Raw genomic sequence first — 72089 nt, 5'->3', positions numbered from 1 at the left:
CCCAAAAGTGCAACTTATAGTCCGGTGCGAACTTATAAATGTTTTTTTCTTGTTCATTATGCATTTTTTGGCTGGTGCAATTTACACTACGGAGCAAATTATAGTCCAAAAAATACAGTAAATAAAATCATTTTAAAAATGTTTGAGTAACCTGTTATTATTAGTCTGTCTACAGCTCCAAAGCTCAAAATGCTCTACACCACCTTGTGATGTCATGAAGCGGTAGTTTTTAAGTTAACAACTACATTTACCTTTAGTAGATTTTAGTAGAGATTGGGAATTCCAGGGCTGAAATTCCAAATCCAAATGATTCTAGTGAAGGTGTATGGAGTTTAAAAACAGGGTGGAGCACTTTCTGTATCACCACATGACATCACAAGGTGAAACAGAGTGTTTTCAGTTTGAGAGCAGAACTCAGCCTAAATATTCAGGGTTTGTGCGTTTAACATAGTTCAGAAAAGAGCGTAATATGGGCCTTTTTATAAACATCAAAATCTATTCCCCACTTTCTCAAATTGAAATCTGAAACCAATAATTAGAAACATTAAGACGTCGTTACTGTGCGTTTTATTACAGCAAAGTACATAAAACTGTGATTATATAGGCACAGTAATTATGTTAATGCTATTGCCACATAAACCTCTGACTCGAGCTGTTCACAAGTCATTTAAATTCATTCAGCCTGAATCTGTAGTTTACTTAGAGTCACTGAACGCGTCATTTTTTCTGCAGGCAGTGAAGTGCTCCTCAGCGTGATGGATGAGGGAGAGACAGGGATTGTTTACAAACATGCAAAGGTGAAAGGTCAACAGCTGTCCCCGCGTCACCTCCGACCCTTCAAGTCGTCATGGAGACAGGACAATAATGACAGGAGAGGAGAGACAACAGACTGCAGAGATAACAAAGCAGGGGTTCTCAAAGTGCAGAGTGTGGTGGTCATCAGAGGTGCTGTAGAGAGGCACCAGTAGTCTGTGCTTTCCCAGGAATGTTCCACAGTATGGCATTATGTGTACATGCAGCTATATGTGCATGATTGTATGAATGGTTATTGCTGACATGACCAGAGCGCTGCAAACTGGACTGGACTTTTGGGATAAATAAAGTTGTTTATTGAGTGATTGATAAACTTATCTATCTCCATGGAGGCAGTTGCGAGTTAGATCTGTGGAGAGGCAAGTTCGCACACACAAATGATGCATGTTTTTCAAGGTATTTTCAGCAATAAAAACATAATAAATTCAATAAATACAAAATATATTTAATGCCATATTGTGGAACATTATAGACAATGTAGTGGAGACAAGAAGGTTTAGATTTAGATTTTAGATTTAGGTTTATTTTCATTGTACAAAATACAATGAAACTTTGACAGAGCAAATTTGTAGCAGTAAAAATGAAGAAATACAGACACATTCTCATGTCCATACCAATAAAAACATTAAAGCAAAGGTGGCAGACCCTTCACCAGAAGTTGCGTAGTACAACTATGTACATGTTGTTGTTGTTGTTTTTCTAATATAAAATTTTTGTCCATATAAGAGAAATTAAGTAACCTCTGTACCCAATTCAGTGACTACAACTTAATTAGCCTTATTAATAAAGCATGAACAAAGCTTTCAATTCATAATAAAACAAATACAGTAGTTTATTAAGAATGATTCAGGCTTAGTAACTAGCCTGCTTAATTACAATCCCAAAACCCTAATTCTTTCACCTAGGTATCTCCAAAGTATGGCTCGGGGAACAAATGTGGCCCTCAAATCAATTTTTTCAGGTGAATTGGCCCATATAGCCTTAAGTAGTACTTTTTACAACAACTACTACTAGTTTTTAAAAATCGACCTTGAAGATGTTTGGAAACATGCAATGACAACTTCCGGTGTAGTTCCCGACACTGGGCTCAACCGACTTTGATAAAACCCACATAAGTAAATGTGATAACTGGTAAAATGAAGACTGTATATGTATGTGCTGTTTGGAATCACCTTGAATTTGGCGCCTCATCTCTTCTAATCGCATGTACTCAGTGCGCTCAGAGTTGTGGGGAAATGATGAAAAACTGAGGTATGGTTGGAATTGTTGATTCGCCGAACATAACATCACGCTAAAATGACATGTAGATGAAGAAAACTGGGTAATTTTCTTATTTTTCCTAGATTTTGTCAGACTTTTTATAGACTGTGAACAGAACCCGCCGGAAGCTGTCATGGCCTATTTCCTGGTTTGTGGCGTAAGCATGTACAAAAATATCGAAAGCTCGATATGTCATAGGCAAGGCAAGGCTAGTTTTTTTGTATAACAACAATTTGTACACAAGTTAATTCAAAGTGTTTTACAGAATAAGAAATACATTAAAATCACAATAAAAAACATATCAAAACACAAATAATCATCATAAAACATTATCGTATCATTTAATGTGAGAATACAGTTTCGATATCGTGGGTTGCTGCGTCGATATATTTCCAAGAGCATTTTTTTGCACATTTTTGATAAATTTTGTAAATTATTTTGTTACAGAGCTACAGTTTTGTTGCTTGTTCAGAGGAAGGAAAGTCATTTATGCAACACATTTAACATATTCACAGTTTTACTTTACACAAGAAGTGGTTTAACAAAGACTTAATTTTTTTATTGAACTGTATCAATTCTAATTGAAATATATCGTACTGAATCATATCGAATCGTAAGCTCACTGTATCGAGATATGTATCGTATCATGGCCTATATATCGAGGTATGTATGTATCGTATCGTATCGGCAACTTCTGAACGATACCCAGCCCTAGTTATCCACTTCTTGTCTGTATTTTGACATGCAGCCTTTCATGAAAAAAGTTTGGACACCCCTGCCTTTATTTGGTACTAGGGATAGGCATGATTAGTCGATTAATTGATAATTGATCATTAAGAATTTCATCGACAAACCGAATGTAGGTTGCTGTGCATAGTGTAGGGTGACCAAACGTCCATGTCCGGGGACAAACGGGTCCGTACATGTTGCTCTCTGCACTCAGAAGGAGCGAGCAGACACAAACAGTCGGTCCGCCTGCAGCGTGCCAAAGCGCAAATGCGCATTTAACGATGACTTGTACAAGAAATTCTACGCTTTCCGTTCTGGTCAACTGGGAGGCCATGTGCACAGTGTACAAAGCAGGCACATATGTTTCAGTATCCAGTGGGAAAAAGGTCACCAGGACACCGAAAACATGAAAAAGCTTTGCCAGGTGAGAGTCGCGCAATATCGATGACGAGTCCCCACCTCCCACCCCCCGTACGGTGTCCTGGTTTTGACAGATGCAAATATGGTCACACTAACCTGTATTCCACTGAGATTGTGCCGCATCAGCGCACAAGAGCTGTTTTTTTCCCCTTCCCTTAGTTTATGCAAATTAGCCATGCGGTTTTAAGTTTCGTTTCTGTGAGAGTTACGCAAAGCTGCATTAAACACATTATAATGTCAAACGGGCTGATGTGGCTCTAGAGACGTTACGGTTTATATGTCGTAAAGTTGAATTTATTTATGCAGATTAGTAGTGCAGATAGTAATAATAATGATGATATTTTTAATATAAAAAACGTTAATGAGTAATCGATAATTGATCGCTAATTCTCCCGACAATGCTCATCCCTATTCGGTACTAACTAATTCTGAATCAATCTTAATAAACTAATTGTTCATTGTGAATTAAGTCTGTATTCTGCTTCACTAAGACTAATAATGGTGCTGTGATTATAAAGCGTAAATTCCTTCTCTTTGACTCCGTCCCAGAGTTATAAAATCCGCCGGTGCAGAGACAGTGGCTTGTATTCCCGGTGTATTTCTGGACGCTCTGAGGACTGACAGAACTTGTTGAAACAGAGGCAGAATTTCAGATGTGCGTTTATTCTGATGCTTTGCTCCAGGCCCAAAATGAACAGAGCGCTTTGATCAGAGAGCGGAGACGATGGACTGACACGTGGGACCAGAAGTGAAGGTTTTATCCTCTCCAAGTGTTAACAGATATACTGAGCCTGTCACTATAATTACTGTATCCACTTCAATATATGAAAGATTAACAGTGTTTCAGGGTCAATATTTATCGTGTTTTTTATTTCTTCACACTAGCAGCGACCTTTTTATAAATTTTATGCAGTATTCATACTTTGCAGCTGATGTCATCTACATTCCCTGGAGGTGTGATGCTAACCGTAAGCACATAGAGATGTCACAATAACTGAAATATTGTGAAATCGTATCATCAAAAGTCTCACAATAATATCGTGGGCTGTCACAATATATCGAATTGCAAGTCCCTTTGCTTGAATGAAGAGTTATGGTGATTATAATGACTTTCTTTGTGATTTTAACGTCTTTCTTATTCTGTAAAGCACTTTGAATTACTTTGTCTTGTCTGTCGCACAGATATAGCGTCTGCTTCCAAAGGGGAGAAGTAACATTTGGAAATGGAACAAGTGCCGCTGCGAACTCCAGCTCTCACTGTGGTCAGGTCAGAGTCCTGCACCAGGTTGGAAACCCGCGGACTCAAGAAAGAGAGAATCCTGAGCACATAGAGCAGGGTGTCCACAAAGAGCGACAGGGCGACGGCTGCTCTTACCTCCATGGGGTGCGGAGCTCTGCGGCGGTCCTTTGCCTGCGATCACCCGACAGTCTACAAGCTTGGGCCCATCTCGACAGTGAGTCCTACTTCAGTTCTGGTTTAGTCATGGTTTAGTCCTCCTGGTTCAGTCCTGGAATCAGTCCTAGATTAGTCCTGGGTTAGTCCTGGGTTAGTCCTGGGTTGGTCCTGGGTTGGTCCTGGGTTAGTGCTGGGTTATTATGGGCACGGGCAGGTAACGGGGGGAATGTTAACGGGTCTGGGCGAGTCTGCAAAAACTGACCTGTGCAGGACTCTGCGTCGGGTCACGTTGGTCATGTGCGGTAATCGTGGTGGCCCAACATGCCCTGCGGTGGGCTTCTTAGTACCGTAGTGATTAATTTTTGTGGTTATCGCAACAGCCCTAATTTCAAATTGATTTGATATGGTTCAGTAAAAAATAAAGGCTAAATCATAGCTGTGATACTAAAAGTCTTTGTTAAACCACTTCTTGTGCAAAGTTCATATGAAACACAAACATTTTACTCATCGAAACCATGAATATAGCACTGTAACAAAATAATTTTAAATATACCAAAAAATACTCTTGGTGATGTATTAAACAATACAATATATAAATATTTCAGTATTTTTGCACACCCCTACTGGTGAACATTCTGCCAATAAACATACATGTAGAACACCCCCAGTGTGATGTCCAGGTTGAGTATAATCCAATTGTGATGCAGTGTGGGCACAAGAGTGAATGCAGCCTTAGTAAATAATGTTATTACTTGTGCAATTTCCCTTATGTTATAATATCTTAAAACTCATTCCCTCTGTCCTTTAGTAGGGTCACCAGATGTCTCTATTGACCAAACTAAAGACTAAACCCGGACTATGTCAGGTCTAAACCAGGACTAAAACAGGACTGTCACAATTTTTGACTAATCTGATCAGTGCCAACAGTAAAGAGGAGCATAAATTGTCATTTGTTTTGCCAAAATACAGAAAACCGTGTTTGCAAATAAGCATAAAGCAAAACAAATGCAATGATAGAAGTCCCTCTGATTATGACTGACACGAGAATGCACAATTACACGCTCTTTTTCGGGTGTGTCCCAGTTTTGAATATTGAAAATCTGGTCGCTCTATCCATTTGTGATATATGTCTCCTTTAGCTCACATCCGCAGACACACACGGGCTCAGACTCAGGCTCAGACAGGCTGGAGTAAAGCAGGTCACTGGAGTTGAGGTGAAGGACTCAATGGGACGGAAAAGGCCTCGGGCAACAGAGATGCTCTCACTTCATGCACTTTAAACAGATGAGCTCCCTGTTTTGGCTAACGTGCTTTTGGCGAACGATCATGACAACAGAGACATGAGCGCTAATGAAGCCAGCAGCAGAGGAACAAAGAGAGCTACACATACACAGAAAAAAAACAACTAAAGTGAATAATGGGAGTGTCTGTTTTTGCTTTTTGCAAACGGATTTGAAATTATGTTAAAAAATGTTGAATAAAAAAAACTCAAAGGTATTTCAGTTTTCGGTGATCTCCCTCCAGGAAGTGCTCCTCTTGAGTTATTTGGTGCACTGTTTTTGTTGCTTAAAGAGTCCATAATACACCATTTTCTAATCTATGTTATAATGTTATTTCCTCATCAAAACCATACCTTGAGTTGTGTTTTGTATCATTAACACACATTAGAGTTACTTTTATCAATCAGAAAAGAGTGTGTTGACTTGTGATGTCATGTGGTAATACAGGAAGTGCTCCGTTGTGTTTTTAAAGTCCATACATTTTCACTAGAATTATTGGATGATTTCAGTCCTGGAATTACCAATCTCTACCGAACTAAAAGCAAACAGCTGTTAACTTGAAAACTACCACTTCATGACATCATAAGGTGGACCAGAGCATTTTGACCTTTGAAGATGTTGACGGAATAATAATAAACGGATTATTCAAAAATGTGTGAATGCAACAAAAGACGACTCCAGGCATTTTCTTAATGAGGTAATATCATTCTAACATGACTTAAATCTCACAAGAGTCAATTTTGTGTAATACTGGACCTTTAAAAACATTGAAAAGCGTGTATTCCTACTGCAAGTGGCCCAACTAGGTACTTCCGGTGGCTGTGGGTTGATTGAGTAGTACTCGTTTCTCCCGAGGGCGCACGCAAATGCACGTGAGCGCACGCACGGAGCGAGGTCTCACATATCACATGATCACTTTGACCAACCAGAGCTAGAGGAGCAAGAGAGGAGCCAGAGCTAATGATTATAAAGTGTTTTTTAAGACAACTGAAGGATTTTGAGCTGAGAAAAATTATATCATAAAAATGTTTATGATATAAAAATAGGTGAAAATCGCAACAAAATCCAACATTTTTGAAAGTTGTAGATGCCCTGTCAGACGAACATGAACAGTTTGTGATTACATTGTGCTCTTACATCGGCCCAGGGGATTTTTTTGCTGTAGTACCAGTGAGTGACCACTACACCAACTGGAGGCAGCTACAAGCAGCAATATCCTATCCAGTTATTTTTAATAGATCCATGGTTTGCCTCTCCACAGAAGCGGCTTGTACTTTGATGGTGTCATCGGCTGGTTTCCATGGAGATACAGAAGTGTAGTGCCATACATACTGTGAAGCATTCCAAGCAAAGCAACAACATCAAAAGCAGCTATACAAGCAGGAGGAAAGTTCCACAGTGCATCTTTAATCACTAATTACAAAACTCCACAACAATAGTAATGATAATTCTCTTTTCTTAATAGTGGCAGAGTTTTGGTGCACTGGGCTGCTCTAGCGCCCTCTAGTGTCCTGTTTGTTTATTCTTCATTGCCATTACCGTTTTGAAACACTCCTCAATGGTTTCATTTAATATAAGCCTCAGTCGGGGGTGGGAAAATTGTTACTGTTGGACAAATATACAGAGTAATAATAAAGCCGGGCTGTCTGCACCATTGTTTAGCTTTTCCATCTTTAGGGACCTGGACTCTCAGCATAAATCTGAAAAGGATCAGCGCATGTCAGAAGTACCAGGATGTGGGTGAACAATACAACAGATTTTTGGGCAAAGGTGGGCTGTACACAGTTACATTTACTTGAGTATTTATTTCATTATTTTTAAGAAATTGTACTTTGTAGAGTACTTTTCTAACTGCATACTTTCACTCGTACACCAGTAATATTTTGAGTGACAAGTGACAGTACACGCCAGAGGTGACAGACTTGAGTCACTATTTTTAGGACTTGAGACTTGACTTGATAAAATGGACTAAAACTTGGGACTTGACTTGGACTTGAGGCCTGTGACTTGAGAAGCACTTTTTAATCTGAATTCTTTCTATTCCGAATGTATTGATTCATACTAAGATCTTATCAAGACATTTAAAAAGAAAAAATTAACAAAACTAAAACTCTATAAATACTCATATATAAATATACTATGACTTTATAAATACAATTTATCTTAAAAGTCATAAATAGCAAAACCCTAAGCTATATTTGGTACTTAGGTTTAAAGACTTGAAATGACTTGAAGCTCAAAGTAGACGACTTGGACTTGACTTGGACTTATGGACCAGTGACTCAAGACTCGACATGGACTTGCCTGTACTTGACTTGGGACTTGACTCGGACTTGAGGTCAAAGACTTGAGACTTACTTGAGATTTGCAAGAACAACGACTTGGTCCCACATCTGGTACACACTAAAGTTTTGGTGACACTTCCCACTGTGAGTACGACCACAAGTGACAAAAGCTTTATCTTGACCATTTTAAATGTCAGCTGTAGTTTTCTAATTTTTGTAGTCCATCCTTTGAAAATACCAGAATTTGTGCATTCTGGCATAAACTTCAAATTATAAATCAGACATCATGTCACAAGAGCTCATCTGTGTAAATTTTCTGGTGAGTGTCCATCAAAAGCTTTTCTCTGTGGAGATGTTATTGCTTTGTCTGGAATGTTTCACAGTATGGCATTAAACCTTTCTATCTTGATGGAGATCAAAATAGACCAAGTTATAATGCCTCTCCACAATGTCTGTTTTTCTAGATTTTTTTTGAGCTATAAAATCAGCTGTAATTAAAAAAAAATGTAAGGTAGAGCTGTTTAATGTCATACTGTGGAACATTCCAGGCAGAGCAATGGCATCTCCATAGAAACAAGCAGGTGACAAATTCCTAACATGGTGAAAAGTTACATAGTGCCCCTTTAAATTTCTCTGATTTGAGTCGTAGTTTTCCCAAATACTTGTTATTCTCACTTTTAATTTCTTGGACCACGAGTTACTTACTTTCTTCTACACGAGTAACATTATTTTGAAACAACTGTGTGTGATACTGACAGTGAAACACGCTCAGATTTTTATACTGACAACAATGGACTGGACACAAAAATCTTGAAAATATCATGAAATCGTCCTGGTTTAGATCGAGGCAAAAAACAAAAGAAGGTTCAAAGAAGAGCAAATGACTAACACATGAACCTCCCCTTTAACATGTGGGTGACAAAAGATTTATAAGAGAAGTACAGACAGAGATGGAGCGCTGGAGGTGAATGAGAAACATTTGTGTTACGGACACATGGGGGATCCGTTAAAACCTGGATCATATGGATCATATACGGTGGACTAGTTCAATGGACTGTTAACCTGTTCTGCAAAATTGACTTTTCACAGCTTCTAACCATTTTATAGGTGTTTCCCTTTCTCATTTATAATCTCAGAGATGTATTTGGCATAACTTGTTTCTTTTATTTAGTTGTTTTAGATGAATATTGCAATTTAAACTGTGCAAATTATAATATAATGATTAGAAAGTATAGCAGGCTCAAGATCAATATGTGTTCTTTAAAGGTGCACTATGTAACATTTCTGGTGAGGGATTCAGTATCTGCTTGTACCTGTGAAAATGTTATCACTAGAGTTGGAATGTTCCACAGTATGGCATTATGCGTATCTGGGTCCGGTCAAGTGGTAATGGAGGGAAACAGGGGCAGATTTTTTACATTCAAATAGCTCTTATTCAGAAACTAGAGGGACTATTGAAATAAGTAAAGTATCAGAATGTAGGAAAGAGTTACACTCCAACAGGGTAAAGTTAAATCTGTGATATTCTTTCAAGTTGTTGACAAAAATTTTTTTAAAATTCATGTCGGTAATGAAATATGCAGCACTTTTTGGGCAATAAATACAAACAGTGATAACTAGCGGTTCTCACTTACATATCCTTAACAAACTGGTGTTTGTTAAGGATATGTATTGAATATTTGCTTCATATAGTTTTCTACCATATGGTACAAGATTAGGTTGAAAAACCTCTTACTTTTGGAGTAATGAGATTTTTTTATGAAGAAAGATCATGGTAATGGAGGGAAAAGTAACAGAGGGAAAAATTGTGCAAAACAAGTAGAAGGTGCATGGATTTTGCATAATTTGTCATCTTTTTTCTTCTGAATACTTTAATATTACTTCAAAATGAAAGGAAACTATTTCTATAAAATATGTCAGTCCTTCCAAGCAAATTTTTATCATTTTAAACACACTTTTTTTTTTTAAATCATGTACCTTCATCAAACAGTTCAAAGATGGAATAACACAAGATATGATGAAATACATCAGTTTATTTACATGATTTGCAGGTCTTTGAAATTTGGGAAATAATTTTTGTTCCATGTTTCATACATGGTCTGTTTAAAATGTATGTAACTTTAGAACCAAAAATGGTACAGAAAAAAGGTAAACAGTTTCATAAACTAGAGTACATATGTATCTGTTGAATACATTTTTATATCAGATGCATTAACTTGAATTTTTGGCTTTGCTGTATTACTTTTGCTTGACCGGGCCCATCTATTATTTTGCATGTATCTATCTAGTATTTTGCATTGCACGTTACGTTTCTATTGCTACAAAACACATAGGAAAACATAAATTTTTACTGTGAGCAGCGTCGCCTCTCCACAGATTTGACCTGTTACCTGCCATGGTTCCAGAAACATCACCACAGAAGTTACATAGTGTACCTTTAAATAAATAAGAACATCCATCCATTTTCTTTCGCTCATCCGGGGCCGGGTCACGGGGGCAGACTTCCTTCACACTTCCTCCAGCTCCCGAGGGAGGCGTCCAGGAGGCATCCGGAACAGATGCCCGATTCACCTCAGCTGGCTCCTCTCGACGTGGAGGAGCGACTCTACTCCGAGTTCTTCACCCTATCTCTAAGCTTAGCCACCCTCATTTCGGCCGCTTGTATTTATGATCTCATCCTTTTGGTCATTACCCAGAGCTCATGAACATAGGTGAGGGAAGGAATGTAGATTGAGCGGTAAATCGAGAGCTTCACCTTTTGACTCAGCTCCCTCTTCACCACAATGGTTCGATAAAGCGACCGCTTCACTGCCGACGCCGCACCGTTCCGCCTTCCCGATCGGATCAGTAAATAACAACACACTTATCCAATAGGGTGGGATTGTTTTGAGTAAATAATCCTGCACTATCTGGCCGATTCAGTTGAAAAATTTGGTCAAAACCTTTTTTCATTGCTTCTGTTTTATTTTAAAGGTGCACAGTGTAAACTTTCTGGGGGAGAATTCGTCATGTGACATGACATTAAACACACCTGTCTCCATGGAAACAGGCAGGTAAAGTCACAAGTCAGATCTGCAAAAAGGCAACCCCTCTCACTGATTTTGTTTCAATTTTCAGCATCAAAACACCTGTAACTGAATAAATACATGACAGATACCATATGCCAGGCAAAGCAAGAACATCTCCACGGAGACGAGGCGGCAACGGAGCGTCAACCAGAAAAGTTACGTAATGCTCTTTTAAACTACACTGTATATTTGAACAGTGATGAACAGTGAACATCTCAGACTGTACGTATATTGATTATTGCAATTACACACTATTAGGCTCCTATTATGTGCACTGACTGTCTTTAATTACACCAGAGAGCAGGAGGAGGGACACACACACAAACACACACACACACACACACGGGGCTGAAGGAGGGACACACACACAGACACACACAGATGAAGCCAGACTGTGCGCTCGGCTAATTAAAACACAAACTTTTTTGTCTCATAAACTTGACAGGAAGAGAATCTGGCAGGGAATTAATGTCTCCACAAGGGAACGCAAAGGAGCTATACACACATACATACAGACACACACATACTCAACCAAAGACACACACACACACAGACATAGACACACAACCAAACAAACATGCACAAACACACACACAAACAATGTATGTTTCTCAAAGTTTTTCGAGCAGTAAAGTGCCTGTATTTGTTAAATTGCAAGATGAATAGGTTTAAAGTCATACTGTGAAACATTCCAGACAATGCCATTTCTTGGACCACTAGTTCTGAGGTTTAGTTTTCTACGTGGGGCTGTCACATGCTGTGGAATGGTTCAGGTGTTTTCACTTGTTGTGTGTAAATTGTTGATCTAGTTCTGGTTTTGTTGTACTTCTGTGTAAATGCTAAACTGTTTTGCACTGTACAAGTACAAGTGCACTGACAATAAAGTTAATCTCTCTCTCCCTTTAGTCTCTCTCTCTCTGCCCCCCTTTCTCTAGTGTCTCGTTTTCTCTCCCTCTAGTCTCTCTCTCCCCCCTCCCTCTCCTCTCCTCTCTCTCCCTCTTTCCTCCCCCCCCCTTTCCCTCTAGTCTCTCTCTCTTCCCCCCCTCTCTCTCTTTAGTCTCTCTTTCCTCCTCTCCCCCCTCTCTCTTTCCCTGTAGTCTCTCTTTCCTCCTCTCTCTTTCCTGTAGTCTCTCTTTCCTCCTCTCTCTCCTCCCCTCTCCCTCTAGTCTCTCTCTTTCCTCCTCTCCCCCCTCTCTTCTGTTCTCTCTTTCCTCCTCTCTCTCTCCCCTCTCCTCTAGTCTCTCTTTCTTTCCTCCTCTCTCTCTCATCCCCCCTCTCTCCCTACTCTCTCTTTCCTCCTCTCTCCCCTCTCTCTTTCCCTGTAGTCTCTCTCTCTTTCCTCCTCTCTCTCCTCCCCTCTCCCTCTAGTCTCTCTCTTTCCTCCTCTCTCTCTCACCCCCCCCCCCTAGTCTCTCTCTTTCCTCCTCTCCCCCCCTCTCTTTCCCTGTAGTCTCTCTTTCCTCCTCTCTCTCAACTCCCCTCTCCTCTAGTCTCTCTCTTTCCTCCTCTCTCTCTCATCTCCCCCCCCCTACACTCTCTTTCCTCCTCTCTCCCCCCTCTCTCTTTCCCTGTAGTCTCTCTCTCTTTCCTCCTCTCTCTCTCCCCCCGTGCTTCTCTCTGCTTCTCCCTCTCTCTCTCCCACTAGTCTCTCTCTCATCCCCTCACACTTGCTCTCTCTACTTTCCCTCTCTCCCTCTATGTCTCTCTGCCTCCCCCCTCTCTCTCCCTCCATCTCTCTCTTTCTCTCTGCTTCTCCCTCTCTCTGCCTCTATCTCCCTCTCTCTCTTTTTCTCTCTGCTCAACCCTCTCTCTCTCTCCTCCCTCTCTCTTTCCCTCCCCCTCTCCCCAGTCTCCCTCCCTCTCTTTCTGGTACAGTATGTATTTGCGTCAGAGAGGACGCCGGGCTGGGTCACAGAGGTAATATAATGAAAGTCGCTCGCGTGCGTTAACGCCGCAGTGATGTGGCACTACAGCGGTTTCCATGGAAACGCCTCCGCACTGCACCGTCCCGTGTGTGTGTGCGGACATGTTTACCAAGTCATGTGGGGACTTACGGGAACTGCATGTTTTATACGACATAGGGGGTCAATAGTTCGGGTTAGAGCAGTTTTACATCTCCTGGACATGTTGCCACGTCACCTGCAATGTTACACACTATGGCATTAAACTTCTATCTATCTAGCATGTATTAAATTCCAGTAAATATATATAAATGTAAAAGCGTTTATAGTAAAAACGAGACCACTGTGTGCTTTCTGCGTCTAATTATGTAGCATTTTTATCATCAAATCAGGAAGTAAGGCCAATGTGGTGTTAGCATGCTAGTTCTAGTTACCATTACAGTGATTGCCAACTCCCCTCTGGCCACCAGCAGTTGTGAAACGCAATTATAAACTCATTACGGTGAATAATTAGGTTGCCAGGAATGTGTCAGGAAAGTGAGGAATAATTTTGGACCACTGCAAACCGTTGAACTAAAAATGAACTAATTTTGTTTTTCGTGTTTTTAAAGGCAGAAGAAAATCACTACAGCGTCTTTAAATTTACTTTTTGGAGCTTCCTACCATGTTATAACGTTGTTGTAGAGGTTTCAGATGTCATCCATGCATGTTGAAGTAATTTAGCGATCTCTACCGGGCCCTATTCAAACCGCGTTAAGTTTCTTTTTCATAAATATACAAAAGCATGACACAAAACTGTACACAACAACGTGACAAACCTGATGCGAGGTCAAGTACTTTCATTAGTGGCTGATTGTGTTGTGATGGCGCTCTGAAGGGGGAGTGACTTAACAGAGAGAGCAAGGGAGGGGAGAGTCAGAGCGTCAAAAATTAAAATTAAACTTATAAAACATGTTAATATGTTGTTTGGGAAAATCTAGCGTTATCAAAACAATAAAAGGTGCACTGTGTAACTTTTCTGGTGAAGGATTCGTTACCTCCTTATCTCCATGGATATGTTGTTGTTTTGTCCAGAATGCTCCACAGTGTTGCATTAAACGTATCTATCTCCATGGTGACAAAAAAGTGACACCACCAAGCCAAGTCACACGTCAGATCTGTGGAGAGACGACCCAGCTCATGATTTTTTAAGCAATAAAAACGCCAAAAAACGAAACAATTCTTATATTGTGTATATATATATATATATATATATATATATATATATATATATATTTTTTTTTTTTTTTTTTTAAATCATGTACTTCTTTGTCTCAGATGGGGAGTCATCCGGTTCATTCACCATCATAATTATCCCTTCTCTTCTCTTATGACTTCACATACAATTCTAGTGATGCTCGTCATTTTCTCTAGTCTGTATAAGAAGAAAAGATGACTAAGGACGCTAGAACAATTTACAGGTACAAGTTCAACTTTTGAAAGGTGCACTGTGTAACTTTTCGGGTGGAGGGTCCACCAACTATTTGTCTCCATGGAGATCTTATTGCTTTGTCTGGAATGTCTCACAGTATGGTATTAAACCTTTCTATCTTCATGGAGACCAAACCAGACCAAGTTACAGGTCATTACTAATGTCATACTCATACATGACCATCAACCAAAGTTACACAGTGCACCTTAATGTAACTGAAGGGACAGAAAAAGTTGCACAATGCACCTTAATGCATTGTTTCACAAAGACTGTGTCAAGGCCCTCAGGTGGGTCACAAGAGATTTTTTTGGGAGGTCGCCTTGTCATGATCTGCATGTAGCTCTGCAATACACAGTTCTGATCTGTGACCTTATCGGGTCAGTATTTCTATACTTATTCCTTTCACTACGACATATATGTGAGAATTGGGATTTTCTGTGATCACAAAAATGAAAACAAAGCACAAAAACAGACTGAATGCTGAGCCTGATATACCTGTTCTGCTCTCCTCCTGCACCCCAGACTGGAATGTGCTACAAAAACGCAGACAGGCCCACCTATCTCATTAGAAATGTTGAAATGTTTTTGTATAATTTCTGATCTTTTTGTAATAATTTTATTGACTATTTTGTTCCAGTATTGCTGGTTCAATTGAATGTTGAAAAGAAAAAGAAATGGGCTACATTTAGTGTCGAAATGGCGATTTATGGACAGTATTGGGGCGTAACAGATTACATGTACCGGAGTTACGTAATCAGAGTATAAATTATGACTAACTGTATTTGGTTACATTTACTGATTCAATGAGTGGTTATTGGATTACAGTTACTTTGTTGAAATAAATGGATTACATGGCGGTATTTTCCTGTTTTCACATTTTGGGCTATATCCCTTTTTTGTTTTTGTTTTTTTTTGTTTCGGTAATTCCACTCATTCGGAATTCACTCATCGGAAACTAAACAAAGTCTAAACTAGATCTAAACCAAGTCTAAACCAGGACTAAACTAGATCTAAACCAGGTCTAAACAGGACTAAACCAGGACTAAAACTAGGTCTAAACTAGATCTAAACCAGGACTAAAACAGGATTTAACAGGACTAAACAAAGCTGCGTGGACGTGTCTCCTCCTCCTCTTCTATCAATAATATTTTTAAGACTGTTAAAGCAAAGTCTGGGCTTTTCATTTTCTTTTAGCAAACAGAACATCTTAAGTGAAGATTTCCTCGTCTTTGCTTCTCTACAGCAAATCAAGTAATCCAAAGTATTCAGATTACATTACTCGCCTTAAGTAATTTAATGGATTACGTTACAAACTACATTCTGGGGTATGTAATCTGTAATCTGTAGGGGAATACATTTTAAAAGTAACCTTCCCAACACTGCTTATGGATCCTTTTATTGCTGGTTCAGTACTGTTTTTTATTGTTTAAAACTTAATACTAATTGCTCAGAGAGACACAATCACTCAGTCAACAATAAAACATCCTCATTAATGTTCAAATCCACTTTATTTTGTGATTTACGAATAAGGTCTATTGACTCCGATCGTGAAGTTTGTGACTTTTAAAATATGGGTCCCCAGAAAAAAAGTTTAGGAGACACTGCCTTAAAGTATATAAAGTTATGTCTCTACAAGCCGCAGACTGTTTGTGTCTATGAAAAAGTCCCATAATCCTTCACACTCTCCCAGGACCACCACACAAGCGGAGGTCATCCCCAGTTTAGCCCAGGTGCACTTGTATTTATATACTACAGACTATATTACCGTTGTTTCACTGACTGTTTCCCCAGCTCTCTCCAGCGCCCTGTAACCCTCGTCCTCCCCTCATGTATTTTAACAAGACATTTAAAGTGATAATGGGCAGTCACTGTGTCCGGCCACAGTCTGTCTCTGTTAAACTCGAGCTGTGGAAAAACTTTCTGAATTATGGAGGCAACTCGCACAACTAGAACAGTCTGAGTCCACCTGGTCAAGTCTCCAGCTGCTTAAAAGAGATGAAACATATGAGCAGAAATGTACAGAGTTGGACATTATTTTATGCTGTACTTTATTTTTATTTGTCGTTTAGTAACAACAACTATTACTGCTAACACAATCATGCAATAAAGTGTACATCTGCTTGACACATGACACACGATAAAACACTACTACTACTACTATTACTACTGTTGTTGTTATTACTACTGCTGCTGCTGCTACTACTGTTACTTCCACTACTGCTATTACCACTACTACTACTGCTGTTACTGCTACGCTACTGCTACTATTACTATGACTACTACTACTCCTACTACTACTTTTACTACTACTGCTACTACTGTTACTTCTACTACTACTACTACTACTATTACCACTACTACTACTACTACTACTACGTCTACTATTACCACTACTACTATTACTGCTATTACTACTACTACTACTACAATTACAACTACAACTACAACAACAACTGCTACTACTACTACTGCTACTGCTGCTACTACTACTACTACTATCACTTTTACTACTACTGATATTACTGCTACTACTGTTACTTCCACTACTACTACTATTACAACTACTAGAACTGCTGCTATTACTACAACTACTGCTACTACAACTACAACTACAACAACAACTACTACTGCTACTGCTACTATTACTTTTACTACTACTGATATTACTGCTACTACTGTTATTTCTACTACTATTACCACTACCACTACTACTACTACGACTACTATTACAATTACAACTACAACGACAACAACAACTACTACTACAACTACTGCTACTGCTACTACTACTACTACTACTAATATTACTTTTACTACTATTGATATTCCTGTTACTTCTACTACTATTACTACTATTGCTACTACTACTGTCACTTCCACTACTATTATCACTACTGCTGCTATTACTACTACTACTACTACTACTACTACCACTGTGACTAGTGACAACAATTTCTTCCAGTAATATTCCTCTACCTTTTTTACCACAGTTGGTCCATAATCCTAAAATATACTGGTTAATCCCTGTGTCTTAAATCTAGAGAAGCTTTTATGAAAGTAAAATTGTTAGAACTATGACAACTAAGTCTGTTTTTTAATGATTCAAACTTTAATTAAAGAGAAGACAAAACATGGTCAAACATGGCCATTTTGTCATCGTTTCTGTCTTCATTTTAAGAAATACTAAACACACACGTAAATAGGTACTGTGTTAATTACAATAATGGAAAGGACAATATAATATAATATAATGATTTCTGCATAATTCCTTTTTTTAATGTATTTTTATTTTTATATTACTGATCCAACAACCTCTATGAAACTGACTGAGGGTTGGTTTGGATGTGCTCTTTTTTGCTTGCAGAGTCGGGGCTGTCTACTGGAGTTATATGGCGTCAACACTGTGTTACAAACCAATTTTTCACCAACGGTTCATGTTAAGAATGAGCTTTCAAAGATCTCCTGGTCCACAGACTGTTCCACGTCACTTTCTTTATCTTAAAAATAATCCTGAACAAACTGAACCGTGATATAAGAAAGACAGTGGTGCGGACACTTGCCGTACTAGAAACTTCTGGGTTTGATGCACCTGCTTATGTGATTTGCAGGACACAAAACAGAACTTGGTCCAAACGGGTATTGGTCCTCAGATCTTCCCTCACAGCTTTTTCCATGTGTTTATCCTTCAGTGTCTTTGATACATAGACTGAATAAAGAAGTGGACTAAGGGAGTGTGGCGTCACCCGTAGTGTTCGGCTCCAGTCAAATGAAGCTCAGCGAGGCCTGCCAGCAGAGGTGGGACCAAGTCGTTGTTTTGCGAGTCTCAAGTAAGTCTCAAGTGTTTGACCTGAAGTCCGAGTCAAATCCCAATTCAAATACAGGCAAGTCCAAGTTGAGTCTCAAGTCACTGGTCCATAAGTTAAAATCAAGTCCAAGTCGTCTGCTTTGAGCTTCAAGTCATTTCAAGTTTTTAAACCAGAAAATTACCAAATATACTGTATCTTAGATTTTTTTAATTTAAATGATTTTTAAACTAAACTGTACTTAAAAAATCATGGTATATTTAAATATGAGTATTTATATAAGAGTTGTAGAAATGCAAATTTTTCCTTTTTAAATGTCTTGACAAGATCTTAGTGTGAATCATTACGGTCAGAACAGAATGAATTCAGATTTAAAATCCAGTTACTTTGTCGTGTAGTTTGCACTGAAATGGAAGGATCACATTCTTTATAGTTCCCTCTGTTTTACTGTATTGTTCTGTATATTACTGTATATTACTCTATTGTACTGTATAGTACATTTGAGGATACCACATCACAGTACTTCAGTTACATCCAAAGTACCAAAAAACAGAAGTGGGAGGGACATGTTCCAGTTTGTTCCTGTAAAATTAAGCACCTCATTTATGAACTGTAAAGAGAAAAGTATTTTCCAAAAACATATATATATATATTTAGGGGAAGCATCGAGTCTTCTCAAGTCACAGGCCTAAAGTCCGAGTCAAGTCCCAAGTCACTGAGCTTCAAGTCCAAGGTGAGTCCCAAGTCTTAGCCTGTTTTATCAAGTCAAGTCTCAAGTTCTAAAAATAGTGACTCAAGTCTGACCTTGAGTCCAAGTCACGACTTGCAAGTCCCCACCTCTGCTAAGTAATAGGATCGAATTTGGAGCAGAGTTCCAAATGAGGAATAGGAAATGATTTATGGACAAATTAACAAAATAAAAACACCTGGGTCAATTGTCGTGGGTTAATATGAACATTTTAAGACCAAAATGATGAGCCTGACAGCAGCAGTAACAGAGAGAGGGGCGACGCTTTCGCACTACAAAGTGAATTGGAGCTGAAGTCGATGGAGCCGGAAGAGCGTCCATGCTCACAAGGCTACTGTAAAAAGTAGCCTTCTTATCAGAACTATAAGAAGTAAAAGTCAAACTAGTTAAAATTACAAGTTCTAACATTTTGTCACCTTCAAATGACCTACAAAACATGAATGGAAAACGAGCTGCTCTAGTTACAGTGATCGTCACAAATCGTAAACCTACTTCGTTTGATGAAGACAGTAGTTTTCCCCTAAACTTTTCTGTGATATTTGACTGGAGTTTTCACCTTGTTCTGGGCGCCGTGGTAACAGCAGAGTAAGTAGGTTAGACCCCAGGGGCCCCAGAGTCACTGTCTGCTCTGGAAGTGCCAAAGAATTATGACAGGACTGCAACATCTGCTGCATCTGAACCTCTGACAGTGATGGATGGCCAGGTGCAGGAGAGAGAGAGAGGGAGAGGGGGGAATGGAGGAGGGAGAGGGAGAGAGAAAGAGAGAGAGGAGAGGGGGAGAGAGAGGAGAGAGGAGAGGGGGAGAGGGAGAGAGAGAGAGAGAAAGGAAGAGAGAGGGTAAGAGAGAGGGAAAGGGAGGGAGAGGAGAGAGAGGAGAGGGGGAGAGAGAGGAGAGAGGAAGAGAGAGGGTAAGAGGGAGAGAGAGGGAAAGGGAGGGAGAGGAGAGAGAGGAGAGAGGAGAGGGGGAGAGGGAGAGAGAGAGAGAGAAAGGAAGAGAGAGGGTAAGAGAGAGGAAAGAGGGAGAGGAGAGAGAGGAGAGGGGGAGAGAGAGGAGAGAGGGAGAGAGGGTAAGAGGGAGAGAGAGGGAAAGGGAGGGAAAGAAGGAGAGAAAGAGATGGAAAGAGGGAGGGAGAGAGAGAAGAGAGGGAAAGAGGGAGGGAGAGGGGAGAGAGAGGAGAGAGAGGAGAGGGGAGAGAGAGGAAGAGAGAGGGTAAGAGGGATAGAGAGAGGGAAAGGAGGAGAGAAAGAGAGGGAAAGAGGAGGGAGAGGGGGGAGAGAGAGGAGCGACAGAGAGGGAAAGAGGGAGGGAGAGGGGGAGAGAGGAGCGACAGAGAGGGAAAGAGGGAGGAGAGGAGGAGAGAGAGGAGCGAGAGAGAGGGAAAGAGGGAGGGGGTGAGAGGGAGGAAGAGGGGAAGAGAGGGAGAGAGAAAGAAGAGAGGGGGAGAGGGTAGGAGGGTGAAAGAGAGAGGGTGAAAGAGGGACAGAGAGGTAGAGAGAGCGGGAAAGTAGGGGGGGCGAGTGAGGGAGAGAGAGACAGAAAGAAAGAGGGAGAGAGTTGTAGAGAAAGAGAAGGGTGGGGCAGAAGAGGGCGAGAGCAAGAGAGAGATAGAGTGGGGTGGTTATGGGGTGAGAACGAAGGAAGTGATAGACAGAGAGAGAGTGAGAGAGGGGAAGAGAGAGAGAGAGGAGGTGAAAAAGGGAGAGGCAGGTGAAGAAGTGGAGTTAGCATGCACACTCAGCCTGTGCATCATACACATTCAAAGCAGAGGTTTAAATAAGAAATGCTGCTCACATCTGTGCTGCTGGATTATTATTAATAATTCCCTGTGAGGCTCATGTTGTGAAAAGCACAGGTCTGTTTGGTTTAGGTAAAGGTGGTGGAGTAGCCAAAACTTTACTCAAGTAACAGTGACACTACTTTGAAATAGTATAAATCCAGTAGAAGTACAAAGTAGTGGTGCAAGACTCAAGTAAGAGTAAAAAAGTAACTACCAACCAAGTCAGAGTAGTTGCAGGATTTCAAATATAGCACAGGTATATCCAAAGAATTGATCACAAACAGAGATCTACATAAAATCTGAAGGTCATGTGGAGGAACCTCAAATGTTCTAATCATGTAAAAAGGCCAACATGTCTCTGTATGACTTAAAGAAAAGTAACTTTAGTACAAAATGGTATCGTTAGTTCATACAAAATATTACTCAAGCAAGGGAGTATGATGCAAAAAAAGTACTCAGAAGTAAAAAACAAAAACAAAACAAAACAAAAAACGCTGATAAGCAAACTAAATAGCAGTGGTGTAGTGCAGAGAGTGGGTCTGTCACTGTTCTGTGTTCTGTTTCTATTATGTATGTCTGAATGTTTATTGTGCTGCAGTTGTTTGTACTTGAGCCCCATTCCTTTATCGTCTGGGCCAGTATAGACACTATACTGTACTTTATACACTGTACTTAATGTTTATTTTATTTGTTTATTTGTCTCCTTTTACAATTTGAACCAAGTTCTGTCACTTTATCTTTAGGCAAGACACTTCATCCAGCTTGTGACCTCGATTGGTGTTAGTGGGATTGGCTGACTCTGTAGATTTGCAGCCTTGTTTCTATCAGTCTGCCCCAGGGCAGCTGTGGATATAAAAGTATGTCACCTCCAGTGAGTGTGGAGTGAATGAATAATGACCACAGTGTGGCACTTTGAGAGGCTTTGTGGAGCCTTGTAAAGTATAAAGCAATATTATTATTATTATCATGATAAAATTACAATATACTGGATGTTGTAATTTTGCATTTCCTCCAAACATCATTAAACATTATGGACGATACACTGCCCACCTTTCACATGATTTACAACGCTCCAGCTCAGAGTGTTGTTTATGAAGCCTGCATGTTTAAACCACATGAACACATCAGTGCAGTAACTGCTGCTGTTCTGAATGATAAAGATTAATGATGCGTTTATCTCCTGATGACACGAGCCGTGAGGCCTCCATTATACACACACATATTTATTCTGCAGATGTCAGACTCCAGTCTGATGAGATCACTGAAGAGTGAGGAACGCAGCGCCACTGAGCTGTCTGGAATATCAACACTGCACACACATATTTGGAATCACAACACATTACACACACTTCATACGAGTCTATATGTAGTTGATATATTATATATATATAGATTTATATATGAATACCCAGCAGCTGATCATCAACATACCCTCTGGGTGTGATGCTAACTGAAGGTACTACTCACTCTGACTTATTTAATCAATTATAATTATAATTATTAATTATAGTATGCGCAGTTCACTGTATCTGAAAGCAATAACCACGCAACTTTTAAAAAAACTTTATTTTATCATAGTGTTACTATTCATGGTTCAATGTTACACCACATCACTGACACAGATTTCTAGTTTGTGAGTTTGGGTCATTTACAATGGCAATAAATAAAACCTATTTCTGATTTTAAAGTCATTTTACCTGACACTGCTGTACCTGTGTGAGTCAGTGTTGTGATTTGAAATGTACCTACATAGACACACACAGTACTAAACTCAGGATGTTTGTATGAGCGAGCTTGTCTGAACACTTGACAGCTCGAGGCCACAGATGTCATTATTGAAATCGAAGAATACATTTCCTTGTGATTAAGTCATATCTTAGTGTATTTATGATATTTAATGTCTCTGTTATGTAGATATAAAACGGAGGCAGATGAGTGGATCACGCAAAGACAAGTTGGGGCCAAACTCTTATGTGTTTGGACAGAGTATGTCACATTACTGTCAGATACATCACTACTGTAGATTCCAAGGCTATGGTAAGGTATTATTTGTTTAATAGGCCTGAATGATGTATAAGACAAGACGTGCATGAAGTTATAGTTGTAACTTGTGCATCTAATGGTTTAAAAACTGCAATATAATCAGAACTGAATGCCAATCTTAAGAGAGAGCCCTTTTGGGAAAGCTGGTTTTATTTGTAAGATCTGACAACCCACGACAGGAGCTGATTCTGCTTTCTGATTGGATAATTGGCTTATTGGACTAAAACACAAAACATAAACAACTTTTACACCCGGCTAACTTTTCTTTTTTTTTTACTTAAAGGTGCACTATGTAACTTTTTGGTTGGGGGTCTATCACTTTCTTATTTGTAAACAGCTCTACTTTACTTTTATTCGATTACATGTGGTTTTATTGCTTATAAATATCTAGAAAAACATGCATTCTAACTGTGAGCGGGGTTGCCTCTCCACAGATCTGACCTGTAATTTGCTCTGGTCGCCATGAAGATAGGAACGTTTAAAACCGTACTGTGAAACATTCTAGACAAAGCAATAACATTTCCATCGAGAAAAGCAATTCATGGACCCTCCACCAGAAAATTTACACAATGCACCTTTAAAAAAAAATCTCCTCTTTTATGATGTGAAAGCAGGCACAAAAAAACGTAACCCGCAACTCATAAAACAACTTCCCAAAGTGACTATAAAGAAGCATACCTGGCAACTATGGTACCTATGTGATATTCTTTAACTGCTGAGCTGCCCCTCCCTGTTCTCCTCCTCCTCTGGGTCTCTAGGTACTGGACTGTGGCTGTTGGAGGGGGCGGGGCTGGGGGCGGGGCTAGGGGCGAGGGGGGTCCTGCGCCCGGGGGGGATGGGGGGCAGGACGGTCTTCATGTTGGAGCCGGGGCGTCTCTCGGAGGTGACGGGGTCGGTGCCAGGATGTGGAGGCTCTGGACTGGAGGACAGGTCTGTGATAAGAACAGGCAAAAACAGGGCTCATATTACACTGTTTTCTGATTTTTTTATAATGTTTCCTCATCAAAAACAAACCTGGAGTTGTGTTTTGTTCCACCTTGTGATGTCATGTGGTATTACGGGAAGTTCTCCATTGTGTTTATAAACTCCACACACCTTCACTAGAATAATTTGGATCATTTTAGCTCTGGAATCCCAAATTTCTTATGAACAAAGGGTAAAAGGAAGCGTTTAACTTGAAAACTACCACTAAATGACATCACAAGGTGGAACAGAGCATTTTGAGCTTTGGAGATGACAGACTAATGATAAAGGATTACTCAAACGTGTGAATGAAACAAAACACAACACCGGATACGTTTGTGATGAAGTAATGACAGTCTAACATGTCTTAAAGCTCACAGGAGTCCATGTTGTGTAATATAGGAACTTTAATATATCCAGGAGTCACATTTAGGAAAGTCATAAAATCAAATGATAGTAATTATAGTGGTTTCCAGAAGAGGCGTGTACAGATGACAGCCTGATGCCTTGATTGGGGTTCTAACCCGTTCATTTCAGGCAGTGAAATAAAAACAGGCCTTTGCCCTGTAAAAGCAGGAGTGAGTTATAGATGTTTATATGTGTGTTCAAATGTATAGCACAGTCAGGCAGCAAGCACTATTTTTTTATATTGACACAAAGCTGGATTTGTTTTATGATGCAAAACTAAACATGTATTAAGTTAACTATTGTGAATCTGTGTATCATTTGTTCCGTGGATAATAAAAAATGGATAACGATTCGTTTTTTCAGTTTTCGATTTTGTGTTTAAATGAATAATGGAAAAAATGGATAACGCCTGTTTCCTGTTTCTATGAATTAAATTGTGATGCGACAACCAGGACTGAACCAGGACCAAGAGTCAGAACAGGCCCAGAGGTGCACCTGCTTCGGGTGATCAGGACTGAGACCAGGCCCAGACCGGGACCAGGGCCAGGACTGAGACCGGGACTGAGACTGGGACCAGACCAGGACCAGACCAGGACTGACATTGGACTGAGATTGGGACTGAGATCAGGATCTGACCGGGACCAGACTGGGACTGAGACTGGGACCAGACAGAACTGAGACCAGGACTGAGACCGGGACCAGACTGGGACCAGATTGGGACCAGACCAAGACTGAGACCGGGACCAGAGCAGGGCTGAGACCGGGACCTGGTTTAGGCCTGAAGCAGTCCTGGTTTAGTCCTGATTCAGCCCTGGTTTAGTCCTGGTGTAGCCCTGTTTTAGTCCTGGGATCAGTCCTGGTTCAGTCCTGGTTCAGTCCTGGTTCAGTCCTGGTTCAGTCAAGGTCTGGTCCCGGTCTCAGTCCTGGTCTCAGTTCTGATCACCTGACAGTCTACGTGGGTGCACCTCCGGGCCTGTACCGATACTCGGTCCTGTTTTAGTCCGTATGCAGCATCTCAGTTTAAGTCATGGAAACAGGAAACGGCCTTTATCCGTTTTTTCCATTATTAATTTAAACACAAAATCAAAAACTTAAAAAAAAAAAAAAATCGTTATCTGTTTTTTCATTTTGGTTTTGGGGACAAATAATGAAGAAAATAGTTATTTTTTTTCTGTTTCTTATTTTTGGTTTTATTTTGAAAAACGAATGAACGAATGATACACAGATTATTGTGGCCCACAGTTTGTTCAGTGTAACATTTAATCTAACAAACAAAAATATCTTTAAAGTCCCTGTATCAGCTCTTGACGTTAAAACAAGTCAGCTGCGTTCTGTCTGCATCTAATTATAAAGTGTTAGAGATTCAGGAAGTGCGCTGTTAGTATGCGAGTTAGCCGCTCTGCTCTTGAGTTGTGAAAAGTGCTTATAAACTCATTGTGGTGAATAATTAGCTTCAGACCACTGTAAACTGTTTAAAATGAACTTTTTTCACCTTTTTTTAAATTAAAATACTTACATTTTTGACCTTTTGACCCTTTAAAATGTACTGTTTTTACTGAAAGACCTTATAAACATGTACAGGTACCATGAACTGGACAAAAATCTTCAAATAACCCAACCAATAACATTAATATTGACAATAATGGTCGTAGAACGGTGAGAATAGAGCTGTAAAATCCACAGCACTCCTGTCAAAATGCCCTGTCGGCTCTGGCTCCTCCTGTCCCAGCCCTCTCCTCTTCCTCTCTTGTTTCTCTCTTGTTTCCCTTCTGTTTCTCTTCTGTTTCCCTCCGGTTGGTCTAAAAATATCAGCACAAACAGTTTAGTACCTTTGCTGGTCTCCAGAGCGGGTCCCTGCACAGAGCTGTCGACAGGCTCCAACGCTGACAGGGCCCCCCCCGCCGAACTGGACACTGACAGGACCGAGCTGCACCGGGACTCATCTGAACTACTGCTGTAACAACAAGAGGGAGAACAAGAGAGAGATGAGAAGAGAGGGAGAGCGGAGAGAAGGAGAGAGAGAGAGATTTATATATAAATAGAGAGAAAGGAGCAAGAACAAGAGAGATGAGAGAGAGAGGGAGAGGTAAAAAGAGAGAAAGAGAGGAGAAAGACAAGAGGGACGGCTGCTAACAAGTGAACAAAAGAGATGTGAGAGAGAGGAGAAGAGAGAGGGGGGAGAGAAGGAGAAAGAGAGAGATGAGGGAGGGGGAATGGCGAGAGACCAAAGAAAGAGAAAAGAAAAGCAGGAGAGAAAGAAGAGAGAGAAGGAGAGAGATGAACTGATGATAAAGATAGATAGCTAGAGATAGACAGATAGAGAGAGAGAGAGAGCTAGAGAGAGAGATAGAGGGATATGTGAGACAGCAAAAGAGTGAGAGAAAGAAGAGGAGGAGAGAGAGAGATGAACTGATGATAGATAGATAGATAGATAGATAGAGATAGAGAGATAGAAAGAGACAGTGAGACAGACAGAGAGATAGAGAGAGAGAGAAAGAGAGAGAGATAGATAGATAGAGATAGAGCGAGAAAGAGAGATAGAGAGAGATAGAGCAAGAGAGACAGACAGAGAGATAGACAGATATATATATATATATATAGAGAGAGAGAGAGACAGACAGAGAGATAGATAGAGATAGAAAGAGACAAGAGAGACAGACAGAGAGATAGATAGAGAGAGAGAGAGATGTGAGAGAGTGAGAGGAAGAAGAGAGAGAGAGAGGGGATGCTGGTAAAAAGGGAAATAAGAAAAGATATAAGACAGAAAGAGGGGGAGAAAGAGAAGGAAAGAGAAAGATAGAGACAGGAGGAGTCAGAGAGAGAGAGAAATGAGAGAGAGGAAGAGGGGAACAGAGTGTACAGAAAGAGGAGAAGAGTGAGAAGAAGTGATGGGAAAAGGAAGGAAGAAAGAAAGAGGGTGAGGTGCAGAGACAGAGAGAAAACGAGAGAAAAGAGAGGAGGAAAGAGAAGTGAGATGGAGGTCAAGAGGGAGAGAAGTAAGGAAGGAGAGAGAGAAAGGGTCTGCAGGTAACACACGCAAAAGAGACATAAAAGATGAAGAGAGAGGAAATAAACACACGGGGCTGTAGAGAGGACACGAGCGGTACTGACTGTGAACCAGGACTGAGAATAAACCAGGCCCAGAGACACAAGACAAAACACAACACTAAAGTTTACTGAAAACTACCAGACGCTGCACTTTTAGTTTTCCAAATGTCATGGTAAAAAGTGGAAAATATAAAAGACAATTGACCTCCGAGCGGCACAGTGAGGCGAAGGCTTGAATAGGTAAAATGTGAAGGAGAAGCTCGGTACAAATGTGATAAATGACCCGAAGTCTGATACAAATGACCCTTTAAAACTAGAATGTCTGGTCAAATTTGGCTAGACTCACAACACAGCAAGAAATCCTCCAGCTAAATTAGTCCTGACCAAGACTAGCTCAAAAATCTGGAGATGTTTTTTTTTTTTCTAAACAAATTTCCCTACAGGAGGAGATATAGGAGATGTGTGTAACTAGGAAAAGGCCCCAAACTTAAACAATTTCATGTGCAATGGTCTATTTTGCCTATTTAAAATTCTACAGCGATTAAAAGTTACACATATTTGTAAACGTTGCATGAGTAGTAACCTGCTTGTTTCTATCGTTCTGCATGGAATGTTCCACAGTATGACATTAAACAGCTCTCCCTTAGTGTGGTGATTGGAGTGTCAGTCATTCTCATGTGTTTTGGAAATGTATTAAAATTAAATCCTTTGGGGAAAATATTGCAATTGTAATAGAAGAGGTATTTGGCTATAAAATACCCAATGACCCACAGATTATGGACTTGGGCTTGTTGCATGAAAACAATATTTGAACTGAAGACTTCTATTTGTTTAAAGTGATAATCTTGGCTCGCAAGAAAGTAATAACAAGGACTTGGCTGATGGATGACCCTTTGAAAGTGCAACAATGGATAGATATATTGGAGGAAATTTATGTGACGGAAAACATAACTTATTATTTGAGACTTTATATGATGATGATGGTCTGAACAGAAGATGCAAAATTGGTGTTGCGTCTTCACTTTTTATCCCGCCTTTAGACAAGCATTTTCGGGAGAAGATCTGCCTGCAAAAGTGTGTGGACATACGGAAGCTTTCACGCCACGCATCAGTTATTCCTTCCACAAAGTTTTCCCACCATCGGCTGCTTCTCCAGGTCTCGTCCATCGCCGTCTGACTCGCCTGCGACGAACTGGGGCATCCAGAATTTGACAGAGGTGATTGCAGATCCTTCTCTGTTCACTAATAGTATCTCTGCAGATTCTGTACATTTGTTGGGAGCCTCCTGTAAGTTTATTAGAGCTGCCAGAGAAGCTTGAGGCTTGACGCATGGAAATGATCCAACGTGTTAGTTTCTATGTTTCTGTATGTATGTGATGAAAACACATACATGACCTGAGCAGATCTGAAGGGTGGTTTCAGATTTTTGCATTTTTAAGCCCCCAAAACACTGTCACCGTCTAAACAAAAGTCACTTCCAATAAAATATTTTGTCGTTTTTACCCACAAGCGTTCTCGTGTAAACAGACCCTGAAAGCTGGTAAATTTGAGAAGCGATGGTCAAAATGTCATTTTATTTTTCTATTGATATTTTAGTTTTCTATTTTTTTGTAAAACCCCACAGATTTTTTCTTTTATGTACATTTGTTAAAATTTTGAAAAAAACATGAATATAAAGTAAAAAAAAAAAAAAAAACAGCTCTCCCTTACATTTATTCAATTACAGGTGGTTTTATAACTCAAAAATACCTAGAAAAACAGGCATTCTGACTGTGAGCGTGGTTGCATCTCCACAGATCTGAACTGTAACTTGGTCTGGTTTGGTCTCCATGAAGATAGAAAGGTTTAGTGCCATACTGTGATACATTCCAACCCAAGCAATTACGTCTCCATGGAGAAAAACATTTGACGGACCCTTCGCCAGAAAGTTACACCATGCATGCTTTAATTATTGATCTTAAACATAAACTGTGCCAAAACAACTACATTTGAGACTCTGCCGATCTCAACTTTAAACTTAGGCTTTGTCGAGAATATAATGAAATAATACAAACCCAACAATCTGTCATCGGTTGTAGCTACAAAAAAAAAGCAAAAAAATGACTTGGAGATTAAGATCTGCGTGTCTAGACAGATGAAAACATATAAGTCCAAGAAATACCTCTACATCAGGAGCCCTGTCTAAACCTGGACACATGCACAGGTTTAGGCAGATCCAACTGACGAACAGGTAGAGAGACGCCTGTGATTCTTTATGGAAATACTGCAGAGGTGAGTAATGCTACTATTAAGTACTGCATATTGTAAATTGCAGGCTTTAACAAAACTCGAACATTTTTCAACAAATTTGTCTTCCCGCAATGATTCATGAACGCAATAAGGCACGCATTAATTTTGACTACAGCCCAATGTATACTAAATGTCAGCTCCTGGGAAAATAAAATGAGAGGAATTGTTGCTAATTTGTACAGGGAAGCGAAAAATGAATGAATCACGCTTGCCGTAGCTGTAAATGACTGATTAAAGGCGTATTTGGAGCCAAGCTGTGCATGTAAACAAAATTAAACGCCCCACAATGAAGAGTAACAGGGTAATTTATGAATGGGTTTACAGAGCACGAATGGTGCTTTTACAACTGCACCCACATGATTCTGCTGCAGTTTAATACAAATATAAAGCTCAGATTTCTGATTCAAACAGAAGTAACCAAAGTTTTCGGCAAATTAATCTTCCCAGTAGAGGAGTTTAAAAGTGGAACTCAACTCTTTACTTTAGGGAGGGAATATATGAGTATTTTGTGATTCAGTTATGATACGGAGGACTGCAATTTCATTTAATCTAACAGTATTTTTGGTTTGATGTTGAATGAAATTAAAGCAGAGCTATTATGCAAAATCGACTTCTCAGAGCTTATAACCATGTTATCATTGAAGGTCTAACCAACACACAGTTATATGAACAGTGTTACTTTAAAGAAATGAAAGTCTTGGGTTTACTTTATTAAAGGTGCATTATGTAACTTTTCTGGTGGAGGGTCCTTCACCTAGCCTGATTCATCAGCTGGTTTCACTTTGTGGAAACTGTTTGAAGCAGCATTACGATTCGTTCGCTCGACAGTAGGCTGGTACTTTTTTTAGTTCAACCAATCGCTGCTATATGGTCGTGACATGTGTAATGCACCAAATCCCGTAGGAAGAAGGGCAATAACATCCTTCCCCTTAATAAAATTAACCAAATATTCTCTTTGTTCCAGATTTAAATCCTCAATATTGGGAATCGTTGCCAACACAGAATGTATGTCTTCGTCTACATCCATCTCAATCGTGTTGTTTACTGTTGTGCTGTACCACAAAAGGACCCAGACAGGCGCTTGATTTTGACATCATGGCTTCACAGCTCTTCACTGATTGGCTGGTGTGCGGTCTACAACTTCCAGGGTTCTTGCAAACCGTCTAGTGTATTCCGATTCCTGACCTAGTCGCTGGAGAGAAATGAAACTGAGTGGAGGCACTAGGTAGCTGGCTATCCTTCACCTGCTTCTAGCCACATATACTGAATGTTACAAAATCAGATGTTCTTGTGGGTTAGGTGATCATACCCAGGGACAGTGTGAGGGCAGTGCTTGAGGGGGCACTAGCTTTTCCTGGAATGGCCAATGCACCCCGAGAGCTCCCTCAAAGATTTTTGCCCTGTTTTCATGGGACATTTAATCTTCACAAAAATTCTAATTCAAATGGCAAACATTAAGGATGTAATGATGTATCTCACAGTACGATATTTATTGTGATATTTTGTGGAGGCTAACAAAACACTACTTTTTCTTCTTCGAACACCTTGACGAGACTTAATCCAAAAAACAAAGATTTAAAAGTGCTTAGAACAGTTATTTCTTCATGTAGTCTGCACTGAAATGAAGCAAAGGATCATGGTCCATGTAGTTCCCTCTATTTTTTTAGCTATTGATGCAAAGAGACTTGTGATGAGCTACTATATCATGGTGAGACCTTTGACGATACGATATCAGGATATTTCTGTTATTGTTACATCCCGAGAAACTATAGTGTTCAAAATGAGACTATAATGAAAAAAATAATTCCATATTAGGTTTTATAAATCACTCCAGGGGCTAACTATAAACTGTGAAGCGAACATGGGGGGTGAGGGTGCTCATTGTTAAAAGGCTATATATTCTCATTAAGTTAAGAAGAATTTAGCACCCCCTTAGCTCCTAAGCAAAAATCTCTAGAGCTATACCCAACCATATCTGGGGGAAAACTGACTTGTAAGTATGAGCCAACTAAATAACTATAATTTCCTTAATTCTCTATTTTAATGATGACAGAGCAACTGAATACCTTGCCATTTCTGCACACAGGCTGAAGGCAAAACTAAAGTGAAGCCAAGTGAGAGGCCATTTCTCTAAACTGGTGCATAATATAAAAATTAATATTGGCTACTCTGAAATACAGTATAGTGTAGGTAAAAGTCCACAGGCAAAAAATCGTCAAAAAGGAGAAACAAAATAAGTTACAGAGTTCTGCTTTAAATGCAAAAAGGCCAACATTTCCATATTTCATTTCATCTGCCTCTCATAGTCTCTGCTCATTTGTTCCTGCAGTGTGAATGTGCGAGTGTGAGTGTGTTTGTGTGTTTTGTGTGTGTGTGTGTGTGTGTGTGCGTGCGTGGGTGGCTGTATATACCTGCTATCTCCACTTAAGTGCATGCTCGGGTTGTGATTCTGCAGGGATGATGCTCCTGTCTCCGTGGAGCTGAGGTAAACAAAAAACAGCGCCAGATTCAATAATTCTGCCTCAGCGGCGTAAATCACATGGAAAGGCAATTTCACACACTTATAAACACACAGCCACCAGCAAAACACAAATGTATGTCTCAGTATTTGCTCTTTTTGTTTTAAGTGTTTTCTATGTCATTGTAATTAGAGTGAAAACTTTAAGTGTAGCGTGTAATACATGGTAATATAGTTGTTATAGCACTAGAGGTAAAGAGGTTGTGGGTTTGATTTATGAGTTTGGATGTTATCGTTTCTTTTTTTCAGTGTTGCCTTAGTTTAAAACTGCACTGTGCTTTTCTTTACGGAGATGTTATTGCTTTGTCTGGAATGTTTCACAGTGGTAGGTAATAAACCTTTCTATCTTCATGGAGACCAAACCAGACCAAGTTACAGGTCAGATCTGTGGAGAAGCGACCTTTTTCTAGGTGTTTTTGAGCTATAAAACCACCTGTAACTGAATAAATTTAAGTTAGAGCTGTTTAATGTCATACTGCAGAACATTCCAGGCAGAGCGATGACATCTCCATAGAAACAAACAGGTGACGGACCGCCAACCAAAAAGTTACACAGTGCAACATTAAGTCAAGCTAAAAGTTCACTAGTTTATTTTATGACTTTGCTTTTTAGAAAGTTTACACTTTATATTGACATTTTACAGCTGATGTCTTCAATAGTCCCTGGGGGTGTGAGTGTAACTGAAGACACTGCTCTGTCTGAAACTCTGTAACTCAAATTAGATTTTAATCTGAGCTTAGTTTTAATACAATCTGACCATAAAAAACTGACTTTGCTGAAACTGTTTGTTGAAAATCAAACACCTAAACAGGACCATGAACGCTCATATTGGTCACTGGCTCCTGAAAGTGTGCTATTTAAACCCATTTTGTATTTTTTCTTGACACAATCGTAAAACTTTTTGTCTGTGTTTGTTAATGTGTGCGTTGTGTCTCCACAGTAACTGCTGAACATCCTGCCAATAAAGATGTAGATGTAGAACACCCCCAGAGTGACGTCACTGCAAATGATCAATACTACCCTGTACAATAAAGCTCAAAAGGTTTACATATTCAATCTTTTTTACCATATGACTTATATACCTTTAATGCTCTAGTCCCTGTAAGAGCTGTGTCAGGACTGAAGAAGCTACTTGAGTGAAAGACAACATGTATTCACTCTATTAAACTTTAGTCCAATGAAGTTCATTTGGTCTTTCAATAATTTATGAGGTATTTCAGGTATGAAAATAAACTCTTGGTCTGAAAAAAGAACCTAATGAGATCTATTAAACTTTGTTCAGTTAACATAATTTAACCATGGTTTTCCAGTTGAATATTTACTATGCACTGTTGTTGGGACCCACTACCATGGATCTATTCAAATCAACTGGATAAGGTGTTGCTGCTTGTAGGTGCCTCCAGTTGGCGTAGTGAACACTCACTTTTATTTGACCAAAAAAAAAAAAAAAAAACATGGGCCAAGAAAGGATTTTTTTCATAGAGCGCAATGTAATCACAGATTGCTCATGTTCAGCTCACAGGGCACCTACAACTTTCAAAAATGTTGGATTTTGTGGCGATTTTTACCTTTTTTTTAGATGATAAACTTTTTCTCAGCTCAAAATTCTTCAACTGTCTTAAAAAATGCTTTATGATCATTAGCTCCGGCTCCGCTCTAGCTCCTGTGTGCCTGTGGGAGAAAAGAGCACTACTGCACATGCTCAAACGGCCCGGAGCTACAGGAAGTACCTCCTCGAGACTAAAGGCAAATCTGGAGTCATGCACCGTTGAGCTCGGCCCACTGACTTGAATGTGCAGCCATTTTGAAACCCCGGGATATGCCCACTACCTGTAACGTGCTGAAGACGACTGAATGAACAATTCATTTGAACTACAACAATCACACGGCTGGGGCCTCTTATTATTTGCAAACTGTTAAATGACATAATTTCTGCACCTGCCACTTCACCAACAAGCTCGGACAATCACCGAGAGTGGACCAAGGGAATAATTAGATTAAAGTGGAGGGATTATAAGTGATTCGGCCTCTTAGATTAAACAGCAGAGAGGTGGAGAGTTCGGGGGGTTATTATTATGATTATTGTGATGGACCTTCTGAAGAGATGACTGAAGACGGCTGGACTCTTCCCCACGATGGCCTCTCTCAGCAAACGCTCACGTCTCCTCAAAGAAACGAGCTCCTGCACAGAGAGAAAGAGAGTGAGAGAGAATGAACGAGAGAGGGAAGTAAGGAGAAAAGAGGTAGATAGAGAAAGACTGAGGGAGAGAGACAGAATGAGAGAGGGAAAGAGAGAGATAGACAGAGAGATGAAGGAAGAACAACACAGAGAGAAAAAGAGGCAGGGGGGGAAAGAGAAAGAACGTGAGAGAAATGTACAGAGGGAGGGAGAATGAAGGAGTGACAGAGAGGAGAGAGGGGGGAATGAAAGAGAGAAAGCGGGAAGTAGGGAGAGAGGAAGAGAAAAGGAAAATGAAAGGGAGAGAGAGAGAGAAGTGAGGAGGAGAGAGGAAGACAGAATGAGAGACAGACACCAAGATAAAGGGAGGGAGACAAAGAGAGAGTGAGAAAGAGGGAAAAGGGAGAGAAAGAGAAAGGGGGGTAATAAGAGAGAAGAGAGAGACTGAGGGAAAGAGAGACAGAATGAGAGAGAAAGAGAGATAGAGATGCAGAGACAGATGGACAGAGAGATGGAGAAAGAGCGTGACATAAGAGGCAGGGAGCGAAAGAGAAAGAGAGTGAGAGAAAGGTAGAGAGGGAGGGAATGAGAGAGGGAAGGAGAATGAAAGAATGACAGAGAGGGAGAAAGGAGGAAGGGAAAATTAAAGAGAGAGGGAGGCAGAAAGAGAGTGAGATGGAGGGAGAGAAAGAGACCAAGAGAAAGGTAAAGAGGGAGGGAGACAAAGAGAGAGTGAGAAAGAGGGAAAGGGAGAGAGGGAGAAAGGTGGGGGGCAAGAAGAGGGAAGAGAAAGATTGAGGAACGGAGAGAGACAAATTGAGAGAGAGAAAGAGAGAGAGCTGGAGAGACGATAGACAGAGAAATGGAGGAAGAGCAAGATAGAGACAAAAAGAGGCAGGGATGGAAAGAGAAAGAGAGGGAGGGAAAGGTAGAGAGGGGGGGAAAGAGAATGAAAGACAGACAGAGAAGGAGAAAGGGAAAATTTAAGAGAGAGAGAAGAAAGGAGGAGAAAGGGAGACAGAAAGAGAGTAAGATGGAGGGAGAGAAAGAGAGCAAGAGAAAGGTAAAGAGGGAAATGGAGAGAGGGAGAAAAAGTGAAAGAGGGGGCAAAAAGAGGGAGAAAGAGAGATTAAGGAAGGCCATGTGAGAAGTGTTGAGGTGAGGAAAACAGAAATCAAACCTGTATTTAATCTAATGCAGAGAGCTTTAGAGAGGGGAGTGTGAAGTAAAGCGTTGAACTGGGAGAACAGTGGGATTCTCATGTGCTGCTGACACGGCAGAACGTCAAGTGTCATAAGTCAGCAGCAAAAGCACAATTTAAAATGTTATTTATGTGAAATATATAAAAAGAGACAAGGCCCTGTTCAGTCTGGTGATCAAACATAACAACTTCTGAGTAAAACATAAAGGGGGATTGTGAGATTTGGGTAAGTGAGCACATGTGTAGACAGGAAATATGCTGTAACTGTCTGGTTATACCTTTATATCATGTATGGTGGTTATGCAATTTGAGGCATAGAGGCGAGCTAGTCCCTCCTACTTCTGTTTGAATTCAGAAGTGTCTGGGACCAGTCCATAGACCGTATACATGAGTGGACATATTCAATTCCTTTGGGAAGGGAAACAGTTTGAACAGAGGTTTGTAGTCACACAGATCTGATTCCCTTTTGCAGTTATGGAGTTTGCAAACTTCCGAAGCCCGTTTTCCGCTGTTAGGACATCCAACAACCACACAATTACAATGTCAGTATCCCATAACTAAAATATAACAATATCAGAATCAGAAACAAAAGCGATATGATTCAAAAGACTTGAAAAGATTGGCTTTGACAATAGACGAGTTTCAGCTGACGTCATTGTTATTAAAAGCCCGCGTTGCATGCTGGGAAATATTTTGGTCGGAGGCAAGAAACACGATAGCAGGTCAAACACAGTGCGTAACCTCGTGTATTTATCCCCGATAATGGTAAATTCCTGCTGCATTATCGGATGCACAAATAGAAGAACGGAAGAAGGAAAATGTCTTTTCCGTATTCCGAGTGAAAAGAACCGCTAACGGCGAATTAAACGGCTTTCAAACATACGCAGAGCAAATCTAGAAGATCCTAACAAACCGTGGACTCCAATAAGTTCATCATCGCATCGAGACTCTTGGAGGTTTTCATCTTTTCTGCTGTGAATGGTCCAGGAGTTTCCACCAAGTCATTGTGGATATCGCCGAAGAGAATGTTTGTCCAGGTAGTTGGCGATTCCGACCAGAAATTTGGTTTGGTCCACCTTTTGTCGGGGTTGAAAAGGGTAATTTGGCGTCCGTCGATGCTTATGACCAATTTCTGGTCAAATCGTCTTTGGTCCTCTGCCGTTAGAGTGGATAAATAACCGGGATCAATACCCTTTACGTGCTTTCTCGCTCCGTCCGTCATGTTGAATTAGTGTTTTTTGCCGCCGACTAAAATAATTCCCAGCATGCAACGTGCACTTTTGTCAACAATGAAACTCGCCTATAGACGCATCCCACTGGGAAATCATACATGTCGGCTTGATGGTCACTTTTTCGGACGATCGTTCCCAGTATGCATTGCACGATGACCAGAAGTCCAAAATTCGGGATGCATCTATTAACTTACAGCTGGACCTTGTCTCTCCTCTCTCTGTAACTACTGCTGTGAGCCTCGCCTTTTCGGTCTTAAAATGTTCGTATTAACCCGCTCTACATGACATTAATTTTGTTTTCGCTATTTTGTCCGTCAAAAACATCCTAACCATAACATAGAGCCTGTCTCCAGATTCGCTCCTGTAACAGTGAGCATCGCAACCCTCATTTGAGTGACGCTGAAGGCTATGGGTGACATCACACTCGCTTAGTCCACTTCTTTTATACAGTCTATGCACCAGTCTATAAAGTATATCCTTATTTGTGAAGTGCCAATCATGGCTGCTAATTTGGAGAATGTGTTTCTCAATTGCTGAAGACAACTCCTTTCGAATATTCTTTTTTGTAAAGTATTATAAAAGTGGCCAGCCCGACAATCGTACACTTGAACTGATGCAGAAAAGTAGCACGTGTCCAATCGCCCACATTACAACTCAGTCCGAACTATTTTTAAACACCGTCCACCGTCCATTCTAGTCACACGCATATCTAAATATAAAAGTCATGACTCACAGCGGGGGTCTTTTGGGGGCAGAGCTGGTGCTGGATGTGGGTGTAGTAGTGTCTGTGGGACAGGAGTGTGGGGTCCAGAGCCAAGGGAGAGACAGAAGAGCCCACTGTCACTGAGAGTCTCTCCCCATCTGTGGGCTGCTCCTGCTCCATCTCTGAGGAAACACACACAGATCACAATTTTAAATACCTAGAGCTCTACGATTGCTTTTTAATAACTGATTTGTATATACTATATCACTTTGTAAGGGTATAAAGTGATATAGTGTATAAAAATCGGTTATTAAAAGGGAGATTACATTAAACATTTCTGCTGATTACATTTTTAATCATCTCTTTTTGCTGTAATTTTTCATAGTTTTAATTATAGACAGTTGCAATTCTAATTTTGCAAATCTCCAGAACAAAAATTACGATATTATCTATTTTTAATGTATCTCAAACATTTCTTTTCTAACCATCCTACTGCAAAGATCTCAAAGATACAAGTGCATGTAGTGATAATAATGGCAAATAATGGTCAGGACATTTGAATACATTATTGTTGTAACATTTAAAACAAAAAGGCAGAAGTTAGTTCAAATTTAAATATAGGAGGTTGTGTTTATTCCTCTCCTTAAGAGTCTAAATTAATGAGGATAAGTAATGCGGACAAGTAAAAAAGTTAAGTTAAAAGGAGCTCTAAAAACTTCCCGACAGTCATTACTTCTTTAATTGTTGCCACAGCCCATTTCAGTCAAATTAGATTCTATGCTCACTATTTTAGTATTTGAACAGGGTATGTAAGGACAGTGTTAGTTACTTGCGAGATTTAATGGTCTAACTGAAAAGCACTAACATTTTCACTAGGTTTTGAGTCAGTATTTCAAATTTCATGCACATTTTATGCCTGGTAAACTGGACTGCTTTTTATAATACGATATTGAGTAAATAAAAATGAGGAAATGTTAGTAATAATAATGAATAATGCATGTTTTTGGTAAAGGCTCATTCTGTCTTCAGATATAAATTTAGAAATAGCAAATTTTTTTTGTGTGTCAGAAAGGAGAATTTGTTTACCTGCTTTACACTAAATTCTAATGCATTGGTCTTAAACAATACTTTTCCAACCTTTTAAAATAGCTTTTTGTGCATTATTCATTCGCTCTACACACGGTGAAGGCACAGCTGCCCTGAGGCAAACTGATGGAAGTGAGGCTGCCAATCTGCTTCATCAGCCCCTCCAACCACAAGACAAGGCAAGTTTATTTATTTACAGAATAAGAAATACATTAAAATCACTGCCATATCATCATAAAATTACAAAGAGAGAGAGACATTAATTACATAAATTAGAGAGAAGAGTGCGGAATAAAAACCTCTCAGGCGTACGCAGCTAAACAGAACCGTTTTGAGCCTGGATTTAAACAGTGTCAAAGTAGAGGCCTGTCTCACACCAACCACCACCAACAACTCCACTCTCATACTAGGCAATGTGGGTGAAGTGCTTTGCTTACTGACACAACAACAGCTTTTGGAAGTGGTGCCCCGCTGTGACGCCTGGAATTCCCAACGGTCTCCCAGCAAAGTACTAACCAAACCCAGTCCATTTAATAGTCTGAAAATGACAAGATCAGGCTAAAATTTCACTCCATATAAACTGGTTTGAGTCCACTTAAGTCCTGATGTTGGTTTGGTCCTGTTCTAGTTCTGGTCTAGTCCTGGTTTAGTTCTAGTGTTTGTGTGAGCGTAAACAGAATGATACAGACCTGTTTGCTGAGCAGTCTCCTCTCTCCCAGGCTCCTCCACGACCAGGTATCCCTTCACCACCTGCTTCAACGTCTGATAGGCCTCATCCCAGTCGTCTGTATAAATAAATATTAGGGATGTAACAATAACCAAAATATCGTGATATCGTATCGTCAAAGTTCTGGTGCAGCAATAGCTTAAAAAAAAGACAGAGGAAACTACATAGACCATGTTCCTTTCCTCCATTTAAGTGTAGACTACATGAAGAAATAACAGTTCTAAGCACTTTTAAGTCTTTGGATTAAGTCTTGTCGAGGCATTTTAAGAGGAAAAAGTCGCATATTAACAGTTTTGTTAGCCTCCACAAAATATTGCAATAAATATCGTACTGTGAGATGTATATTGTGAAAATATCGTACCGAGAGATTTGCATATTGTTACATCCCTAATCGTGAGTCTCATGAGTTTTTCCACGATATCGCAATAAATATTGTACAGTGAGTTTCAAACCGTGACGATATTGTATTGTGAGACTTGGATATCGTTACAACCCTAGTAAATATGGATTATAAGTTAATAAGAAAAATAATGCACTGGGGTTACATGTTTTTTATTACTAACTATTTACTATCCAATTACAGTCAGTCCTGAAGTAGTGTTGTCATGATACTAACATTTCAAACTCAACTAAAATACTAAAGACTGATTTGGATACCACAATAATCATAAAGAAAAAGATATTAAGATATTAAAAAAGATGTTTCTTACACTAATTCTTTCACCCTAAAATAATTAAGGTTAATTGATTGACTGATTGATTGAGCTCTGATACAGACCAAGACCATTCTGAAACTGTCTAATTTTGCCCTATTTATTTGATGTTTTCAGAATCAATACCTGTTCAAACATGTCAGTTTTGATACTAGTTTCAGCACTGACAATTAGAATCTGAGTACTGAATTTTTGACAACCCTAGTTTGAAATCTCTTCCCAAATGACAACAGAAACTTAATATTTTACCGACTTTGCCAGAGTTGTTCAAAAATCCAAAATCCAAAAAATCCACACAGAAATACTTGCAGATAAAAAAGAAAAACATTAATCAAACAATCATGAATCACAGATATGGGGACGATGAGTCAGTTCAGTACGTAAAAGTGATGTCTTCTACTGCTGTACGTTCACATCATTAAGAAAACTGTCCTCACGTCTCCGCTGCTTGACACAACAATGATAAACACAGTGATTCTGGGTCTGTGCGCTTTTAACACACACTGTAATTGAACTGAAAGTGTGTTGTATGGATTTCACTGTAGTGTGTTCATTTATCTCAGGCCACATCAGTGTCACTGGGTCAGGGGAGGGTGAGGGAAGACGATCTCTGCTTCGGATAAGAGGATAACATGATACAAGATGGTACTGGGCCTGTTACAGTAATATACTTTGAAGTCAATATACACGATAAATGATAAAATTTAAAACATTTTTTACTACTGACTATTGTTGTCATGATACTAAAATTTCAAATTTGATTTTGATTCTGAGGATAGATACTCAATACTAGGGATGTAACAATAACCGAAATATCGTGATGTTGTATCGTCAAAAGTCTCACAATAATATCGTGGGCTGTCACAATATATCAAATCACAAGTTCCTTTGCTTAAATACATGGTTTTATAGTAGCAGCATCTTATAAACATTGGGAACTCCATATCCCATGATTCATTTCAGTGCAGATGAAAGAAATATGATTGAATTCTTGGGATTATGACGGAAATAATTCACACCAAAATCTTGTCAAGGTATTTTAAAAGCAAACAAGTGTCCTGTATACGATTAAAATTAGCCTCTTCAAAATATTGCAATAAATATCGTACCGTGAGATTTGGATATCGTTACATACCTACTCAATACTGATTCTAATACCATGGTGATAAAAAAAAAAAAACAACATTTATTAAACAACAGAATTTATTAAACAACAGAATGTGATTTCAAATATTCACGAAAGGTTCATTTTTGTCCTGGGGAAAAAAAAATACTGTACCACTGTGAGGAGTCTCGCCTCAACACAAAATTTGACCTGTATATATACATTTTACATACATTTACATACATTTAATGCCATACTGTGGAATTCAAGGAAAAGACAAGAAGCTGGTGGCACTCCCTCCACCAGAAAAGCTATGTAGTTATGCAGAGAACATAAACATAACATAAAATATCAGACTGAACACTGGAATATTTCTTTCTAAAACCATCTCACCCATTATCTGAAGTTTTAACAAGCTCTACAGTGTGAATGCAACTGCTTAAACAATTCAGAAGAGACAACTCAACAGTACAAACCAGAGGCGATGACGTTATCGAAGAAGCCTGGGTGCAGTCTGTGGGTGTGTGCGTACATCTCTATGCGAGACACGGCCCGGTCGATCTGTGCGGGAGAGTACAGGTCGCGGTTCTTCAGGTGACAGATGTACTGGTCCACTTGGGTCGGAATCAGCAGGATGTAGCGAGGCTCAAAGTGACTGTCCTTGAGACTACAGATGCCCTGAAATGAACAGAGGAGCATGTCAACCAAATAAGACATAAAGACATAAACATTCTCCCGTAGACATACATGCAGAACCCCCCCAACACTGACCTCCAGCTCCATGTGCACGCAGCAGGCCAGTCCTTCTCTGGCCACCTCCTCCACTGCGTCTCTGGTGAGGCCGTACCTGTGACCTGCATACTCCACGGTCTGGATAAACTTACCCTAAACAAAACAAAGTGTATTTATTAGACAAATGAACCAGGGCTGCAGGGCTTTAGTTATTTAGTTCATTAATTGGTCAAAATTTGTATTAATTGACAAATCATTTTATTTAGATTGTAAGGATGTACTTACTACCAGTCAAAAGTTTGGACACCATCTCATTCAATGTTTTATTTTCCTTAATTTTACTTTCTTAATTAGACTACAAATATATGAAGCAAAATAATAACATAGTAATTTTTTTTTTTACTTATTTAACTTTTCTCCTTTGCTACATAATTCCATATATCTTACTTAATATATCTGAAATCTTCTGTATGTATATTAAAAATAAGTAGTAAAAATAAAGAAAAAAGAAAACACTGAATGAGATGGCGTGTCCAAACTTTTGAATGGCAATGTTTCTGAGAGCAGAAAGGAGAAGTTAGCTAAACATTTTGTATTTTCTGGTATTTGTAAGTACAGAAGCAGTATGCTAATCCGTTTTGTGTAAAGTAATTTTAAAATTTTCAATAAGGATTTAAAGTAGTGACTTAAAATATAGTTATTAAGGGAAATATAGGTATTCATAAATCCACTATTTATAGTAAATAATAATAATAATTACTGCTACTACTAGTACTACTAGTACTACTACTACTACTAATACTACTACTACTACTATAATAATAATAAGTTATTGTTGTTATTGTTGTTATTGTAATGGTTATAATAATTATAATAACTGATAAGGAGGAAAAAGGAAATACCTTTAAAATTATGCTTTGAGATTGTAATAAATAGTAAAAGATGATGAAAGAAAATGATGATGGTGAAAATAATATTAGTTTAAGTATAGTGCCTAAAAATGTTTTTTTTTAAATGGGGGAATAAAGGAAAAAAGAGAGGAGAAAGGGAATTTCAATTATAAATTAGCCAAAATACATCAATGCAAGGTGGTGTGTTTATGCTGCACTAGCATATTACTTTTGTTTTATTTAACTTTGTGTATGGGTGTTGTTGTTTTTTTTGCATTTTTGTTGTTTTGTATTTGTTGTGGGTGTTGCTTTATGTTATTGTTGATTATTGTATTTTGTTAAATGTTATATTCTGTTGTCTTTAATAAAAAGAGGAAAAAAAGTACAGAAGTAAATTAAACTCATAAATCACAAATTAAACCTGTATTTACATAAATACAATTTTCATAGAACATTTTCTGCATAAATAGTTGTTTTTGCATGTACTCCCATGCAGGTGTAGTCTTGTGAGTGCAGCTGGGGTCAGATACACAGAGATACGTGATCGTTTTGAGAGCTTTTGCCACGTCCCCTTTTAGTTGATTAATTGATCTGCAGGACATGTCTTTAGTCAACCAAGAATTTCTCTAGTGGAATACAGAATGAACAAAGGCAAAGACCTGAAAACTTTATTACCCCAATATTCATCATGATACAACAGGCCACAGTAATCACCTAAAGCAGTCACAATCCTCTGCATGTTCTGTCAAGATTAACAGCCTCACCTGTGAACTGAACTTTTAACCTTTAGGTCAGGTAAAAAAAAAAAATCTCACTTTTGTTACTTCTCCAAAATGACCTCTGGCTCATGTCTGGGCATTTTTATGAGAGCGCCGCAATTTATAATCCTCGTGAAGATTACACTCAGGAATGGCTCGGCAGCGTGTAGGTGAAGTCTGGCTTTATGGTTAAAAGAGATATGTGACAATACTATTTGGGTGACTTTGCTGAAAAAAGCATCATATTTTAGTTACATGTGCATTCAAATTTGGACAGGACCAAATCAAGCTTACAACTGTAACTGTGCAGTGACATCATGCTGGGGGATTTCTACATGTATCACTATTTGCAGGATTTTCAACAGCTTCCATGGTGACACAATACACACATAAGCAAAAATAAGTTTTAATGTAGGCTGCAAACACAAGAAAAAACACAACATTGATTTAAACAAAACAGTTTCAGGGCCTGTGATTGTCATTTTATGCAAGAGACTTATTTAACAGCATAAATCAGTTCACCTGTTGTAGTTCTAACCGAAACCAAACTCTTTCTGATCAGATTGTGTTAAAGGGACAGTCTGTAATTTTGGACATAGGACCTCATTTCCTAGTGAGCCAGAGTGTTGGAGACGTGTGGAGACACTTTTTAAAATATTCCATCCAGTCCTTGTATTTGCAGAGGTCGCTGGTGCTAGGCTAGTGCATGTCTATGGCCATAGTTAGCCGGATACTAAAAACAGTCTTACCCACGCCACAAAACACCCGAAGCAAATCTGTTGACTGTCGATGTAAATGTCTGTGTTGATTGAATAGTCTTAAGAGTAAAACCAACCTTGCATTTGAAGGATTTAAGTCTGAGCAGCAGCAGCGAGTTGTACTTCCTGATAGAAAGCTTAGCAGCGGCGGACTGATATATGAGAAAATAGTCCCTCAACATGCAACGATTCATACGATGCAAGGTTAATTTTATTTGACATTATTCTATCAACACAGACATTCACATTGACAGTCTGGCGTAATAATAGATTTGCTTCGGGTGTTTTGTGGAGTGGGTAAGACTGTTTTTAGTGGCAGGATAACTATGACCATTGACATGCACTAGCCTAGCACCAGCAACTTCTGCAAATACAAGGACTGGATGGAATATTTAAAAAAGTGTCTCCACACATCTCCAACACTCTGGCTCACTAGGAAATGAGGTCCTATGTTAAAAATTCCGTACCGTTCCTTTAGATAAAGATCAGATTAATGTCTAACTTGTGCAACAGAGCGTCTGACAGAATAGTGCTTTCAGTTAGCTTCACACCCAGGGAATGTTGATGACGTCAGCTGCACATTAGCTGCAACAGTATCAACAGGACAAAATAATCACTAAACTAATCTGGGTTTAAACCTGAGACAAACCAGGACCAAACAAACCATAACAATTAAAATCCAACAAGTTGCAGTGTAACTAATGTTGTGTTAAAACTAAATACACAGATAAACACGTGAGGTTTGTAAGAGCTTCTTAGCGTTTATAAGTGCCATTTTGAGTACTTTTGACCATTTAAAAGTGTACATTTTGTTTTGATTTACTAATTGCTATGATACCAGTGCCAACTTGTCATCCTGTTGAAACCCATGTCTAGAGATCCTTTCCCTAATGAGTAAATGTTAATATACAGAAAAATAAAGTCATTCTTCTAAGGAACAATTGTGTTTCAAACTACTGGAGTTTTGTATCTGGACATTTTATTCTGATTATCTTAAAATCAAAAGCAATTCTTATGTCACAGCTAAGTCATTTTGACCTTCATATAGACTGTATTGTATTTTACTAATTATGTTGACTACAAAGAGGACTGATTGCAGTGTGTTTGAATGGGCTGGAGAGGTAATGCCTGCCTCTCCCATGATTGGAAGACCTGTGTGAGATTAGAGCAGAACCTGTATGTGAAAAGAGACATATAGATAAATTCATACAGGTATTTATATAACAGTTATAGCAACCTAACTGTAAACTTTGCTTGTCTAATTTACACTCTAGTTATTATTTGACGACTAAAAACAAACATCACTGCTTTAATTTTCCCATATTAATGTTAAAAATGTCCCTGTATTTTTGTATTGGTTGGACTTTTGAGGATTGATGGCATAGATGGGGGATTCCTAAAGAGGTCAGAGGTCAGATCTCAGAGGTCAGAGGTCGGATCTCAGAATGACAAAATCACCCAGTTAAACTTTGCACGTTCCTGTTGTCAACTCGGAAAACTAATGAGCAGTATATTACAGTAAAGACTCAATCAAGTGCTCAGATTGGTCAAAATGCAGTTCCAATTGAAGTTATTTTAGTAACCAAAAACATTGTTAGTATATTAACAGTTAAAGCAACATTTGAGAGTGAATTTCTGCTTTTGTTGACATCATCTCCGTGTAGCAACATTAACATAACAGATTATAACAGCGCATTTATAACTGCAGAGGCTCAACAACAGAGATCGACTGATATATGTGGAGCCGATTTTGATAATTTTACCTAAAAAATATATTATTTGAAATTAATACTAACATAAATATTATCTATACTTTTTACTGCTTTGCATAATCAAACTATAATAAGCAAAAATCCTCTCAATAGAATGTATTTTTAGACATCCACAACCCTATTTTTACTACTAACCCATAATGGAGCAGTGTAATGTTATTGTGTGAATGTCGTAATCGCACTTAAGTGTTAAAATAAAGCTTCACGCAGCAATCAGAAAGCCCAAACCAAATATTGACCAATAGGCAGGAGGTTTAGGGCTGATGATATACAAAAAAGAGCAAATATTGGCCCCATATATCTGTCTTTCTACACAGCTGTGCGGGAGCAGGCTCACAGACAGCGGGAGCAAGATGAAGAGACAGATAGATGGATAGATAGATTGATACGTTTTTGATCCCATGGGAAATTTACTGCAGACCATCTACTAAAAAAGTTACATAGTGCAGTGTTTCCCCAAACTTTTTTTCTGGGGACCCATATTCTAAAAGTCACAAACCTTTGCAATCCAAGTCAATAGACATTATTCGTACATCACAAAATAAAGGTGGATTTGATCATTATTGAACAATAATGAGGATATTTTATTGTTGACTGAGTGATTGTCTCTCTGAACAATTAGTATTACTCAAGTTTGACACAATGAAAAAATGTAATTGAATCAGCAGTAAAAGGATCCATAAGTTGCCTATTTGGGCATTAAATGTAGAACATTTCTTTTTCTTTCAACATTCAATTGAACCAGCAATATTGGAACAAAATGGTCAACAAAATAATTACAAAAAGATACAATTTTTTACAAAACATGTCTTGACATTTCAATATTTCTAATGAGATAGGGGGGCCTGTCTGTGTTTTTGGATAGCGTTCCAGTCCAGGGTGCAGGAGGAGAGCACAACACACATATCAGTATCAGAACTGTATATTGCAGACTGACATGCAGATCGTGACAAGGAGACCCAAAAAAAAAAAAATCTCTTGCGACCCACCTGAGGTTCACAATCCAGTCTTTGAGAAACAATGACATAGAGCATATTTAAGTTATTTAGTGTGTGTTATTTTGAACCTCTACAGTCCAAACAAAGGAACTGTCAAACTGCTGTGTAGCGTCTTGCTCAACTACACAACAGGCTGGAAAATCGGCTTTGGTTGAACCTAGGATAGAACCAACAGCCATCCCATTTTAAAATCCACTTTTCCACATTTCCTCTGCGCATGTTTGTCTACCCCAAATTTAAGACTTTTTTAAGACCTTTTTAAGGCCACTTAAATGAAAATTAATACCAACATTGCACCCATTATGCGAGCAAAAAACACCAGATCCAATTCTAATAATGACCAAACAACTACTATATCTAGAATCTAAGAGCTACTACGTTCATTCACGTTACGTTATTTCACGTTGTTGTTTTTTTCCCCCTCCTTCCATTTAACATTGCATTGCAGCCCGGTTGAGCATACGAAAAAATAGGCTAATGAAATTTTGTGAAAAAAATAAGACTTGGAAAACATAATTTTAATGCCTTAATTTAGGAACATTAAATTTAAGACCTTTTTAACACTTTTAAGACCCCATGGTTACCCTGAACTAAAGGGACTACAGCACTATCAGTATGTTTTTAATTTTTACCAAATACAGGTTGGAGCCGTGTTGGATTTTCTAACTGTTTTCAGATTTTCCGAGTAGAAATTCCAAGATCGTGGGGCGTTCAGGTTGTCATGTAGAAGTCGGAACTGCGAAAAAAGTAACCTCCGAGGACGATTGGAACCATAAGCGTTACTCGGGTATGGTATTTTTATTTTTTTTCCTTTCTCTTTCCATGATTGGAAAGCCTGTCTGAGATTAGAACGGATGACACATGAAAAGCAAAAGTCGGAATGGAGTGAGAGAAGGAGGGAAGGGGGGAGGGGCAGAAGGAGGGAGAGGGTGGATGTGTGCTTAGTGTTAACATTAGCAGGGGCTTTGAGGGGCTAGACAAAAGGCATCAATAACAACTTCAAAGCTGTGTGTGTGTAAATCATGTCTGACCCTCACCTCCATACATCAGGCTCTTACATAACAGACTTCACCGGGAAATGGAAAACGCATGCAGGTCTACAGTCTCTGGACTTACTCGAGGAACGGAGCAGCTCGTGCATATGTCTTCAATGAATCGCACACACAAATTGGGTAGTAAACTTGGCACTGTCACAGTTCTAATTCACAAGTTTAGAGAGGTTTTATTTGGTGAGATTTACTTTTTAGGGGATGTAACAATAACCGAAATATCGTGATATCGTATTGTCAAAAGTCTCTCAATAACATCGTGGGTTGTCAGAATATATCAAATTACAAGTTCCTTTTGCTTAAATGCATGGTTTTATAGTAGCAACAGCTTATGAACATTGGGAACTACATATCACATGATTCATTTCAATGCAAACAGCATGGAGAAATATGTTTTTTACTTGAATTGTTAGGATTTTGACGGAAATATTTCACACCAAAATCTTGTCAACGTATTTTAAAAGCAAAAAAGGGTCCTATCTACAATTATATCAGCCTCTTCAACATGAGATGCATATCATGATAATGTTGTACCGAGAGACTTGGATATTGTTACATTCCTACTTAGTTTATTATTTTATTTCTTCATATAAAACATACCTAGAGTAGTACTGTACTTAAAGGTCCTACATTAAACAAAACTGAGCTTTAAGTCATGTTATAATGTTGTTATCTTCTCAAAAACAGACCTGGAGTTGTGTTTTGTTTCATTCACACATGTCTGAGTAACCCTTTATTGTTAATCTGTCGACCTCTACAAAGCTCAAAATGCTCTGTTCCCCCTTGTGAGGTCATGTAGTGGTAGTTTTCAAGTTAACAAACACCTTTGACCAATACCAACACCTTTGTTCAATAGAGTTTGGCAATTCCAGGGCTTTAAAAATGCTAATTAATCAGTTTAAAAACATAGTGGAGCAATTCCTTTATTACCACATGACATCACAAGGTGGTGTTCACGAGTGTTTTCAGTCTGAGAGAAGAACTCAGCCTAAATCTGCAGGGTTTTTGTGTTAAATGAAAATGTGTGACTGAAACAAAACACAACTCCACTTCTGTTTGTGACGAGGAAACAACATTATAACAAAAATCAGAAAATAGCGTAATATGGCCCCTTTAAGAAAAATGCTGACTTCCAAGCACAAGCCACAGTAAGTCTAACCAACTAATGTTATTTAAAGGTAAATACTAAAACTGCAGTGGACTTGGTGTACCAGCAGATGGAGCCTGTGCATCACCAGTTGTATACGCACCACATTTTGAGAACCACTGTAAGACAACAAGAAATAATTTGCACTTTTTTGTTTTCTGCAGATTTATAAATGTCATAAATCTCCTACGCTACTGACGAACTCATCAAGATGGGTTTAAATAACTATAACATTAAATGGCCCTTTCAATAATTCAGAGATTTATAGTTTTAGAGACTGGTGGGTGTGTTTTGTTCTATCTATAGCTGTGACAGTGATGGAAAACCTGGCGTGACATGCTGCTATAACTCATTATGAAGAAATTCAATTAAGGCCATTACGCCCCCTGAAAGAGCTCGGTTTACCTCAATGTGTCTTTATTAAGCCATTATCAGCTGGCAGACTTAAACCACTCCAATGACTGCTAAGCTAATTATCTCCACCACTCAACACATTAACGCCAGTAATTATTATTATGATTTCAATTTAAAGCCATTCTCACAAAAAGATCTGCAAACACATGTAGGCTCTGCGTTATTTCGTATAAGTGCCCGGATTCTAAAATATGCCACAAACTTAGTATACAGTTTGGACTATTGAGTGTTGGTACTTTGCAGCTGATGACGTCAACAATCCCTGAGGGTGTGGTGCTCGTCAGAAACTCTATAGGCTCTGTTCACAATCCGTCTATCGTTCGTTCATTCGTTTTTCAAAATAAAACCAAAAATAAGAATTCATTATTTGTCTCAAAAACCAAAAGGAAAAAATGGATATCGATTAATTTTTTTCAGTTTTTGATTGTGTGTTTGAATGAATAATGGAAAAAAAACGGATAACGTTTCCCGTTTCTGTGACTTAAACTGCGATGCCGGACTGGACCAGGACTGGACCAGGACTGAACCAGGACTGAACCAGGACTGAGTGTCATGAGGGGCCCGGAGGTAGACTGTCGGGTGATCAGCACTAAGACCAAGATCAGACCAGGACTGAAACCGGGACCAGACTGAGACTGGGACCAGACCAGGACTGAGACCATGACCAGACCGGGACCAGACCCAGACAGACAGGGACCAGACCAGGACTGAGAACAGGACTGAAACCAGGACTGAGACCGGCTTAGTCCTGGTTTAGTCATGGTTTAGACCTGATTCATTTCTGGTTTAGACCTGGTTCAGTCCTGTTTTAGTCCTAGTTCAGTCCTGATTCAGTCCGTATGCGGCGCAAAAGTCCAGCATCGCAGTTTAAATCACAGAAACGGGAAACAGCCATTATCCATTTTTTTTCCCATTATTCATTTAAACACATGATCAAAAACTGAAAAAACTAATCGTTATTAATTTTTGTGGATGACGGCAGTGTAATTTAAATAGGTAAATTCTAAAGAAAAAAAAATTAAATAAGCATACCATATTTATCATGTTCTGAAAGTCTTCCTCTGTGACAAAATGGTAGTCGACTCCATCCTCTTCTCCAAAGTAGGGACCCCTAGTGGTGTGGCAGATTCTGTGAAATAAAAATATTGAATCATTTTGTGAATTATTTATGCTGCATGACAACACTAAGGGCCTTCTTCTGCACCCACTTTTGTCTCTTAATGCAAATAAACTACTTTTTTTTTGTGGTGGGAAGTTTTACTCTAAAATATGATATAAAATAGGTTGTGTTTACATAACGAATTCAATGTTAATGTGGAAGTCAACAATGTATGATTCTCTGGGAGGCTTTGAAACAGCTTTGTTGTCCATATAGAACTTATGTGAACTTATTAGAATTTATAAGATCTGCAGCCCCATGTAAAATAAAACTACCTGAATGATGATGGCATCGCCCACGGAAATTTCTGTAAGCAAAAGTGAGTATATAGAAAAAAACTAAAATGAAATAATCCCTACATTCTTGAATATCACAAATACTACACTTTTTTTTAAACCACAACTAATTCAGAAAGTTATTATTAAATATAAATGTAATTAAAGAGCCCATATTACACTATTTTCTTCATGTCCGTTATAATCTTGTTCTTCCTCACAAACATATCCAGAGTTGTTTTGTTTCATTCACGCATGTTTAACACACAAATCCCACATATTTAGGATGAATACTTCTGCAAAACGGAAAATAATCTGATGTCATGTGGTAATATAGCAAGTGCTCCACTGAGTTTTTAAACTCCACACACCTTCACTCGAATCATTTGGAAGATTTCAGAACCATTGTTGATCTCTACTGAACTAAAGGTAAAAGCTGTTAACTTGAAAACAAACACAACACGACATCACAAGGTGGAAGAAACCATTTTTAGCTTTGGGATGTAAACAGACTAATAATAAAAGGTTACGCAAACGTGTGAATGAAACAAAACTCAACTCCAGGTCTGTTTTTGATGAGCTGATAATATTATAAGGCTTAAGGCTCACAAGAATAAATTTTGTGTAATATAAAACGTTACCTATTTGTTATCTTCATGAACGTATCTTTCAGTAAATATGTGTTTGTATCTACGTAGATTAAAAATAAAACCTTACCCCCATCAGTTATACATGGGAGTGTTGACCAACCGTTGTAGAGCAAAGTTAGTCTGCGTCTGCACGGTCTCAAATCAATAAATGTACATTGTAGCTCGATTTCAATTAATGCAACAATTATTAGTTTGGCCTCATAGTTCACAGACGAGGCTCGCACAGTGAATGTGATTTGTGAAAGCTAATAAAGAGGTACACTGCTTTTGTAATCCTATATGATTATAATTACCACGGGAAAGATTAGGGGGTTTACAATGTTGATTACTTTCATTGATCGTCCTGCTTTGAGAGAAAGTCAAGGGGATTATAGGACTCACTGTAGTATTCACTGTTGTGGATTTTATTTTATTATGAACATGCTCCATCTTTTGTGCAAATATGGATTCAGTTATATTAAAGGTGCACACTATGTAACTTTTCTGGTGAAGGGTCTGTCACACTGGAATGTTCCACTCTATGACATCAAACAAAATTACATTACACTTCATTAATTGTTTAAAAAAAAATGGCTTGAAAAACACTGTTACTCTGACCCGTAACTTAGATATCTGAAAGTTTAATGCCATACTGTAGAATATTCCAGGCAAAGAAAGCCATAACATCTCCATGGACACAAGTAAGCGGCAAACAATCTATTAGAAAAGTTACATAGTGCATGTTTAAGATAGTTAGTAAGTTTTATTTATATATACATTGGAGAAACAAAACAGCTACTTCACAAGAGGATGTACCAACACAGACGAGAGAGCAACACGGGACCTCAGTCTTCTGTACATCTCCGCCTATAAGCCACAGGCCACTCCTTTGAGGACAGCGAGGTACAGATCTTAGCCAAAAAAGAATTGGTTTGAGAGGGGAGTTAAAGAAGCTATTTTTGTTAAGAAAGAGAATCCCTTTTTAAACAGAAACAGGGGACTCAGACACCATCTGTTTCCTATTAACAACTCCATCCTCAAACCTAAATCAAAACAAACAAGAGAACAATAGCCGTAGCCAGGTCAGTCCCAGAGGTGTGAAAGCTCCATTATGATGCTGAATGGTTATACTAATAAGACCCCACGCTCGGTGCAGTTCAATAGGCCTAACTAACAAAAATAAACTGTAAACAAGTAGGTGTGTTAGTTTCAGAGTAGTTTCACTGAAATTAACTCCTCCCTTCAGGCCGATATAAAGAAGTGTCCACCAACATCTGACCAGAACTGAAGAAGCATCTTGGATGAGATGTAAAATGTATTTGATCAAATAAACTTTTGTCCAGTTGACAAATTTGCCATGGATTCTACCTGAACAACTGAGGGATGTTTCTAGGGGTGTGCAAAGATATAGAAATACTGATATATCGTATTGCTTAATGTGACGGTACACTATCGATATCGTGTGCTGCTGTATCGAATATATCACCAAGAGTATTTTTTGGTATAATTTTACTAAATTATTTTGTTACAGCGCTACAGTTTTGTTGCTTGTTTAGTGGAAGGAAACTCGTTCATGCAACACATTTGACATTTTTACTGTTTTGATAAATAAAATGTTTGTGTTTCATAAAAGCTGGTTTAACAAAGACTTTTAGTATCACAGCCATGATTTAGCCTTTAGTTTTATTGAACTGTACCAAATTGATTTGAAATATATCGAATCGAATCAACAGTGCACTGTATCAAGATATGTATCGTATCGGTTACTTCTTAATGATACCCAGCCCTAGATGTTTCACACATTTATATATACTGCTTTTCTTTTAATTTTTCGACCAATTTACCCACTACAGTCCAATCACAGACTAGCAGCAGGGATGGCATCAGGCATACAGAACTGCCAAACTATACAATGAAAGTAGGCTTGGCTTTTGACCTGGAGTAGAGCCACTGTATTTTAAGAACCATTGTCATCCAAAAAAGATTAATACAGGTACAATGAAGTGATAAAATATTGTAGTTCATTCTCCTCCCTTCATTCTTGGACATTATAAACGTAAACACGGGCCCATAGTCGAAGTATTCACTGACAAATTACAGAGTGAAGTGTCTGGCCCAACTCCCCAAACCAATCACAGTATTTTTTGGTTGTAGCTACAGTCAAACCATCACCGGTCCCATTTTAAGAACCACATAACCAATAAAGTGATAGATTTCTGTAGTTCATATTTGATTCTCCTCCCTTCATTCTTGTACATTTTAAAGCATGTACTGACCCATAGGCAAAATATTCACTGAGCTCCTGACACAGTCTGTGAGCCAGCTCCCTCTTCCCACAGCACTGAGGTCCGGTCAGAACCAGCATCGGGTACGGGCTGTCCACACCGGGCAACGTACTGCACACAGATGACAACAAAAATACACTTTATTGACATGGAAGAACCCAAATAAAGCACAGGACTGGCTTTGTAATTGTTTTTATATCATATTTCTGAGTGAGTGTCCAAGAGAATAAAAATGCTATAGCACACCTTCTCTGTTTTGTACTTGTTCTTGTACACTTTTTCACATACATTTTCATATTATTAACCTATCTACTTTCATACATCTCAAAAAATTTAATTGTTTGATACTATAATATAAATTAAACAAAGAAAACATAGAGCCCAAGTCACCACAAGGGCAAATATGTACCAGCTTCTTCACGTGGTGCTCAGACAGTTTTTCAGTTTGCGGGTTTGCCTAGTTCAAAATTCCATTTTATCCACATTTTTTGTCTTCCTTTAGATAATTTCTTGTTTAGAACTAAAGTGGAAATGATGTAGTCCACTGTTAGACCTGGTTTAGCCCTAGATCAAACCTGGATTATTCCTGAAATAGACCTGGTTTAGATCTGGTGGTACTTGGAAAAGCCAAATCTTTTCTTTTCTTTGGTGGTACTTGGTGTAAAAGGTTTGAGAGCCACCATGAAGAGCTGAATAAACCTGCTTTAGAAATATAAAATACATATATGGACTAATGTTTATTTTATTTTGATGACAAATACTTTAAACGTGCACAAAGTCACTTTTTGGTTGATTATTTCTACCTGCAATGTTCCACAGTATGACATTAAACAGCTCTTCTCTACATTTATTCAGTCACAGGCACATTTTTAGCTGAAAAATACCTAGAAAAACAGGCATTCTGACTCGAGCTGGGTTGTCTCTCCACAGATCTGACCTGTAACTTGGCCCAGTGTGATCTCCATGATGATAGAAAGGTTTAATGCCATACTGTGAAACATTCCAGACAAAGCAACAAAGCACCCCAGAATAGTTAAACCTAAAAACAGAAGAGTCCAAAATGTCCTACCTGTAGATTATTATTTGTATATATGTTTGGTTTATTTCTTTAATCTGTGTAGTTGTTGCTCACAGAGTAGCATGAGCACACAGCCCCTCCCCTGATATGACTTTTACTTTACACTCTAATGACTCCATTTAATCATACAGTGGCAGTATATTTTTATGTGGCACTTGAGGACAATAAGAATGGACACAGAATAAAGTGCAGCTTGCTCCGACACTTATCGCCCACGGTTAATTTAAACAGCAGTGTGAGGGTCTTTGTGGGAGGCTCGAGGGAGGACTAAGCAGGATGTCGTCTTTTATCTGCTGATGACGGATCTTTAAAAAGTGCAGAGTCACCGTTCTCCTCTGCGGACTGTATAATGTGGGATATAAGTTCTTAATAATTTATTCATTAGCTGTTATTTCCGTTTTAATGGGCCCACATTACGCTATTTTCTCATCGTAAGTTATAATGTTGTTTTCTTATCAAAAATATACCTGGAGTTGTGTTTTGTTTTGTTTCATTTATGTAAGTTTAAAACACAAACACTGAATATTTAGGTTGTGTTCTTCTCTCAAAAAGAAAATACTCTGTTCCACCTTGTGATGTCATGTGGTAATACAGGAAGTGCTCCACCGTGTTTTTAAACTCCATACACTTTGACTAGAATCATTTGAATAATTGCAGGCCTAGAAATGCAAATCTCTATTGAACAACGTGTAAAAGGCAGCTGATGAACTTGAAAAATACAGCTTCATGACATCACAAGGTGGTACAGAGCATTTTGATCTTTGGAAATGCAGACAGACTAATAATAAAGGATTACTCAGACATGTGTGAATGAACCAAAGCACAACTCCAGGTCTGTTTTGGAGGAAGAAACAACATTCTAAAAATCTCACAAGAGACAATTTTGCATAATACTGGACCTTTAAAGGTTCACTATGTAACTTCTGACAGGGTGGTCCTTTACGAAAAACTGAATCCATTTTGTATTTTTTGTTGAGTTTTCAGATAAATCTTGAAACTTTTTTGTCTGTGTTCACTAATGTGTGCATTGTGTCCCCATGGTAACTGGTGGACATTCCACCACAGAGATACATGTAGAACACCCCCAGCATGCTGTCACTGCAAAGTATCAAGTGATCACCCTATACGTTCCTTTTCCCCCTGATAAAATGTATTGAAAACTTTTTGGTAAATACACTTAAGGCTATGTAGTTAATTGAATTTTGATCGTGATTTCGATTTGTGTGTCAAACAATCTTCAAACTCATATAATTGAGTTGAATCAAGCTTAACAAAGTTTATTTTGGGATATTTTTTATATAAATAAGTACATTTATTTATTTTTTAAATATAAATTTTGTAGAACAGCTGGATATATAGTTTATTTTGGATACATTTATGCCCTATTTTATGTTCAAAGTATATTTCATTCATTTTATGTTTTATACATCGCAAAACTGCTCTAAGGTTCATATTTGCAGCCTAGATTTATTTTTAGTTTGTTATTGATAATTTATGCAAAACTTTCAGAGTGTTTTGGGTTTTTTTTTTCTGAGAGAGAACACTGAATAAATGCATCTAAAAAATAATCATTTGAATAATCATGATTTCAAAATTGACCAAAATATTCATGGTAATCATTTTTTCCATAATCGAGCAGCCCTAAATACAATCCAGTGAAATGAGATACAAATGTTCTGACAGATGCCCACCTGTCATGGAGCTGCTGAGGCTGCTTCATCTGATAAACCAGGTGTTTCATGTGGTCCCTGGCAGCCACCACTTCCAGAGGAGGGTCATACTTGTTCACCGCAGAAACCTACACGCATATATACTGTATTTCATTTACTTCTTATTTCACCATTTATGTTACGTTTATTTTTTGCGATTTCAAATGTGTACCTTCTCTTCTGGTAAAACATCTCTTTGATCCAGAGAAGTTAAATGTTGAAGCAAGAAGATGACAGACAGTTTATAGTCTGGTTGTTCCTGAAAAATTAAGTTTAAGATTCACAAAGTAGCTTTTCTCGAGGAGGGTATGCCATTATAGCTTTGTACATTTAAAATATCTATCTACGCAGTAAGAAATAATGCATGTTTTCCAAGTATTTTTGAGCAATAAAAAGGCCTGATAATAAATGCTACAATGATATGTTTGTACTAATACCACTTTTTGAAAATAACTGCTTTATGTTGGTCAAATCAACATTTTTTTGAAGCCTGTGAGGTGACTGCTGTTGTGGTACTGAGCAAGAGAAAAACAAACTGAAATTGAACAGGAATTGAAATGTGACAGTGTGCCAGTGGTCAGAGGCTGTATAAGTCGTTGTGGTGCTCACCTGCACAGGGTTTTGTAGTAAATTCAAGTCTCTCAGAAGTAAAAGATTACATATGTGTCTGCACTCCTGGATTTCACTGATCTGGGAAAATATAAAACATACAAACTGTTACTTAGGGCTGCAAGACTCATCACAATCATTCAGGTAATAAATCTACAAACAACATATTCTACGGACTTATATTTAAAAACAAAACAAAAAAACTTTAATTGAACATAATCTACAAACACGATTCCTGAATATTTGAATGTGCACTATTTTATAACTTTTTAGGTAAAGGGTATGCCACCTGCTTGTCTCCATGGGAATAGACCTTTTTCACAACAAGTGGCACGATGTAGGGTAAACGTAACTTATGTTAATACTTTTCTATGGAAAAATATCTGTGGAAATGTCTTGCGTATTTTCCACCAGCTTCATAAATCTGAACTATCACCAAATCTTCATCCAACAAGGTCGACAAAGAACACATTCTGTCCATGAAGATTTTATCCACAACTATCAAGGTAAGAAAGACAAAAACTTAAAGGCAAACAATGACGAGCATTAGTGAACTACTCCTGAGCAAAACTAACATTATGGTCATGAATAAAACATAAGTAACTTGTTAACTCAGACTGATTCTACAATTAAAATTAAAAATCGATTTCATGGTGTAGATATTAGCATAAACAGAGTGATTTGTGCAGTTTAAATGTTAGACATGTAATCTGTGAACATCTGTAGCATTCAAACTGCACAGATCTCTCTGTTTATGCCAATATCTACATCATGAAAACGATTTATAATTTTAATCCTAGAATCAGTCAGCAAGTTACTTATTAACAAATTACTTATGACTTATGTTTATTTATGACATAATGTTAGTTTTGCTCAGGAGGAGTTCACTACTAGTATATAACTAGTAGTTAGTCGCTGTTTGCCTTTACGTTTTCGTCTTTCTTACTGTGATAGTTGTGGATAAATTCTTCATGGACAGAATATTTCCTTTGTCGACCTTGTTGATTGAAGATTTGGTGATGGGGCAGATTTATGAATCTGGTGGAAAATATGTGAGACATTTCCACAGATATTTTGCCGTTGAAAAGCATTAACATTAGTGACATTTACCCTACATCACGGTACTTCCGACCGTTGTAAAAAAGGTCTATAGTCTGAATATCCCAAGATCTGGAGTAAACGTATACAGTTATTCCATTACAGATATATTAATTGCTAAAGAAGCATAATTCTACTGTGAGCTGAGTCTCCAGAGACAGGTAACTAATGGCACCATCTGCTTCTCTCAATGAAGATGGAGAAGTTTAATGCCATGCTGTGGAACATTTCAGGCAAATAATTAACGTTCATAGAGGCAAGCAGGAGACAGATCCTTCACCAGAAAAGCAACATAGTGCAACACAACTGTTTTATTTGAGCAAAATGTGTCTTTCCACAGTACAGATATATTGTATAAGCAGCTCTTGAGGTTCAAATAAGTCTTCTGTGTGCTGTCTGCATTTAGTTATAAACCAATTTATATTGTGATAATCAGGAAGTGTGTGTTAGAATTGTTGTTAGCTTTACTGTCACTACAAAAAGATTGAAAAGAGCATTGTGAAAAGTGCTTGTAAACTCACAACTGTGACTTATTAGGATGTTTGGAAACAATAAGGTAAATGAGGAATAACTCTGGACAACTGCAAGCTGTTTAAAAATTAACTAGATCTGCTTTTCAGACAGTAAAAATCAGGTGCGATGCTTTTAATGCTCCTGGATGTGCTTAAAATAATAACTGTGTAGTGTAATAAATAGTTTAGCTGTATTGTTTTTTAATTGATGTTGTGTGGTGGAGTTTTCCAGGTGGTTGAAGCTGAAGTCAGAGCGTGTACCGTGTTTTTCTCCAGGTTGAGGAGGCAGAGCACGTGGAGCTTCTGCAGGCCGGACAGACTGGAGATCTGGTTGTGAGACAGGTCCAGTATCTGCAGATTTAACTGGTTCTCAAGTCCTTCAATCTTCGTCAGCTTGTTCCCACTCTGCATTTGGAAAAATAACACCCCAAACTATTAAAATGCACATGAGTCACCAAACATTTTTTCTCTGGGGGTCACATTATTGCTCCTGACTGTGATGGAGGCCGGGGTCAAGTCGGGCATCTAACAGAATTGTACGACCCTGACGACGCATATTATATTCTTTGAAAACCGCCACACTTTCTTTACATATCAGACGAACTGCACGGTCCTTACACTGAACAAAAAAATAATCGGTTGTCCACTGTTCTTTGAAAACTCATCACTCTGTGTCAACTTTTTGTACTTTAACACTCGCCATTTTTCTGTTCCTAACTGCGTAACAGAACTCTGCCCATACGTCAGCTGTCACTGTTTGATCTCGAGCTTGTCAGGTGACGAAAATTTGGCGTCAAATGTAAATACCTCATATAATTATTTTAATATAAATACTTCATATAAATATAACTTTTTAATTGAAAAAAAATAATAAATTCTACCCAATACAAGATGCAGACATGTTATTATTTGCCAAAAAAAGTACTTTTAAAAAATAGGCCAAGACGACTTTTGAGGATTGCCTCATAGGGCCAGTTCAAGTGGTGGTGGGCAGTGGGGCTGGGGGGCCGGGTAAAGGGGCGTGGCGGGCCGGAGTCGGCACGCGGGCTTTAGTTTGATGACCCCTGGTTCAAACCTTCTTTTAACAAAATAAAGATGTTATGGGGTGGGGTGTGGTTAGGAGAGGGAGGGGGGAGAGGGAGGGGGTAAGCCGGGTTCACAAGTTCTAATGAAAAATAAGAACAAACAGTTGTTGATATGTCTAATGAAATGTACACCGTGTATTGTTCTTTATAAAAAAAAATTAATGATTAAAAAAAAATAAAGATGTCATTTTCTTATTGTTATAACTCTTGAGTAAATTATATAAGAATCCTGACCCTTGTTAATATTATGGTTGCTAGGTAAGAGTTGTGATGTTAACTATGTTTTCTTTAAATGAGTAATCTAACATCTGTCGTATGTACTTGTCCACACAGGTACATGCAGTGCAGTATTGGCTCCCTTTGCTGTTTTGTGCTCAATGATTCACACTAATCAATTTTGCAGACTTGCCCCGGTGTCTCTGCGGGGCGCCTGAACTCTCCCCCTGCTCTGAGGCGCTTGACAAGCCTGCTGCTCGGCTCTAAACCCTGACAGGTGCAGACTGACAGGCACACAGCTGCTGAAGAGCCAGCCCAGCATGATAGCAAAGGAGAAAAAAAGAAGGTGGCCGTTAAGGATAAAGAAAAACTCCTGTGACTTATTATGGTATGAAGACTACTGGGGTCCTTGTGAGGCTCTTAGTTCAATGATTGTTCTTAAAGCAACACCACGGAGCTTTCAGGTATGACTGCAGCGAAATGTAAAGTTAAGCGTAAACCATACTTTGAAACATTCCTTATGATGATATTTTAAGTTAAATACCTCAAAGAAGCTTTAATTTTCTGTTGTCTAATTGTGTGAAACCACTGTTTAACAGAAGTCTAACCCTGGGCTCAGACTGCTCACGGTGCAGCTCGGACGCAGTGACCGAAAATATTCAGACTAATTAAAACAGACCAGAGGAGCTCAGACCACACGCCGGGTAGTGCAGTGGTCCTCCATCTTTGCCTCTGTAATCTACAATTTACAGTAGCCCATCAGCTCAATAAAAAAAATAATTTCTGATCTATGTTAAAATGTTGTTTTCTCATCAAACAGACATGGAGTTGTGTTTTACTTAATTCACAAATGTTTAATACACAAACGCTGCATATTTAGGCTGAGTTCTTCTCTCAAACAGAAAACACTCTGATCCACCTTGTGGTGTCATATCATACAGGAAGTGCTCCACTGTGTTTTTAAACTCCATACACCTTCAATAGAATAATTTGGGTACCGTATTTTCTGCACTATAGGGCGCTCTGGATTATAAGGCGCACTTTCATTGAATGGTCTATTTTTTAACTTTTTTCACAAATAAACTGACTTTAAATGAAACACAACAGTTGGATGGGTCAGTTGGACTTTGTTTGTCATGTTCACAGTGACTCTGGGCTTTGTTCAGTTGTGACGTGTAGGGAGGGTGGTGTCTGGGACCGCTGGATTGTCGGCGTGTTCGCAGTGACTCAGTTGTTCAGCTGTGTCTAGAAGTGGCACATTGCACTCACTTTATCAGTTCGTTCCTCCGTTCCGTTCCTCGTCGGCGTGGAGTGATGAGTGTGGCTGTGGTGTTTTTCGCCATGCGGTCATGTGGTGCGGATTTGTAGTTTACTGAAGTTGTGCTGGAACACCCGAGTGGATTGTGGGGCGCGCAGTCGTTTTTTGATGGAGTTGGAGGCTTAAGAGCGCCCCCTATAGTCCTGAAAATATTGTAATTTCAGCCCTGGAATTGCTAATCTCCGCTAAACTAAAGGTAAAAAGAAGCTGTTAACATGAAAACTACAAAGTGGAAGAGCTTTGGAGATGCAGATAGACTAACAATAAAGGATTACTCAAACATGTGTGAATGAAACAAAACACAACTCCAGGTCTGTTTTTAAGGAGGTAACATTATAACATGACTAAAAACTCACAATTATGCAAAGTGTAGGACCTTTAAAGGGACAGTCTGGAATTTTGGACATAGGACCTCATTTCCTAGTTAGCCAGAGTGTTGGAGACACTTTTTTAAATATTCCATCCAGTCCTTGTATTTGCAGAGGTCGCTGGTGCTAGACTAGTGCATGTCAATGACCATAGTTATCCTGCCACTAAAAACAGTCTTACCCACTCCACAAAACACCCGAAGCAAATCTATTATTACACCAGACTGTCGATGTAAATGTCTGTGGCGATAGAATAATGTTGGAAATAAAACTAACCTTGCATCACATGAATCGTCGCATGTTGAGGGACTATTTTCTCAGCAGCAGTGTAATTTTACTTTGCCGGTAAAACAGGTGCTAGATTATATCAGTCCGCCGCTGCCAAGCTTTCTATCAGGAAGTACAACTCGCTGCTGCTGCTTCTCAGACATAAATCCTTCAAATGCAAGGTTGGGTTTACTTCTAACTTCCTTTAATCTAACGGGTCCTGTGATTTCCTGTTCAAACCTGCAGATATGACTCTCTGCCTCTCTATACAGAGGCATCTCATGGCAACAAGCATCGGATTTCATATTAATTCACTTACGGATTTAATCACATTGCCTGTATAGCTTCATCCCTATGGCCTGTCTACTCTTGTCTGGACGTACGCCGCCTGTTTTGATTCTTTTCCATTGACTAAAGTTGTTATCTTGCTATCTGGCCGCACCTCCGCCCACTGGTGCCAAGCTTGACGCCTGGCAGAGGGCTCCTGTCAGTGGGGGTGGGTGACTCCAATGGTCCCTGGCAGCTCTCGGTCAGTTCCACAGTGGGCAGGTGAACAAGCTGGCCGGCAGGAGCGCTGTTTGGTGGGGGGGTGGTGGGGTAGGTCGGGCCTGAAACGGACACTGGACGAATATTGGGCTTGTTTTTGTTGCTGAGTCTTGAATCGGCTCCAGGTTCTTTTCTTTCTAAACCAGAACAGCTGCTCCTAAAGGGAACTACAGCACAGACAGGAGCGGTGCAGTTAGACCAATGACTGCTGACAATGAGGGAGGCCATGATAAAGGATGGGACAGACAGAGAGAGAGGAGAGAGGGAGAGGGGGAGAGAGGGGGAGAGGGGGAGAGAGAAGGCCTGCTGGATACACCATCTGCTGAGTCTAGTGCAGGGGCCAAGGTTTTACTCTGAGTGGAAGTGAAGCCAGAGCTGATTCATGAAGAAGGGGCAAAAGGAATGAGGGAGAAGGACAGAAACTAAGAGAAGCTAAACAGTAAACTTCAGTGAATGTTGCTCTAAATCTGTGGGTTTCATGAACATTTAGATGATTTCAGAGAGCATTTAGAAACCAAATCTTGTGTGTTTTGAATGATAAAAAGTCTTCAAAATGGTGTCCTTAACGAGCCAGGCTCCGCTCAATTTAATTTCTCTCCAGCGACTAGGACAGGAATTGGAACACACTAGAAAGTTTGCAAGAATCCCGGAAGTTGTAGACCGCGCACCAGCCAATCAGGGAAGAGCTGTGAAGCCATGACGTCAAACTCAAGCGCCTGTCTGGGTCTTTTTGTGGTACAGCACAACAGTAAACAAAGCGGTCGAGACGGATGTAGACGAAACCAAACATTCTGTGTTGGCAACGATTCCCGAGATCGAGGATTTAAAGGCGGAACAAAGAGAATGTTTGGTGAATTTTGTCAAGAGGAAAGACGTTATCGCTCTTCTTCCTACGGGATTTGGGAAAAGCTTAATATACCAGTTCGCCCCGATCGCAGCGCATTACATATGTCACGACCAAATAGCAGCGATTGGTTAAAAAAAAATTTACCCAACCTACCGTCGAGCGAACGAATCCTAGTGCTGCGAGGTCAGACTGTTTCCACGAAGTGAAACCGTCTGATGAATCAGGACAGTCCATAACAGAACAGTAATAAGAACAATAATGTGCCCTTTCCAATTTTATTCACTGGTAATTCACTTCCAACACTTGGTGATAGTGACACGACAGCCACTCCTGACTATGGAAGTGGGTATGTGTCTTGCCAAAAGGTACAATAATAATATACTATTTCTATTTAACTGTCAGATTGTATATGTTTTAGGTTAGTTTATAGTTATATCTCTGTAATTACTGGGCCTACCCGCATGCTACAAAGTTCAAGTCTTTTCTCTCAGTAGGGCTGGGCGATATGGATCAAAAAATATATCTCGATATATTTTACTATATCTCGATATACGATATATACCTACGCCCTTGTATAGGCCCCAACTTTCCACTTTCCATCTGAAACGATTATCATCAAGTGGCAGAAGTGGAAAGTGGACATACCAGATTGAGTTGAAACAGAGGGGCATTGTCCATTGAGCTGATCCGTGAGATCTTGTTGTTGGCCAGACTCAAGTGGGTGAGTTTCAAACAGTGCTCCAGTCCACAAATCTCACTCAAGTTATTATCTGCGGCAGCCAGGTCAAGAATAATACACAGAGGAAATTACATTCAACACCGTTTTAATCAAATCTGCAGATCTATAGGTCTAGACAGAAGTTATTGCGATGAATAATGTTGTTTGTGTGATTGAAATGGCACAGCGGGGACAGTGTGGTGGAGAACAGCCACACGGATCAATGTAAATGCTATTGAAAAGGATACTGTCCAAATTGAGTCGAGCTAAAGATGAAAACTCAGATAGATCCCTCATTTCGGTCATGCGGTTGTGGGAAAAGTTCACCTCCTAAAAAAAAAATAAATAAATCACACAAAACAGAGATGGTTAAAATACACTGTTAAGTAGATATGAAATTATTCCAGTAAAAATATGACATGACAATAGAAATTTTATGGAAATACTGTTTGGAGATATGCACGTATTGATAGGTGTCATCTTATTGTTTTTTGAGGACCATTTTCATCATTCAAAAGCTATAATAACTGCTATGGCAACAGTGCTTTATTTATCACTCTGAAACCGATGAATACACATATACATGGATATTTATAATCAAACAAGCTAAATATAATATATTTTCTTCCAAAGATTAAGAATAAACAACACAGATTTGAAAAAACTTACTTAGGTAGGATCAGGTAAGAGGCAAGAAACACACTATACACTATACTAAAATATAGTTGGAACATAAAAGCAAAAAGTAACATATAAATACTCACAATGAGAAGAATAACCAACACTTTTAGTCAAGTATTAGTAGTTGGTAAAGTCATATATTACTCAAAAATAAGTAAAAGTATAGTGTCAAAAAATACTGTTTCTTCAAAAAGTTACTCAAGTAAATTTTAACTAATTATTAGCCACACATGTAAAAAAACGACAGTCAAATCGATAAAGTAAATGCAAAGCTCTTTAGTTCAGAAAAGTTCACTATCATCTGAAGGATACTTGATGTCTTGTAAGCATATTCAGGGTCTACAGATGGGCTATCTTGGGGGAATAGTTTGAGCGAGAGAGTGAAACCCCAGGCTCCGATCAAACTGTGCCTTTTCCTGTCAGGCCAAGGTCCTGCTTTACCTTCAGGTTTTTAGGAGGCTGGAATCCAAAGAACTCTGAGATCTCATTGTGGGAAGCGTCCAGGATGGCCAGAGAGGGCATGTGGCTCACACAGGACAAGTCTGAGGAAGAGACACAATCAAACATCAGTGATTTTTGTGTTTTTATGAAGATGATTGAGTATTATGTGTTTTGCGTAACCTTTGATTTTGTTGTTCTGTAGTTCCAGTTTATGAAGATGGATGTATTTGCTTAAAAGTGACACATCAGTGAGATTTCGATTCTGTGGAAAAGAGAGACAAAATGCAATCTATCAAAGAGTCGACATTGATAAAAAGTGGCAGCTGTACCATGTGCTGCTAATGGTTCACAAAAACAATACACAACTAAAACTGTGGTGCCAATAGCTGTTATAAACTGAGGGTAAACTGAGGATAAACTGGTTTTAGTCTTACATTACATGATAAAAACTACAGAAACCATTTCAAATTTACACCATTACATTTAAGATTGATTCTTATTCAACAGCAGCATCTCACCTTAAAATAAACTCAAAGTGAGAAGCAAAGTGAAAATGTAAACATGTTTTTGGGAATAATCCATTATGGAGTGTTATTATTATTTAAAAGAAATTACAGATGATGATGGAGCAGTAAGTAGCAGCCTATTGCAATTCAATAAAAGTAATCAATATGCTGACATTTACTTTTAAGAGTCCATATTACACTATTTCCTGGTTTATATTATAATGTGGTATCTTCATCAAAAACAGACCAGGAGTTGTGTTTTGTTTCATTCACACGTTTAACAAACAAAATGCATATTTAGGCTGAATTCTTCTCTCAAACAGAAACCATTATTAGTGATCTACGTCAGCAAATCTCAAAATACTCTGTTCCACCACAATTCTGTTTATGTTTTTGATGAGGTAACCGTCATGTCCTGATTGTTTTCCTTTTATTTTGAAATCACTTACCCTGTTTCTGTTGCAGTTTACTTCCGCCCTCTTGTCTCCCGCCTTTGATTATTGCCCTGCCCTAATGTGCTGCACCTGTGTTCCATTAGCCCCCCTTTTTAGTCTGTGTTTTCCCTTCCCCATTTGTCAGATTGTCTCTCTGTTATGCGGAAACTACTGTGTTTTCTGAGATTTTTTGGAATTATTAAATCTGTTAAATCTTCTTTGTGACTCTGGGTCTATTTTTGGAGCCAATTCTTTGTACTAACTTGACAGTAACAGCGTATATTTTGAGTAATATAGGACTTCAAACATGTTTATAAATTGTTAAGACCCTCTGAAGAAGTCTGCTCACCTGTAGGGGCATGTGATGGTGGTAGTATTGTTGTCCGATGCTGCTCACACAGCACCCGCTCTGACGCACACTCTTAGACACAGCCTCAGCGGTCAGAACTCCATCCTTCTGTGAGCGGAAAACATACAGTCTTCTTATTCTTTTTAGTTATTTAAAATCTTCAAAGGCCACTAGATGCATAACTTCAGCAAAAAGCTCAGACAATATTAACTTTTATTTAGGTCCAGAGGTGGAAAGTGACTAATTTTTGGGGTGATAGTACTTTTTTGAGTAGATTTAAACATGCTAAACCGGCAATTGAGTAAAATTCTGCACACGTAACAGTTAGTGAGTACAGCACAAGTCCCAATAGTCCCAGTGCTCCAGCTCTGCTCCTCTCAACAAACACATAAATGTTACTGCATCAACGGCTTTATTGTCCAGAGCTAAGAGAATATGCTTCTTTCCGGTGTGAACTGTTAAATGAATCAAGATTTGTGTAAAAGACAAATCTAAATGCAACGAAAACTGTGCAAAAGTAACTAGTAAGTCCTTTTTGTAGTGTCTTTTCATGCATACATTCTACATTTAGTATGAAATGTAATTACTGGATTTTTACTTGAATACACATTTTCAGTAGCTACCCTTTCCACCACTGGTTTGGCCTAAATGCAGTCCCTACCTAACATAAAGCATGCATAGGGTGACCAGATGTCCCTATTTACCCGGGACAGTCCCAGGTTTGAGCCCTGTGTCCCCTGTCCCAACAGAATTAACCAAAACCACTGATATGACCCAGTTTTACACAAGAAATGTCCCTATTTTTGACCAATCTGATACCTGCAAACAGTAAAGAGAGGCAAACATTGTCATGCTTAGGTAAAACACAGAAAAGCTGCTTAAAAATTACCAAAACACTAAGAAAATGTGACTATACTCCAGAATGCATTACAATTTTCCTTAATTATGCACTCGTTTCACAATTTTATATGACCAACCAACCCAAACAAGGGACATGCCAGTTTTTTATCTTGAAAATCTGGTCACTCTAAGCATGCACAGCTCTATAGGCACCTAAAATGCATTAGTAAAATATAGAAATGATTAAGATTGCGACCTTGTTAGGCTCTTTTACTCCACCAGACCTCCTGTGCAAAGTAACCTGCTTTACCTGTTGCATGGAACAAACTTTCTATTAATGTCTGCTCATTTAAAACAGTTTATACTAAAGCTAAGATTAATAACAAATGCATAATATGAATCTACAGTATTTACGTTAGCATTGTTTGCCAGCGTTAACGCCAATTTAGTTATTTTTCGCGGTTTTCTTACCTCCATGCTTTTTTTTTTTTTTTTTTTTTTAGTTGTCCCTTGAGAGATGCGACACGAAAAAACAACGTCGTTATAAAAGGTTCCGCGTTAACTATCTGCAAAGAATGTGAAAATAAGAAATAATTGGTTCATTATAATAAAAATAAAACGTGACCGAAACAGCGCTAAATCTCCCCTGCTGCTGTTTACGTCGGTCAAGTTTCACAGCGTCTCCTGTCGCTAAGCAACGCGGCGGCGCAGGTGAAAGGGATTATGGGGGTTGGAGTTTATTAGCAAAAAGACTTAATTCAGAGGATAAATAAAGAGGAAAGAAATTTTATTATATTAATTGGGATATATTATACACAAATATCTATGTGTGTAGATATTATAATAACAATAACAGCAACTTGCAATGCTTTTTGGCTTTTAATGCCCAAATAAAATAAGATATGTTGTCTAGAAAAGATTAGGTTACATATTATTGTCTGTTTGAGGAAGATATATTTGCTTTTTATATTTATTTATCATTCTGAAACCCACAGATTACCTCCTGGTTCTAAAAGTGCACAGCATAATATTTCTAGTAGAGGGTCCACTACTCCTTTGTCTCCATGGAAATGTTATTACTTTGTCTAGAATGTTCCACAGTGTAGATTTAACCTGTCTATTGCGAGGGAAACAAGCAGATTACAGCACTACGCTACATTACAGTTCAGATCTGTGGAGAGTCGCCCCTATTCAGAGAAGGAATTATGGTATTTTTGCGCAATCCAGGCAAAACAATAACATCTCCATGGAGACAAGCAACAAGTAAAGTTGCACAATGCATCTTTAATGTAGGGAAGCTGCGCACACGTCAGCCTGTAGGCCTATTTGTTTAACGTTTGATTCCACCAGTGACATAACATTATACCTGTCACAAACTGCAGATCGCACTGTGTTGATTTTGGCTTCTCGTACTGTACCTGTGTTGATAGAACTGACATCACATCCAGGGGCTTCTTTTGTTATGCATGCAGGAGAGATTGTGTTGTGTGTTCAGAGCTGCACTTTCTCCAATGAAAACTTCTTGCAACACAATTCAAAACATACCAGATGCCATGAAAACAAGCACAAGAATTGACATGTAATTTATTATCTTTATCATGCTGAGCCAAATGATCAGATTACATTTTATTATACAAGACCTGTGCAAGTGTCAAAACATCAAATTAAAAAAAGGACTAGCTCGAAATGTAGTTTGAAATATGAGTAGCATGATAATCGGCCTTAAAGATGCTGTACCTTTTTACTGTCTTAAAAACATGAAAACAACACTAGTTCATTTTAAACAGTTTGCAGTGGTTCAATGTTATTCCTCACTTACCTAATACATTACAAGAATCCTAATTATTCACCGCAATGAGTTTATAAATGCTTTTCACAACTTTTAGAGACCAAGTAAAGGTAACAACAACTAGAATAGATTCTTTTTTCAGACAAAGGTTTCGTTTTCATACCTGACAGTTTCGACTGCTCACTAGCGGTCTTCCTCAGAGTGTTAATGTGATGATGCTGTGAGTTGATTTATACAGGTTTTGGTCTTCTTATTAGTGGAGGCAGGACGACAGCGCCATCTGCAGTCAGACTTCTTCAGGACAGGATGGCAGGTGTGTGAGAATAAAAAAGCCCTCTCATCCCAGTTGAAAAAAACAATCCACTAAAATTAGGGTGACCAGATTTTCAAAATTCTAAACTTGTGAAAAGAGCGTGTAACAACAACATAATCTGAGAGACTTCTATCGCTGCAGTTTTTTTTTTTTTTTTTTTTTTGCTTTATGCTTATTTGCAAACATGATTTTCTCTATTTTGGCTAAAAAAATTGACTGAACCAACAAATAAACTGAACCAGGACTAAACCAGGACAAAACAGAACTGAACCAGGACCGAGAGTCAGGACAGGCCCAGAGGTGTGCCCATGTAAACTGTTGAGTGACCACTGGCGAAAGGACCGGCACAGAGCTCCGCGCCCCACGGGGAAAAGCGCAGCCATCGATGGAAGATGCTTTGCGGACACCCTGCTCCATGGGCCCGGGGTTCTCCCTCTCTGTCTCTCAAATCCAAGATTAGTCCTGGTTTAATCCTGGTTCAGTCCTGGTTTGTCCTGGGTCATCGGTGTCGGAATGGCAGCATCAAAAAGTGTTGGAATGGGGGCATGTTGGTGTGGAGGGGTGTCGGAATGATGGTACGTCGAGGTGGGGGTCTATCTGAGTGGCGGTATGTCGGAATAAGGGTTGTACCCCAAACAAATGACAATTTATGCTCCTCTTTACTGTTGGCGAGGATGAGATTAGTCAAAAACTGTGACAGTACCGTTTTAGTCCTGGTTTAGTCCTGATTTAGATAAAACTGGTCAAAAACAGGGACACCTAAGACATTTTTTTGTATAAAACTGGGACAAATCACTGGTTTTGAATAAATCTGCTGGGACAGGGGACACAGGGCTCAAAACTGGGACTAAATAGGGATATCTGGTCACCCAAATTTAGATAAATTACCGAAAGACCAGATAAGACCAATAAAAACAATAAAATACTTAGCTATTAGACATAACTACATGCACACAGCACACAGCAAACTTATTTTGACCCCAGGAGCTGCTTATACAACATACAGTGCTGGGGCATGACACATTTACCCAAAAATAAAAAAAAAACACAGAAACAAATTAAATCAGGTACAGGGCCTTTAAAGTTGCACTGTGTAACTTCTCAATTTCTGTGGTAGAGAGTCCGTCACCGGCTTCTCTCCATTTAGATGTTGCTTGGTATGGCATTACGCTTATTTATCTCTGCGGAGACAGGAGGCGAATGCCACTAGGGCCAAGTTACAAGTCAGATCTGTGGAGAGGCGAGCCCGCTCATAGTAAGAATGCATGTTTTTTAAGTCAATAAAAACTGATTATTGAGTAAATGCAAGATGGACACCGGACATTTCAGACAAAGCCACATCTCCTCCACCAGAAAAGTTACAGAGTGCATCTTTAACGCAGACAGAATTAAAGTTGATGGCGTATAACCACACACAAGTAGTTTGCACTGAATCAGCTGAAGGAGCAGATTCAAATCTAACTCGGAGTATATGTTTGGTGGTGTTGGGAGCGGGTGTGTTCCCATTGATTTCACCCATGTGTCATTATGATGGATTGCCTGGTGAGGCCTTAGGGAGCCCTGCCGCATTGGGTCTGTAGTATTGACAAGGCCCACATTTCTCTAGCCTCTTGTTAAGTACTTCTCTCCAAACTTAATGAACTAAAAACAAAGGGAAGGTTCAGCTGGCATAATGATGTGTGCGCCCAGCCTCTTAAGATCATTGTGTAGTTTAAATGTATTACGGTACTATTTGTAGAGCAGGTGATTTAACACAGATTTGAGTAAGCCTGTCTACATCTCCAAGGCTCAAAATGCTCTGTTCCTTGTGATGTCATGAAGTGGTAGTTAAGTTAACAGCTTCCTTTTTAGGCCAGAGATGTTCATTTTGTCTTCTTATGTACTTAAACTTCTTGGGTTCTTTTAAAAGACAGTAGAGTAAAGTGTGTTCGCCTTGTTGACATGTTTTGGCTGCTGCTGCTGCCATCTTCAAAACTTTCATCGGTGTTGGTGTCAGCTGTTGTTTCTTCCTGTAGACGTGGTCAGCCTGATGGATCTGGCAGATGTTGAGGAAAATTATCTTTTTAAATAATAGACATCCGTTGAAGCACCAGAAATAAAAGTTCATTTAATATCTTTGCAAAGAGAGGCAGAGGACGAGTCTGTTCAATGCAGGGTTGTAACGCTGTCTGAGCTAGTGTCAGACTCACAAAACATATACAGAAGTGTCTAAAATAAGTATTGCCAAAAGAAAGGAAACATCTGCATCTGTGCTGGGTCAAAACATAAGCAAAGACAGTTACTCCCTAATATGAGGAGAGCAGCTTTCATATAAAACACACAATGAAAACTG

The 72089-nt window shown here is 38.9% G+C and overlaps 1 protein-coding gene across 1 annotated transcript; it reads right to left on the bottom strand.

Moving 5' to 3' along the window:
• Positions 1–23703: 23703 nt before the first annotated feature.
• On the bottom strand, positions 23704–66919 carry lrguk (leucine-rich repeats and guanylate kinase domain containing). Its single transcript, XM_055153859.1, has 19 exons — positions 66816–66919; positions 65707–65788; positions 65527–65627; positions 64653–64734; positions 64332–64456; positions 59301–59444; positions 57430–57510; positions 56993–57079; positions 56803–56909; positions 54025–54144; positions 50718–50814; positions 41939–42052; positions 41644–41845; positions 39312–39407; positions 37567–37718; positions 34315–34403; positions 32115–32183; positions 26196–26320; positions 23704–23927 (listed from the first exon to the last, which is right to left on the bottom strand). Exons 1-19 carry the CDS (start codon positions 66825–66827, stop codon positions 23704–23706), a joined length of 2109 nt encoding a protein of 702 aa, XP_055009834.1. The 5' UTR covers positions 66828–66919.
• Positions 66920–72089: the final 5170 nt, after the last annotated feature.

This window comes from Boleophthalmus pectinirostris, unplaced genomic scaffold (assembly GCF_026225935.1).
Source record: "Boleophthalmus pectinirostris isolate CB_2022bp ecotype Guang Dong unplaced genomic scaffold, ASM2622593v1 HiC_scaffold_18, whole genome shotgun sequence".
Lineage (NCBI taxonomy): Eukaryota > Metazoa > Chordata > Actinopteri > Gobiiformes > Gobiidae > Boleophthalmus > Boleophthalmus pectinirostris.
This window is presented reverse-complemented; position numbering and strand designations above follow the sequence as displayed.

What these genes read in the sequence shown, in the direction of transcription:
- lrguk (XM_055153859.1), bottom strand. An exon ending in ACAGAACAACAAAATCAAAG is followed by an intron (nt 65,628 to 65,706) that starts GTTACGCAAAAC and finishes TCTCTTCCTCAG; the next exon opens with ACTTGTCCTGTGTGAGCCAC. An exon ending in AGTGAATATTTTGCCTATGG is followed by an intron (nt 50,815 to 54,024) that starts GTCAGTACATGC and finishes TTTATTTCACAG; the next exon opens with AATCTGCCACACCACTAGGG.